The sequence below is a fragment of the Gnatocerus cornutus genome, chromosome 3, assembly GCF_029298725.1.
Source record: "Gnatocerus cornutus isolate USDA-ARS CGAHR chromosome 3, icGnaCorn1.1, whole genome shotgun sequence".
NCBI lineage: Eukaryota > Metazoa > Arthropoda > Insecta > Coleoptera > Tenebrionidae > Gnatocerus > Gnatocerus cornutus.
The window spans coordinates 5,462,916-5,535,004 of NC_142235.1; positions in this window are offsets into that span (position 1 = coordinate 5,462,916).

Sequence of the window (72,089 nt, forward strand, 5' to 3'; positions counted from 1 at the left end):
GTTGTTTTCTATCTTGAATTCGCCAAGAAGAGCACGAAATCTACAAAATCATGACTTTTTACCTAGATTCAACGGCTGAATTGCAAGAAAACAGCAGAATTCTGCACGAAATCATCAAAATTCTTACAGAAAACCGCATATTTCGATGCAAAACTACGATTTCTCGCCGATTTTCGTTGTTTTCTATCTTGAATTCGCCAAGAAGAGCACGAAATCTACAAAATCATGACTTTTTACCAAGATTCAACGGCTGAATTGCAAGAAAACAGCAGAATTCTGCACGAAATCATCAAAATTCTTACAGAAAACCGCCTATTTCGTTGCAAAACGACGATTTCTCGCTGATTTTCGTTGTTTTCTATCTTGAATTCGCAAAGGAGAGCACGAAATCTACAAAATCATGACTTTTTACCAAGATTCAACGGCTGAATTGCAAGAAAACAGCAGAATTCTGCACGAAATCATCAAAATTCTTAGAGAAAACCGCATATTTCGATGCAAAACGACGATTTCTCGCCGATTTTCGTTGTTTTCTGGCTTGAATTCGCAAAGAAGAGCACGAAATCTACAAAATCATCACCTATTACCAAGATTCAACGGCTGAATTGCAAGAAAACAGCAGAATTCTGCACGAAATCATCAAAATTCTTAGAGAAAACCGCATATTTTGATGCAAAACGACGATTTCTCGCTGATTTTCATTGTTTTCTATCTTGAATTCGCAAAGAAGAGCACGGAATCTACAAAATCATGACTTTTTACCAAGATTCAACGGCTGAATTGCAAGAAAACAGCAGAATTCTGCACGAAATCATCAAAATTCTTACAGAAAACCGCATATTTCGATGCAAAACGACGATTTCTCGCCGATTTTCGTTGTTTTCTGGCTTGAATTCGCTAAGAAGAGCACGAAATCTACAAAATCATGACTTTTTACCAAGATTCAACGGCTGAATTGCAAGAAAACAGCAGAATTCTGCACGAAATCATCAAAATTCTTACAGAAAACCGCATATTTCGATGCAAAACGATTAGTTCTCGCCGATTTTCGTTGTTTTCTGGCTTGAATTCGCAAAGAAGAGCACGAAATCTACAAAATCATCACTTTTTACCAAGATTCAATGGCTGAATTGCAAGAAAACAGCAGAATTCTGCACGAAATCATCAAAATTCTCAGAGAAAACTGCATATTTCGATGCAAAACAACGATTTCTCGCCGATTTTCGTTGTTTTCTATCTTGAATTCGCCAAGAAGAGCACGAAATCTACAAAATCATGACTTTTTACCTAGATTCAACGGCTGAATTGCAAGAAAACAGTAGAATTCTGCACAAAATCATCAAAATTCTTACAGAAAACCGCATATTTCGATGCAAAACAACGATTTCTCGCCGATTTTCGTTGTTTTCTATCTTGAATTCGCCAAGATGAGCACGAAATCTACAAAGTCATGACTTTTTACCAAGATTCAACGGCTGAATTGCAAGAAAACAGCAGAATTCTGCACGAAATCATCAAAATTCTTACAGAAAACCGCCTATTTCGTTGCAAAACGACGATTTCTCGCTGATTTTTGTTGTTTTCTATCTTGAATTCGCAAAGGAGAGCACGAAATCTACAAAATCATGACTTTTTACCAAGATTCAACGGCTGAATTGCAAGAAAACAGCAGAATTCTGCACGAAATCGTCAAAATTCTTAGAGAAAACCGCATATTTCGATGCAAAACGACGATTTCTCGCCGATTTTCGTTGTTTTCTGGCTTGAATTCGCAAAGAAGAGCACGAAATCTACAAAATCATCACTTTTTACCAAGATTCAACGGCTGAATTGCAAGAAAACAGCAGAATTCTGCACGAAATCATCAAAATTCTTACAGAAAACCGCATATTTCGATGCAAAACGATTATTTCTCGCCGATTTTCGTTGTTTTCTGGCTCGAATTCGCAAAGAAGAGCACGAAATCTACAAAATCATCACTTTTTACCAAGATTCAACGGCTGAATTGCAAGAAAACAGCAGAATTCTGCACGAAATCATCAAAATTCTTAGAGAAAACCGCATATTTCGATGCAAAACGACGATTTCTCGCTGATTTTCGTTGTTTTCTATCTTGAATTCGCAAAGAAGAGCACGGAATCTACAAAATCATGACTTTTTACCAAGATTCAACGGCTGAATTGCAAGAAAACAGCAGAATTCTGCACGAAATCATCAAAATTCTTTCAGAAAACCGCATATTTCGATGCAAAACGACGATTTCTCGCCGATTTTCGTTGTTTTCTGGCTTGAATTCGCAAAGAAGAGCACGAAATCTACAAAATCATGACTTTTTACCAAGATTCAACGGCTGAATTGCAAGAAAACAGCAGAATTCTGCACGAAATCATCAAAATTCTTACAGAAAACCGCATATTTCGATGCAAAACGACGATTTCTCGCCGATTTTCGTTGTTTTCTGGCTTGAATTCGCAAAGAAGAGCACAAAATCTACAAAATCATGACTTTTTACCAAGATTCAACGGCTGAATTGCAAGAAAACAGCAGAATTCTGCACGAAATTATCAAAATTCTTACAGAAAACCGCATATTTCGATGCAAAACGACGATTTCTCGCCGATTTTCGTTGTTTTCTGGCTTGAATTCGCAAAGAAGAACACGAAATCTACAAAATCATGACTTTTTACCAAGATTCAACGGCTGAATTGCAAGAAAACAGCAGAATTCTGCACGAAATCATCAAAATTCTTACAAAACTGCATTTTTCGATGCAAAACGACGATTTCTCGCCGATTTTCGTTGTTTTCTGGCTTGAATTTGCAAAGAAGAGCACGAAATCTACAAAATCATGACTTTTTACCAAGATTCAACGGCTGAATTGCAAGAAAACAGCAGAATTCTGCAGGAAATCATCAAAATTCTTACAGAAATCCGCATATTTCGATGCAAAACAACGATTTCTCGCCGATTTTCGTTGTTTTCTGGCTTGAATTCGCAAAGAAGAGCACGAAATCTACAAAATCATAACTTTTTACCAAGATTCAACGGCTGAATTGCAAGAAAACAGCAGAATTCTGCAGGAAATCATCAAAATTCTTACAGAAAACCGCATATTTCGATGCAAAACAACGATTTCTCGCCGATTTTCGTTGTTTTCTGGCTTGAATTCGCAAAGAAGAGCACGAAATCTACAAAATCATGACTTTTTACCAAGATTCAACGGCTGAATTGCAAGAAAACAGCAGAATTCTGCACGAAATCATCAAAATTCTTAGAGAAAGCTGCATATTTCGATGCAAAACAACGATTTCTCGCCGATTTTCGTTGTTTTCTATCTTGAATTCGCCAAGAAGAGCACGAAATCTACAAAATCATGACTTTTTACCTAGATTCAACGGCTGAATTGCAAGAAAACAGCAGAATTCTGCACGAAATCATCAAAATTCTTACAGAAAATCGCATATTTCGATGCAAAACGATGATTTCTCGCCGATTTTCGTGGTTTTCTGGCATGAATTCGCAAAGAAGAGCACGAAATCTACAAAATCATGACTTTTTACCAAGATTCAACGGCTGAATTGCAAGAAAACAGCAGAATTCTGCACGAAATCATCAAAATTCTTAGAGAAAACCGCATATTTCGATGCAAAACGACGATTTCTCGCTGATTTTCGTTGTTTTCTATCTTGAATTCGCAAAGATGAGCACGAAATCTACAAAATCATGACTTTTTACCAAGATTCAACGGCTGAATTGCAAGAAAACAGCAGAATTCTGCACGAAATCATCAAAATTCTTAGAGAAAACTGCATATTTCGATGCAAAACAACGATTTCTCGCCGATTTTCGTTGTTTTCTATCTTGAATTCGCCAAGAAGAGCACGAAATCTACAAAATCATGACTTTTTTCCAAGATTCAACGGCTGAATTGCAAGAAAACAGCAGAATCCTGCACGAAATCATCAAAATTCTTACAGAAAACCGCATATTTCGATGCAAAACGACGATTTCTCGCCAATTTTCGTTGTTTTCTGGCTTGAATTCGCTAAGAAAAGCACGAAATCTACAAAATCATGACTTTTTACCAAGATTCAACGGCTGAATTGCAAGAAAACAGCAGAATTCTGCACGAAATCATCAAAATTCTTACAGAAAACCGCATATTTCGATGCAAAACGATTATTTCTCACCGATTTTCGTTGTTTTCTGGCTTGAATTCGCAAAGAAGAGCACGAAATCTACAAAATCATCACTTTTTACCAAGATTCAACGGCTGAATTGCAAGAAAACAGCAGAATTCTGCACGAAATCATAAAAATTCTTAGAGAAAACCGTATATTTCGATGCAAAACGACGATTTCTCGCTGATTTTCGTTGTTTTCTATCTTGAATTTGCAAAGAAGAGCACGGAATCTACAAAATCATGACTTTTTACCAAGATTCAACGGCTGAATTGCAAGAAAACAGCAGAATTCTGCACGAAATCATCAAAATTCTTACAGAAAACCGCATATTTCGATGCAAAACGACGATTTCTCGCCGATTTTCGTTGTTTTCTGGCTTGAATTCGCTAAGAAGAGCACGAAATCTACAAAATCATGACTTTTTACCAAGATTCAACGGCTGAATTGCAAGAAAACAGCAGAATTCTGCACGAAATCATCAAAATTCTTACAGAAAACCGCATATTTCGATGCAAAACGATTATTTCTCGCCGATTTTCGTTGTTTTCTGGCTCGAATTCGCAAAGAAGAGCACGAAATCTACAAAATCATCACTTTTTACCAAGATTCAACGGCTGAATTGCAAGAAAACAGCAGAATTCTGCACGAAATCATCAAAATTCTTAGAGAAAACCGCATATTTCGATGCAAAACGACGATTTCTCGCTGATTTTCGTTGTTTTCTATCTTGAATTCGCAAAGAAGAGCACGGAATCTACAAAATCATGACTTTTTACCAAGATTCAACGGCTGAATTGCAAGAAAACAGCAGAATTCTGCACGAAATCATCAAAATTCTTTCAGAAAACCGCATATTTCGATGCAAAACGACGATTTCTCGCCGATTTTCGTTGTTTTCTGGCTTGAATTCGCAAAGAAGAGCACGAAATCTACAAAATCATGACTTTTTACCAGGATTCAACGGCTGAATTGCAAGAAAACAGCAGAATTCTGCACGAAATCATCAAAATTCTTACAGAAAACCGCATATTTCGATGCAAAACGACGATTTCTCGCCGATTTTCGTTGTTTTCTGGCTTGAATTCGCAAAGAAGAGCACAAAATCTACAAAATCATGACTTTTTACCAAGATTCAACGGCTGAATTGCAAGAAAACAGCAGAATTCTGCACGAAATTATCAAAATTCTTACAGAAAACCGCATATTTCGATGCAAAACGACGATTTCTCGCCGATTTTCGTTGTTTTCTGGCTTGAATTCGCAAAGAAGAACACGAAATCTACAAAATCATGACTTTTTACCAAGATTCAACGGCTGAATTGCAAGAAAACAGCAGAATTCTGCACGAAATCATCAAAATTCTTACAAAACTGCATATTTCGATGCAAAACGACGATTTCTCGCCGATTTTCGTTGTTTTCTGGCTTGAATTTGCAAAGAAGAGCACGAAATCTACAAAATCATGACTTTTTACCAAGATTCAACGGCTGAATTGCAAGAAAACAGCAGAATTCTGCAGGAAATCATCAAAATTCTTACAGAAATCCGCATATTTCGATGCAAAACAACGATTTCTCGCCGATTTTCGTTGTTTTCTGGCTTGAATTCGCAAAGAAGAGCACGAAATCTACAAAATCATAACTTTTTACCAAGATTCAACGGCTGAATTGCAAGAAAACAGCAGAATTCTGCAGGAAATCATCAAAATTCTTACAGAAAACCGCATATTTCGATGCAAAACAACGATTTCTCGCCGATTTTCGTTGTTTTCTGGCTTGAATTCGCAAAGAAGAGCACGAAATCTACAAAATCATGACTTTTTACCAAGATTCAACGGCTGAATTGCAAGAAAACAGCAGAATTCTGCACGAAATCATCAAAATTCTTAGAGAAAGCTGCATATTTCGATGCAAAACAACGATTTCTCGCCGATTTTCGTTGTTTTCTATCTTGAATTCGCCAAGAAGAGCACGAAATCTACAAAATCATGACTTTTTACCTAGATTCAACGGCTGAATTGCAAGAAAACAGCAGAATTCTGCACGAAATCATCAAAATTCTTACAGAAAATCGCATATTTCGATGCAAAACGATGATTTCTCGCCGATTTTCGTGGTTTTCTGGCATGAATTCGCAAAGAAGAGCACGAAATCTACAAAATCATGACTTTTTACCAAGATTCAACGGCTGAATTGCAAGAAAACAGCAGAATTCTGCACGAAATCATCAAAATTCTTAGAGAAAACCGCATATTTCGATGCAAAACGACGATTTCTCGCTGATTTTCGTTGTTTTCTATCTTGAATTCGCAAAGATGAGCACGAAATCTACAAAATCATGACTTTTTACCAAGATTCAACGGCTGAATTGCAAGAAAACAGCAGAATTCTGCACGAAATCATCAAAATTCTTAGAGAAAACTGCATATTTCGATGCAAAACAACGATTTCTCGCCGATTTTCGTTGTTTTCTATCTAGAATTCGCCAAGAAGAGCACGAAATCTACAAAATCATGACTTTTTACCAAGATTCAACGGCTGAATTGCAAGAAAACAGCAGAATTCTGCACGAAATTATCAAAATTCTTACAGAAAACCGCATATTTCGATGCAAAACGACGATTTCTCGCCGATTTTCGTTGTGTTCTGGCTTGAATTCGCAAAGAAGAACACGAAATCTACAAAATCATGACTTTTTACCAAGATTCAACGGCTGAATTGCAAGAAAACAGCAGAATTCTGCACGAAATCATCAAAATTCTTAGAGAAAACTGCATATTTCGATGCAAAACAACGATTTCTCGCCGATTTTCGTTGTTTTCTGGCTTGAATTCGCAAAGAAGAGCACGAAATCTACAAAATCATGACTTTTTACCAAGATTCAACGGCTGAATTGCAAGAAAACAGCAGAATTCTGCAGGAAATCATCAAAATTCTTACAGAAAACCGCATATTTCGATGCAAAACAACGATTTCTCGCCGATTTTCGTTGTTTTCTGGCTTGAATTCGCAAAGAAGAGCACGAAATCTACAAAATCATGACTTTTTACCAAGATTCAACGGCTGAATTGCAAGAAAACAGCAGAATTCTGCACGAAATCATTAAAATTCTTAGAGAAAACTGCATATTTCGATGCAAAACAACGATTTCTCGCCGATTTTCGTTGTTTTCTGGCTTGAATTCGCAAAGAAGAGCACGAAATCTACAAAAACATGACTTTTTACCAAGATTCAATGGCTGAATTGCAAGAAAACAGCAGAATTCTGCAGGAAATCATCAAAATTCTTACAGAAAACCGCATATTTCGATGCAAAACAACGATTTCTCGCCGATTTTCGTTGTTTTCTGGCTTGAATTCGCAAAGAAGAGCACGAAATCTACAAAATCATGACTTTTTACCAAGATTCAACGGCTGAATTGCAAGAAAACAGCAGAATTCTGCACGAAATTATCAAAATTCTTACAGAAAACCGCATATTTCGATGCAAAACGACGATTTCTCGCCGATTTTCGTTGTTTTCTGGCTTGAATTCGCAAAGAAGAACACGAAATCTACAAAATCATGACTTTTTACCAAGATTCAACGGCTGAATTGCAAGAAAACAGCAGAATTCTGCACGAAATCATCAAAATTCTTACAAAACTGCATATTTCGATGCAAAACGACGATTTCTCGCCGATTTTCGTTGTTTTCTGGCTTGAATTTGCAAAGAAGAGCACGAAATCTACAAAATCATGACTTTTTACCAAGATTCAACGGCTGAATTGCAAGAAAACAGCAGAATTCTGCAGGAAATCATCAAAATTCTTACAGAAATCCGCATATTTCGATGCAAAACAACGATTTCTCGCCGATTTTCGTTGTTTTCTGGCTTGAATTCGCAAAGAAGAGCACGAAATCTACAAAATCATAACTTTTTACCAAGATTCAACGGCTGAATTGCAAGAAAACAGCAGAATTCTGCAGGAAATCATCAAAATTCTTACAGAAAACCGCATATTTCGATGCAAAACAACGATTTCTCGCCGATTTTCGTTGTTTTCTGGCTTGAATTCGCAAAGAAGAGCACGAAATCTACAAAATCATGACTTTTTACCAAGATTCAACGGCTGAATTGCAAGAAAACAGCAGAATTCTGCACGAAATCATCAAAATTCTTAGAGAAAGCTGCATATTTCGATGCAAAACAACGATTTCTCGCCGATTTTCGTTGTTTTCTATCTTGAATTCGCCAAGAAGAGCACGAAATCTACAAAATCATGACTTTTTACCTAGATTCAACGGCTGAATTGCAAGAAAACAGCAGAATTCTGCACGAAATCATCAAAATTCTTACAGAAAATCGCATATTTCGATGCAAAACGATGATTTCTCGCCGATTTTCGTGGTTTTCTGGCATGAATTCGCAAAGAAGAGCACGAAATCTACAAAATCATGACTTTTTACCAAGATTCAACGGCTGAATTGCAAGAAAACAGCAGAATTCTGCACGAAATCATCAAAATTCTTAGAGAAAACCGCATATTTCGATGCAAAACGACGATTTCTCGCTGATTTTCGTTGTTTTCTATCTTGAATTCGCAAAGATGAGCACGAAATCTACAAAATCATGACTTTTTACCAAGATTCAACGGCTGAATTGCAAGAAAACAGCAGAATTCTGCACGAAATCATCAAAATTCTTAGAGAAAACTGCATATTTCGATGCAAAACAACGATTTCTCGCCGATTTTCGTTGTTTTCTATCTTGAATTCGCCAAGAAGAGCACGAAATCTACAAAATCATGACTTTTTACCAAGATTCAACGGCTGAATTGCAAGAAAACAGCAGAATTCTGCACGAAATTATCAAAATTCTTACAGAAAACCGCATATTTCGATGCAAAACGACGATTTCTCGCCGATTTTCGTTGTGTTCTGGCTTGAATTCGCAAAGAAGAACACGAAATCTACAAAATCATGACTTTTTACCAAGATTCAACGGCTGAATTGCAAGAAAACAGCAGAATTCTGCACGAAATCATCAAAATTCTTAGAGAAAACTGCATATTTCGATGCAAAACAACGATTTCTCGCCGATTTTCGTTGTTTTCTGGCTTGAATTCGCAAAGAAGAGCACGAAATCTACAAAATCATGACTTTTTACCAAGATTCAACGGCTGAATTGCAAGAAAACAGCAGAATTCTGCAGGAAATCATCAAAATTCTTACAGAAAACCGCATATTTCGATGCAAAACAACGATTTCTCGCCGATTTTCGTTGTTTTCTGGCTTGAATTCGCAAAGAAGAGCACGAAATCTACAAAATCATGACTTTTTACCAAGATTCAACGGCTGAATTGCAAGAAAACAGCAGAATTCTGCACGAAATCATCAAAATTCTTAGAGAAAACTGCATATTTCGATGCAAAACAACGATTTCTCGCCGATTTTCGTTGTTTTCTGGCTTGAATTCGCAAAGAAGAGCACGAAATCTACAAAAACATGACTTTTTACCAAGATTCAATGGCTGAATTGCAAGAAAACAGCAGAATTCTGCAGGAAATCATCAAAATTCTTACAGAAAACCGCATATTTCGATGCAAAACAACGATTTCTCGCCGATTTTCGTTGTTTTCTGGCTTGAATTCGCAAAGAAGAGCACGAAATCTACAAAATCATGACTTTTTACCAAGATTCAACGGCTGAATTGCAAGAAAACAGCAGAATTCTGCACGAAATCATCAAAATTCTTAGAGAAAACTGCATATTTCGATGCAAAACAACGATTTCTCGCCGATTTTCGTTGTTTTCTATCTTGAATTCGCCAAGAAGAGCACGAAATCTACAAAATCATGACTTTTTACCTAGATTCAACGGCTGAATTGCAAGAAAACAGCAGAATTCTGCAGGAAATCATCAAAATTCTTACAGAAAACCGCATATTTCGATGCAAAACAACGATTTCTCGCCGATTTTCGTTGTTTTCTGGCTTGAATTCGCAAAGAAGAGCACGAAATCTACAAAATCATGACTTTTTACCAAGATTCAACGGCTGAATTGCAAGAAAACAGCAGAATTCTGCAGGAAATCATCAAAATTTTTACAGAAAACCGCATATTTCGATGCAAAACAACAATTTCTCGCCGATTTTCGTTGTTTTCTGGCTTGAATTCGCAAAGAAGAGCACGAAATCTACAAAATCATGACTTTTTACCAAGATTCAACGGCTGAATTGCAAGAAAACAGCAGAATTCTGCACGAAATCATCAAAATTCTTAGAGAAAACTGCATATTTCGATGCAAAACAACGATTTCTCGCCGATTTTCGTTGTTTTCTATCTTGAATTCGCCAAGAAGAGCACGAAATCTACAAAATCATGACTTTTTACCTAGATTCAACGGCTGAATTGCAAGAAAACAGCAGAATTCTGCACGAAATCATCAAAATTCTTACAGAAAATCGCATATTTCGATGCAAAACGATGATTTCTCGCCGATTTTCGTGGTTTTCTGGCATGAATTCGCAAAGAAGAGCACGAAATCTACAAAATCATGACTTTTTACCAAGATTCAACGGCTGAATTGCAAGAAAACAGCAGAATTCTGCACGAAATCATCAAAATTTTTAGAGAAAACCGCATATTTCGATGCAAAACGACGATTTCTCGCTGATTTTCGTTGTTTTCTATCTTGAATTCGCAAAGATGAGCACGAAATCTACAAAATCATGACTTTTTACCAAGATTCAACGGCTGAATTGCAAGAAAACAGCAGAATTCTGCACGAAATCATCAAAATTCTTAGAGAAAACTGCATATTTCGATGCAAAACAACGATTTCTCGCCGATTTTCGTTGTTTTCTGTCTTGAATTCGCCAAGAAGAGCACGAAATCTACAAAATCATGACTTTTTACCAAGATTCAACGGCTGAATTGCAAGAAAACAGCAGAATTCTGCACGAAATTATCAAAATTCTTACAGAAATCCGCATATTTCGATGCAAAACGACGATTTCTCGCCGATTTTCGTTGTCTTCTGGTTTGAATTCGCAAAGAAGAACACGAAATCTACAAAATCATGACTTTTTACCAAGATTCAACGGCTGAATTGCAAGAAAACAGCAGAATTCTGCACGAAATCATCAAAATTCTTACAGAAAACTACATTTTTCGATGCAAAACGACGATTTCTCGCCGATTTTCGTTGTTTTCTGGCTTGAATTCGCAAAGAAGAGCACGAAATCTACAAAATCATGACTTTTTACCAAGATTCAACGGCTGAATTGCAAGAAAACAGCAGAATTCTGCAGGAAATCATCAAAATTCTTACAGAAAACCGCATATTTCGATGCAAAACAACGATTTCTCGCCGATTTTCGTTGTTTTCTGGCTTGAATTTGCAAAGAAGAGCACGAAATCTACAAAATCATGACTTTTTACCAAGATTCAACGGCTGAATTGCAAGAAAACAGCAGAATTCTGCAGGAAATCATCAAAATTCTTACAGAAAACCGCATATTTCGATGCAAAACAACGATTTCTCGCCGATTTTCGTTGTTTTCTGGCTTGAATTCGCAAAGAAGAGCACGAAATCTACAAAATCATGACTTTTTACCAAGATTCAACGGCTGAATTGCAAGAAAACAGCAGAATTCTGCACGAAATCATCAAAATTCTTAGAGAAAACTGCATATTTCGATGCAAAACAACGAATTCTCGCCGATTTTCGTTGTTTTCTATCTTGAATTCGCCAAGAAAAGCACGAAATCTACAAAATCATGACTTTTTACCTAGATTCAACGGCTGAATTGCAAGAAAACAGCAGAATTCTGCACGAAATCATCAAAATTCTTACAGAAAATCGCATATTTCGATGCAAAACGATGATTTCTCGCCGATTTTCGTTGTTTTCTGGCATGAATTCGCAAAGAAGAGCACGAAATCTACAAAATCATGACTTTTTACCAAGATTCAACGGCTGAATTGCAAGAAAACAACAGAATTCTGCACGAAATCATCAAAATTCTTAGAGAAAACCGCATATTTCGATGCAAAACGACGATTTCTCGCTGATTTTCGTTGTTTTCTATCTTGAATTCGCAAAGAAGAGCACGAAATCTACAAAATCATGAATTTTTACCAAGATTCAACAGCTGAATTGCAAGAAAACAGCAGAATTCTGCACGAAATCATCAAAATTCTTACAGAAAACCGCATATTTCGATGCAAAACGACGATTTCTCGCCGATTTTCGTTGTTTTCTGGCATGAATTTGCAAAGAAGAGCACGAAATCTACAAAATCATGACTTTTTACCAAGATTCAACGGCTGAATTGCAAGAAAACAGCTGAATTCTGCACGAAATCATCAAAATTCTTACAGAAAACCGCATATTTCGATGCAAAACGATGATTTCTCGCCGATTTTCGTGGTTTTCTGGCATGAATTCGCAAAGAAGAGCACGAAATCTACAAAATCATGACTTTTTACCAAGATTCAACGGCTGAATTGCAAGAAAACAGCAGAATTCTGCACGAAATCATCAAAATTCTTAGAGAAAACCGCATATTTCGATGGAAAACGACGATTTCTCGCTGATTTTCGTTGTTTTCTATCTTGAATTCGCAAAGATGAGCACAAAATCTACAAAATCATGACTTTTTACCAAGATTCAACGGCTGAATTGCAAGAAAACAGCAGAATTCTGCACGAAATCATCAAAATTCTTAGAGAAAACTGCATATTTCGATGCAAAACAACGATTTCTCGCCGATTTTCTTTGTTTTCTATCTTGAATTCGCAAAGAAGAGCACGAAATCTACAAAATCATGACTTTTTACCTAGATTCAACGGCTGAATTGCAAGAAAACAGCAGAATTCTGCACGAAATCATCAAAATTCTTACAGAAAACCGCATATTTCGATGCAAAACGACGATTTCTCGCCGATTTTCGTTGTTTTCTGGTTTGAATTCGCAAAGAAGAGCACGAAATCTACAAAATCATGACTTTTTACCAAGATTCAACGGCTGAATTGCAAGAAAACAGCAGAATTCTGCACGAAATCATCAAAATTCTTACAGAAAACCGCATATTTCGATGCAAAACGATGATTTCTCGCCGATTTTCGTTGTTTTCTGGCATGAATTCGCAAAGAAGAGCACGAAATCTACAAAATCATGACTTTTTACCAAGATTCAAGGGCTGAATTGCAAGAAAACAGCAGAATTCTGCACGAAATCATCAAAATTCTTAGAGAAAACCGCATATTTCGATGCAAAACGACGATTTCTCGCTGATTTTCGTTGTTTTCTATCTTGAATTCGCAAAGAAGAGCACGAAATCTACAAAATCATGACTTTTTACCAAGATTCAACAGCTGAATTGCAAGAAAACAGCAGAATTCTGCACGAAATCATCAAAATTCTTAGAGAAAACTGCATATTTCGATGCAAAACAACGATTTCTCGCCGATTTTCGTTGTTTTCTATCTTGAATTCGCCAAGAAGAGCACGAAATCTACAAAATCATGACTTTTTACCTAGATTCAACGGCTGAATTGCAAGAAAACAGCAGAATTCTGCACGAAATCATCAAAATTCTTACAGAAAATCGCATATTTCGATGCAAAACGATGATTTCTCGCCGATTTTCGTGGTTTTCTGGCATGAATTCGCAAAGAAGAGCACGAAATCTACAAAATCATGACTTTTTACCAAGATTCAACGGCTGAATTGCAAGAAAACAGCAGAATTTTGCACGAAATCATCAAAATTCTTAGAGAAAACCGCATATTTCGATGCAAAACGACGATTTCTCGCTGATTTTCGTTGTTTTCTATCTTGAATTCGCAAATATGAGCACGAAATCTACAAAATCATGACTTTTTACCAAGATTCAACGGCTGAATTGCAAGAAAACAGCAGAATTCTGCACGAAATCATCAAAATTCTTAGAGAAAACTGCATATTTCGATGCAAAACAACGATTTCTCGCCGATTTTCGTTGTTTTCTATCTTGAATTCGCCAAGAAGAGCACGAAATCTACAAAATCATGACTTTTTACCAAGATTCAACGGCTGAATTGCAAGAAAACAGCAGAATTCTGCACGAAATTATCAAAATTCTTACAGAAAACCGCATATTTCAATGCAAAACGACGATTTCTCGCCGATTTTCGTTGTCTTCTGGTTTGAATTCGCAAAGAAGAACACGAAATCTACAAAATCATGACTTTTTACCAAGATTCAACGGCTGAATTGCAAGAAAACAGCAGAATTCTGCACGAAATCATCAAAATTCTTACAGAAAACTGCATTTTTCGATGCAAAACGACGATTTCTCGCCGATTTTCGTTGTTTTCTGGCTTGAATTCGCAAAGAAGAGCACGAAATATACAAAATCATGACTTTTTACCAAGATTCAACGGCTGAATTGCAAGAAAACAGCAGAATTCTGCAGGAAATCATCAAAATTCTTACAGAAAACCGCATATTTCGATGCAAAACAACGATTTCTCGCCGATTTTCGTTGTTTTCTGGCTTGAATTCGCAAAGAAGAGCACGAAATCTACAAAATCATGACTTTTTACCAAGATTCAACGGCTGAATTGCAAGAAAACAGCAGAATTCTGCACGAAATCATCAAAATTCTTAGAGAAAACTGCATATTTCGATGCAAAACAACGATTTCTCGCCGATTTTCGTTGTTTTCTATCTTGAATTCGCCAAGAAGAGCACGAAATCTACAAAATCATGACTTTTTACCTAGATTCAACGGCTGAATTGCAAGAAAACAGCAGAATTCTGCACGAAATCATCAAAATTCTTACAGAAAATCGCATATTTCGATGCAAAACGACGATTTCTCGCTGATTTTCGTTGTTTTCTATCTTGAATTCGCAAAGAAGAGCACGAAATCTACAAAATCATAAATTTTTACCAAGATTCAACGGCTGAATTGCAAGAAAACAGCAGAATTCTGCACGAAATCATCAAAATTCTTACAGAAAACCGCATATTTCGATGCAAAACGACGATTTCTCGCCGATTTTCGTTGTTTGCTGGCATGAATTTGCAAAGAAGAGCACGAAATCCACAAAATCATGACTTTTTACCAAGATTCAACGGCTGAATTGCAAGAAAACAGCAGAATTCTGCACGAAATCATCAAAATTCTTAGAGAAAACCGCATATTTCGAAGCAAAACGACGATTTCTCGCTGATTTTCGTTGTTTTCTATCTTGAATTCACAAAGATGAGCACGAAATCTACAAAATCTTGACTTTTTACCAAGATTCAACGGCTGAATTGCAAGAAAACAGCAGAATTCTGCACGAAATCATCAAAATTCTTAGAGAAAACTGCATATTTCGATGCAAAACAACGATTTCTCGCCGATTTTCGTTGTTTTTTATCTTGAATTCGCAAAGAAGAGCACGAAATCTACAAAATCATGACTTTTTACCTAGATTCAACGGCTGAATGGCAAGAAAACAGCAGAATTCTGCACGAAATCATCAAAATCCTTACAGAAAACCGCATATTTCGATGCAAAACGACGATTTCTCGCCGATTTTCGTTGTTTTCTGGCTTGAATTCGCAAAGAAGAGCACGAAATCTACAAAATCATGACTTTTTACCAAGATTCAACGGCTGAATTGCAAGAAAACAGCAGAATTCTGCACGAAATCATCAAAATTCTTAGAGAAAACCGCATATTTCGATGCAAAACGACGATTTCTCGCCAATTTTCGTTGTTTTCTGGCTTGAATTCGCAAAGAAGAGCACGAAATCTACAAAATCATCACTTTTTACCAAGATTCAACGGCTGAATTGCAAGAAAACAGCAGAATTCTGCACGAAATCTTCAAAATTCTTAGAGAAAACCGCATATTTCGATGCAAAACGACGATTTCTCGCTGATTTTCGTTGTTTTCTATCTTGAATTCGCAAAGAAGAGCACGGAATCTACAAAATCATGACTTTTTACCAAGATTCAACAGCTGAATTGCAAGAAAACAGCAGAATTCTGCACGAAATCATCAAAATTCTTAGAGAAAACCGCATATTTCGATGCAAAACGACGATTTCTCGCTGATTTTCGTTGTTTTCTATCTTGAATTCGCAAAGATGAGCACGAAATCTACAAAATCATGACTTTTTACCAAGAATCAACGGCTGAATTGCAAGAAAACAGCAGAATTCTGCACGAAATCATCAAAATTCTTAGAGAAAACTGCATATTTCGATGCAAAACAACGATTTCTCGCCGATTTTCGTTGTTTTCTATCTTGAATTCGCCAAGAAGAGCACGAAATCTACAAAATCATGACTTTTTACCTAGATTCAACGGCTGAATTGCAAGAAAACAGCAGAATTCTGCACGAAATCGTCAAAATTCTTAGAGAAAACCGCATATTTCGATGCAAAACGACGATTTCTCGCCAATTTTCGTTGTTTTCTGGCTTAAATTCGCAAAGAAGAGCACGAAATCTACAAAATCATGACTTTTTACCAAGATTCAACAGCTGAATTGCAAGAAAACAGCAGAATTCTGCACGAAATCATCAAAATTCTTAGAGAAAACCGCATATTTCGATGCAAAACGACGATTTCTCGCTGATTTTCGTTGTTTTCTATCTTGAATTCGCAAAGATGAGCACGAAATCTACAAAATCATGACTTTTTACCAAGATTCAACGGCTGAATTGCAAGAAAACAGCAGAATTCTGCACGAAATCATCAAAATTCTTAGAGAAAACTGCATATTTCGATGCAAAACAACGATTTCTCGCCGATTTTCGTTGTTTTCTATCTTGAATTCGCCAAGAAGAGCACGAAATCTACAAAATCATGACTTTTTACCTAGATTCAACGGCTGAATTGCAAGAAAACAGCAGAATTCTGCACGAAATCATCAAAATTCTTAGAGAAAACCGCATATTTCGATGCAAAACGACGATTTCTCGCTGATTTTCGTTGTTTTCTATCTTGAATTCGCAAAGATGAGCACGAAATCTACAAAATCATGACTTTTTACCAAGATTCAACGGCTGAATTGCAAGAAAACAGCAGAATTCTGCACGAAATCATCAAAATTCAGAAGAGCACGAAATCTACAAAATCATCACTTTTTACCAAGATTCAACGGCTGAATTGCAAGAAAACAGCAGAATTCTGCACGAAATCTTCAAAATTCTTAGAGAAAACCGCATATTTCGATGCAAAACGACGATTTCTCGCTGATTTTCGTTGTTTTCTATCTTGAATTCGCAAAGAAGAGCACGGAATCTACAAAATCATGACTTTTTACCAAGATTCAACAGCTGAATTGCAAGAAAACAGCAGAATTCTGCAGGAAATCATCAAAATTCTTACAGAAAACCGCATATTTCGATGCAAAACAACGATTTCTCGCCGATTTTCGTTGTTTTCTGGCTTGAATTTGCAAAGAAGAGCACGAAATCTACAAAATCATGACTTTTTACCAAGATTCAACGGCTGAATTGCAAGAAAACAGCAGAATTCTGCAGGAAATCATCAAAATTCTTACAGAAAACCGCATATTTCGATGCAAAACAACGATTTCTCGCCGATTTTCGTTGTTTTCTGGCTTGAATTCGCAAAGAAGAGCACGAAATCTACAAAATCATGACTTTTTACCAAGATTCAACGGCTGAATTGCAAGAAAACAGCAGAATTCTGCACGAAATCATCAAAATTCTTAGAGAAAACTGCATATTTCGATGCAAAACAACGAATTCTCGCCGATTTTCGTTGTTTTCTATCTTGAATTCGCCAAGAAAAGCACGAAATCTACAAAATCATGACTTTTTACCTAGATTCAACGGCTGAATTGCAAGAAAACAGCAGAATTCTGCACGAAATCATCAAAATTCTTACAGAAAATCGCATATTTCGATGCAAAACGATGATTTCTCGCCGATTTTCGTTGTTTTCTGGCATGAATTCGCAAAGAAGAGCACGAAATCTACAAAATCATGACTTTTTACCAAGATTCAACGGCTGAATTGCAAGAAAACAACAGAATTCTGCACGAAATCATCAAAATTCTTAGAGAAAACCGCATATTTCGATGCAAAACGACGATTTCTCGCTGATTTTCGTTGTTTTCTATCTTGAATTCGCAAAGAAGAGCACGAAATCTACAAAATCATGAATTTTTACCAAGATTCAACAGCTGAATTGCAAGAAAACAGCAGAATTCTGCACGAAATCATCAAAATTCTTACAGAAAACCGCATATTTCGATGCAAAACGACGATTTCTCGCCGATTTTCGTTGTTTTCTGGCATGAATTTGCAAAGAAGAGCACGAAATCTACAAAATCATGACTTTTTACCAAGATTCAACGGCTGAATTGCAAGAAAACAGCTGAATTCTGCACGAAATCATCAAAATTCTTACAGAAAACCGCATATTTCGATGCAAAACGATGATTTCTCGCCGATTTTCGTGGTTTTCTGGCATGAATTCGCAAAGAAGAGCACGAAATCTACAAAATCATGACTTTTTACCAAGATTCAACGGCTGAATTGCAAGAAAACAGCAGAATTCTGCACGAAATCATCAAAATTCTTAGAGAAAACCGCATATTTCGATGGAAAACGACGATTTCTCGCTGATTTTCGTTGTTTTCTATCTTGAATTCGCAAAGATGAGCACAAAATCTACAAAATCATGACTTTTTACCAAGATTCAACGGCTGAATTGCAAGAAAACAGCAGAATTCTGCACGAAATCATCAAAATTCTTAGAGAAAACTGCATATTTCGATGCAAAACAACGATTTCTCGCCGATTTTCTTTGTTTTCTATCTTGAATTCGCAAAGAAGAGCACGAAATCTACAAAATCATGACTTTTTACCTAGATTCAACGGCTGAATTGCAAGAAAACAGCAGAATTCTGCACGAAATCATCAAAATTCTTACAGAAAACCGCATATTTCGATGCAAAACGACGATTTCTCGCCGATTTTCGTTGTTTTCTGGTTTGAATTCGCAAAGAAGAGCACGAAATCTACAAAATCATGACTTTTTACCAAGATTCAACGGCTGAATTGCAAGAAAACAGCAGAATTCTGCACGAAATCATCAAAATTCTTACAGAAAACCGCATATTTCGATGCAAAACGATGATTTCTCGCCGATTTTCGTTGTTTTCTGGCATGAATTCGCAAAGAAGAGCACGAAATCTACAAAATCATGACTTTTTACCAAGATTCAAGGGCTGAATTGCAAGAAAACAGCAGAATTCTGCACGAAATCATCAAAATTCTTAGAGAAAACCGCATATTTCGATGCAAAACGACGATTTCTCGCTGATTTTCGTTGTTTTCTATCTTGAATTCGCAAAGAAGAGCACGAAATCTACAAAATCATGACTTTTTACCAAGATTCAACAGCTGAATTGCAAGAAAACAGCAGAATTCTGCACGAAATCATCAAAATTCTTAGAGAAAACTGCATATTTCGATGCAAAACAACGATTTCTCGCCGATTTTCGTTGTTTTCTATCTTGAATTCGCCAAGAAGAGCACGAAATCTACAAAATCATGACTTTTTACCTAGATTCAACGGCTGAATTGCAAGAAAACAGCAGAATTCTGCACGAAATCATCAAAATTCTTACAGAAAATCGCATATTTCGATGCAAAACGATGATTTCTCGCCGATTTTCGTGGTTTTCTGGCATGAATTCGCAAAGAAGAGCACGAAATCTACAAAATCATGACTTTTTACCAAGATTCAACGGCTGAATTGCAAGAAAACAGCAGAATTTTGCACGAAATCATCAAAATTCTTAGAGAAAACCGCATATTTCGATGCAAAACGACGATTTCTCGCTGATTTTCGTTGTTTTCTATCTTGAATTCGCAAATATGAGCACGAAATCTACAAAATCATGACTTTTTACCAAGATTCAACGGCTGAATTGCAAGAAAACAGCAGAATTCTGCACGAAATCATCAAAATTCTTAGAGAAAACTGCATATTTCGATGCAAAACAACGATTTCTCGCCGATTTTCGTTGTTTTCTATCTTGAATTCGCCAAGAAGAGCACGAAATCTACAAAATCATGACTTTTTACCAAGATTCAACGGCTGAATTGCAAGAAAACAGCAGAATTCTGCACGAAATTATCAAAATTCTTACAGAAAACCGCATATTTCAATGCAAAACGACGATTTCTCGCCGATTTTCGTTGTCTTCTGGTTTGAATTCGCAAAGAAGAACACGAAATCTACAAAATCATGACTTTTTACCAAGATTCAACGGCTGAATTGCAAGAAAACAGCAGAATTCTGCACGAAATCATCAAAATTCTTACAGAAAACTGCATTTTTCGATGCAAAACGACGATTTCTCGCCGATTTTCGTTGTTTTCTGGCTTGAATTCGCAAAGAAGAGCACGAAATATACAAAATCATGACTTTTTACCAAGATTCAACGGCTGAATTGCAAGAAAACAGCAGAATTCTGCAGGAAATCATCAAAATTCTTACAGAAAACCGCATATTTCGATGCAAAACAACGATTTCTCGCCGATTTTCGTTGTTTTCTGGCTTGAATTCGCAAAGAAGAGCACGAAATCTACAAAATCATGACTTTTTACCAAGATTCAACGGCTGAATTGCAAGAAAACAGCAGAATTCTGCACGAAATCATCAAAATTCTTAGAGAAAACTGCATATTTCGATGCAAAACAACGATTTCTCGCCGATTTTCGTTGTTTTCTATCTTGAATTCGCCAAGAAGAGCACGAAATCTACAAAATCATGACTTTTTACCTAGATTCAACGGCTGAATTGCAAGAAAACAGCAGAATTCTGCACGAAATCATCAAAATTCTTACAGAAAATCGCATATTTCGATGCAAAACGACGATTTCTCGCTGATTTTCGTTGTTTTCTATCTTGAATTCGCAAAGAAGAGCACGAAATCTACAAAATCATAAATTTTTACCAAGATTCAACGGCTGAATTGCAAGAAAACAGCAGAATTCTGCACGAAATCATCAAAATTCTTACAGAAAACCGCATATTTCGATGCAAAACGACGATTTCTCGCCGATTTTCGTTGTTTGCTGGCATGAATTTGCAAAGAAGAGCACGAAATCCACAAAATCATGACTTTTTACCAAGATTCAACGGCTGAATTGCAAGAAAACAGCAGAATTCTGCACGAAATCATCAAAATTCTTAGAGAAAACCGCATATTTCGAAGCAAAACGACGATTTCTCGCTGATTTTCGTTGTTTTCTATCTTGAATTCACAAAGATGAGCACGAAATCTACAAAATCTTGACTTTTTACCAAGATTCAACGGCTGAATTGCAAGAAAACAGCAGAATTCTGCACGAAATCATCAAAATTCTTAGAGAAAACTGCATATTTCGATGCAAAACAACGATTTCTCGCCGATTTTCGTTGTTTTTTATCTTGAATTCGCAAAGAAGAGCACGAAATCTACAAAATCATGACTTTTTACCTAGATTCAACGGCTGAATGGCAAGAAAACAGCAGAATTCTGCACGAAATCATCAAAATCCTTACAGAAAACCGCATATTTCGATGCAAAACGACGATTTCTCGCCGATTTTCGTTGTTTTCTGGCTTGAATTCGCAAAGAAGAGCACGAAATCTACAAAATCATGACTTTTTACCAAGATTCAACGGCTGAATTGCAAGAAAACAGCAGAATTCTGCACGAAATCATCAAAATTCTTAGAGAAAACCGCATATTTCGATGCAAAACGACGATTTCTCGCCAATTTTCGTTGTTTTCTGGCTTGAATTCGCAAAGAAGAGCACGAAATCTACAAAATCATCACTTTTTACCAAGATTCAACGGCTGAATTGCAAGAAAACAGCAGAATTCTGCACGAAATCTTCAAAATTCTTAGAGAAAACCGCATATTTCGATGCAAAACGACGATTTCTCGCTGATTTTCGTTGTTTTCTATCTTGAATTCGCAAAGAAGAGCACGGAATCTACAAAATCATGACTTTTTACCAAGATTCAACAGCTGAATTGCAAGAAAACAGCAGAATTCTGCACGAAATCATCAAAATTCTTAGAGAAAACCGCATATTTCGATGCAAAACGACGATTTCTCGCTGATTTTCGTTGTTTTCTATCTTGAATTCGCAAAGATGAGCACGAAATCTACAAAATCATGACTTTTTACCAAGAATCAACGGCTGAATTGCAAGAAAACAGCAGAATTCTGCACGAAATCATCAAAATTCTTAGAGAAAACTGCATATTTCGATGCAAAACAACGATTTCTCGCCGATTTTCGTTGTTTTCTATCTTGAATTCGCCAAGAAGAGCACGAAATCTACAAAATCATAACTTTTTACCTAGATTCAACGGCTGAATTGCAAGAAAACAGCAGAATTCTGCACGAAATCGTCAAAATTCTTAGAGAAAACCGCATATTTCGATGCAAAACGACGATTTCTCGCCAATTTTCGTTGTTTTCTGGCTTAAATTCGCAAAGAAGAGCACGAAATCTACAAAATCATGACTTTTTACCAAGATTCAACAGCTGAATTGCAAGAAAACAGCAGAATTCTGCACGAAATCATCAAAATTCTTAGAGAAAACCGCATATTTCGATGCAAAACGACGATTTCTCGCTGATTTTCGTTGTTTTCTATCTTGAATTCGCAAAGATGAGCACGAAATCTACAAAATCATGACTTTTTACCAAGATTCAACGGCTGAATTGCAAGAAAACAGCAGAATTCTGCACGAAATCATCAAAATTCTTAGAGAAAACTGCATATTTCGATGCAAAACAACGATTTCTCGCCGATTTTCGTTGTTTTCTATCTTGAATTCGCCAAGAAGAGCACGAAATCTACAAAATCATGACTTTTTACCTAGATTCAACGGCTGAATTGCAAGAAAACAGCAGAATTCTGCACGAAATCATCAAAATTCTTAGAGAAAACCGCATATTTCGATGCAAAACGACGATTTCTCGCTGATTTTCGTTGTTTTCTATCTTGAATTCGCAAAGATGAGCACGAAATCTACAAAATCATGACTTTTTACCAAGATTCAACGGCTGAATTGCAAGAAAACAGCAGAATTCTGCACGAAATCATCAAAATTCAGAAGAGCACGAAATCTACAAAATCATCACTTTTTACCAAGATTCAACGGCTGAATTGCAAGAAAACAGCAGAATTCTGCACGAAATCTTCAAAATTCTTAGAGAAAACCGCATATTTCGATGCAAAACGACGATTTCTCGCTGATTTTCGTTGTTTTCTATCTTGAATTCGCAAAGAAGAGCACGGAATCTACAAAATCATGACTTTTTACCAAGATTCAACAGCTGAATTGCAAGAAAACAGCAGAATTCTGCACGAAATCATCAAAATTCTTAGAGAAAACCGCATATTTCGATGCAAAACGACGATTTCTCGCTGATTTTCGTTGTTTTCTATCTTGAATTCGCAAAGATGAGCACGAAATCTACAAAATCATAACTTTTTACCAAGAATCAACGGCTGAATTGGAAGAAAACAGCAGAATTCTGCACGAAATCATCAAAATTCTTAGAGAAAACTGCATATTTCGATGCAAAACAACGATTTCTCGCCGATTTTCGTTGTTTTCTATCTTGAATTCGCCAAGAAGAGCACGAAATCTACAAAATCATGACTTTTTACCTAGATTCAACGGCTGAATTGCAAGAAAACAGCAGAATTCTGCACGAAATCGTCAAAATTCTTAGAGAAAACCGCATATTTCGATGCAAAACGACGATTTCTCGCTGATTTTCGTTGTTTTCTATCTTGAATTCGCAAAGATGAGCACGAAATCTACAAAATCATGACTTTTTACCAAGAATCAACGGCTGAATTGCAAGAAAACAGCAGAATTCTGCACGAAATCATCAAAATTCTTAGAGAAAACTGCATATTTCGATGCAAAACAACGATTTCTCGCCGATTTTCGTTGTTTTCTATCTTGAATTCGCCAAGAAGAGCACGAAATCTACAAAATCATGACTTTTTACCTAGATTCAACGGCTGAATTGCAAGAAAACAGCAGAATTCTGCACGAAATCGTCAAAATTCTTAGAGAAAACCGCATATTTCGATGCAAAACGACGATTTCTCGCCAATTTTCGTTGTTTTCTGGCTTAAATTCGCAAAGAAGAGCACGAAATCTACAAAATCATGACTTTTTACCAAGATTCAACAGCTGAATTGCAAGAAAACAGCAGAATTCTGCACGAAATCATCAAAATTCTTAGAGAAAACCGCATATTTCGATGCAAAACGACGATTTCTCGCTGATTTTCGTTGTTTTCTATCTTGAATTCGCAAAGATGAGCACGAAATCTACAAAATCATGACTTTTTACCAAGATTCAACGGCTGAATTGCAAGAAAACAGCAGAATTCTGCACGAAATCATCAAAATTCTTAGAGAAAACTGCATATTTCGATGCAAAACAACGATTTCTCGCCGATTTTCGTTGTTTTCTATCTTGAATTCGCCAAGAAGAGCACGAAATCTACAAAATCATGACTTTTTACCTAGATTCAACGGCTGAATTGCAAGAAAACAGCAGAATTCTGCACGAAATCATCAAAATTCTTAGAGAAAACCGCATATTTCGATGCAAAACGACGATTTCTCGCTGATTTTCGTTGTTTTCTATCTTGAATTCGCAAAGATGAGCACGAAATCTACAAAATCATGACTTTTTACCTAGATTCAACGGCTGAATTGCAAGAAAACAGCAGAATTCTGCACGAAATCATCAAAATTCTTAGAGAAAACCGCATATTTCGATGCAAAACGACGATTTCTCGCTGATTTTCGTTGTTTTCTATCTTGAATTCGCAAAGATGAGCACGAAATCTACAAAATCATGACTTTTTACCAAGATTCAACGGCTGAATTGCAAGAAAACAGCAGAATTCTGCACGAAATCATCAAAATTCTTAGAGAAAACTGCATATTTCGATGCAAAACAACGATTTCTCGCCGATTTTCGTTGTTTTCTATCTTGAATTCGCCAAGAAGAGCACGAAATCTACAAAATCATGACTTTTTACCTAGATTCAACGGCTGAATTGCAAGAAAACAGCAGAATTCTGCACGAAATCATCAAAATTCTTAGAGAAAACTGCATATTTCGATGCAAAACAACGATTTCTCGCCGATTTTCGTTGTTGTCTGTCTTGAATTCGCAAAGAAGAGCACGAAATCTACAAAATCATGACTTTTTACCAAGATTCAACAGCTGAATTGCAAGAAAACCGCAGAATTCTGCACGAAATCATCAAAATTCTTAGAGAAAACTACATATTTCGATGCAAAACAACGATTTCTCGCCGATTTTCGTTGTTTTCTATTTTGAATTCGCCAAGAAGAGCACGAAATCTACAAAATCATGACTTTTTACCTAGATTCAACGGCTGAATTGCAAGAAAACAACAGAATTCTGCACGAAATCATCAAAATTCTTACAGAAAACCGCATATTTCGATGCAAAACGACGATTTCTCGCCGATTTTCGTTGTTTTCTGGCTTGAATTCGCAAAGAAGAGCACGAAATCTACAAAATCATGACTTTTTACCAAGATTCAACGGCTGAATTGCAAGAAAACAGCAGAATTCTGCACGAAATCATCAAAATTCTTACAGAAAACCGCATATTTCGATGCAAAACGATGATTTCTCGCCGATTTTCGTTGTTTTCTGGCATGAATTCGCAAAGAAGAGCACGAAATCTACAAAATCATGACTTTTTACCAAGATTCAACGGCTGAATTGCAAGAAAACAGCAGAATTCTGCACGAAATCATCAAAATTCTTAGAGAAAACCGCATATTTCGATGCAAAACGACGATTTCTCGCTGATTTTCGTTGTTTTCTATCTTGAATTCGCAAAGAAGAGCACGAAATCTACAAAATCATGACTTTTTACCAAGATTCAACGGCTGAATTGCAAGAAAACAGCAGAATTCTGCACGAATACATCAAAATTCTTAGAGAAAATCAAAATTCTTACAGAAAACCGCATTTTTCGATGCAAAACGACGATTTCTCGCCGATTTTCGTTGTTTTCTGGCTTGAATTCGCAAAGAAGAGCACGAAATCTACAATATCATGACTTTTTACCAAGATTCAACGGCTGAATTGCAAGAAAACAGCAGAATTCTGCACGAAATCATCAAAATTCTTACAGAAAACCGCATATTTCGATGCAAAACAACGATTTCTCGCCGATTTTCGTTGTTTTCTGGCTTGAATTCGCACGAAATCTACAAAATCATGACTTTTTACCAAGATTCAACGGCTGAATTGCAAGAAAACAGCAGAATTCTGCACGAAATCATCAAAATTCTTACAGAAAACCGCATATTTCGATGCAAAACAACGATTTCTCGCCGATTTTCGCTGTTTTCTATCTTGAATTCGCCAAGAAAAGCACGAAATCTACAAAATCATGACTTTTTACCTAGATTCAACGGCTGAATTGCAAGAAAACAGCAGAATTCTGCACGAAATCATCAAAATTCTTACAGAAAACCGGATATTTCGATGCAAAACGACGATTTCTCGCCGATTTTCGTTGTTTTCTGGCTTGAATTCGCAAAGAAGAGCACGAAATCTACAAAATCATGACTTTTTACCAAGATTCATTGCTGAATTGCAAGAAAACAGCAGAATTCTGCACGAAATCATCAAAATTCTTACAGAAAACCGCATATTTCGATGCAAAACGACGATTTCTCGACGATCTTCGTTGTTTTCTGGCATGAATTTGCAAAGAAGAGCACGAAATCTACAAAATCATGACTTTTTACCAAGATTCAACGGCTGAATTGCAAGAAAACAGCAGAATTCTGCACGAAATCATCAAAATTCTTAGAGAAAACCGCATATTTCGATGCAAAACGACGATTTCTCGCTGATTTTCGTTGTTTTCGATCTTGAATTCGCAAAGAAGAGCACAAAATTTACAAAATCATGACTTTTTACCAAGATTCAACGGCTGAATTGCAAGAAAACAGCAGAATTCTGCACGAAATCGTCAAAATTCTTAGAGAAAACCGCATATTTCGATGCAAAACGACGATTTCTCGCCGATTTTCGTTGTTTTCTGGCTTGAATTCGCAAAGAAGAGCACGAAATCTACAAAATCATCACTTTTTACCAAGATTCAACGGCTGAATTGCAAGAAAACAGCAGAATTCTGCACGAAATCATCAAAATTCTTAGAGAAAACCGCATATTTCGATGCAAAACGACGATTTCTCGCCGATTTTCGTTGTTTTCTGGCTTGAATTCGCAAAAGAGCACGAAATCTACAAAATCATCATTTTTTACCAAGATTCAACGGCTGAATTGCAAGAAAACAGCAGAATTCTTCACGAAATCATCAAAATTCTTAGAGAAAACTGCATATTTCGCTGCAAAACGACGATTTCTCGCCGATTTTCGTTGTTTTCTGGCTTGAATTCGCAAAGAAGAGCACGAAATCTACAAAATCATGACTTTTTACCAAGATTCAACGGCTGAATTGCAAGAAAACAGCAGAATTCTGCACGAAATCATCAAAATTCTTACAGAAAACCGCATATCTCGATGCAAAACAACGATTTCTCGCCGATTTTTGTTGTTTTCTGGCTTGAATTTGCAAAGAAGAGAACGAAATCTATAAAATCATGACTTTTTACCAAGATTCAACGGCTGAATTGCAAGAAAACAGCAGAATTCTGCACGAAATCATCAAAATTCTTACAGAAAACCGCATATTTCGATGCAAAACGACGATTTCTCGCCGATCTTCGTTGTTTTCTGGCAAGAATTTGCAAAGAAGAGCACGAAATCTACAAAATCATGACTTTTTACCAAGATTCAACGGCTGAATTGCAAGAAAACAGCACAATTCTGCACGAAATCATCAAAATTCTTACAGAAAACCGCATATTTCGATGCAAAACAACGATTTCTCGCCGATTTTCGTTGTTTTCTATCTTGAATTCGCCAAGAAAAGCACGAAATCTACAAAATCATGACTTTTTACCTAGATTCAACGGCTGAATTGCAAGAAAACAGCAGAATTCTGCACGAAATCATCAAAATTCTTACAGAAAACCGGAGATTTCGATGCAAAACGACGATTTCTCGCCGATTTTCGTTGTTTTCTGGCTTGAATTCGCAAAGAAGAGCACGAAATCTACAAAATCATGACTTTTTACCAAGATTCATGGCTGAATTGCAAGAAAACAGCAGAATTCTGCACGAAATCATCAAAATTCTTACAGAAAACCGCATATTTCGATGCAAAACGACGATTTCTCGACGATCTTCGTTGTTTTCTGGCATGAATTTGCAAAGAAGAGCACGAAATCTACAAAATCATGACTTTTTACCAAGATTCAACGGCTGAATTGCAAGAAAACAGCAGAATTCTGCACGAAATCATCAAAATTCTTAGAGAAAACCGCATATTTCGATGCAAAACGACGATTTCTCGCTGATTTTCGTTGTTTTCGATCTTGAATTCGCAAAGAAGAGCACTAAATCTACAAAATCATGACTTTTTACCAAGATTCAACGGCTGAATTGCAAGAAAACAGCAGAATTCTGCACGAAATCATCAAAATTCTTAGAGAAAACCGCATATTTCGATGCAAAACGACGATTTCTCGCCGATTTTCGTTGTTTTCTGGCTTGAATTCGCAAAAGAGCACGAAATCTACAAAATCATCATTTTTTACCAAGATTCAACGGCTGAATTGCAAGAAAACAGCAGAATTCTGCACGAAATCATCAAAATTCTTAGAGAAAACTGCATATTTCGATGCAAAACGACGATTTCTCGCCGATTTTCGTTGTTTTCTGGCTTGAATTCGCAAAGAAGAGCACGAAATCTACAAAATCATGACTTTTTACCAAGATTCAACGGCTGAATTGCAAGAAAACAGCAGAATTCTGCACGAAATCATCAAAATTCTTACAGAAAACCGCATATCTCGATGCAAAACAACGATTTCTCGCCGATTTTTGTTGTTTTCTGGCTTGAATTTGCAAAGAAGAGAACGAAATCTACAAAATCATGACTTTTTACCAAGATTCAACGGCTGAATTGCAAGAAAACAGCAGAATTCTGCACGAAATCATCAAAATTCTTACAGAAAACCGCATATTTCGATGCAAAACGACGATTTCTCGCCGATCTTCGTTGTTTTCTGGCAGAAATTTGCAAAGAAGAGCACGAAATCTACAAAATCATGACTTTTTACCAAGATTCAACGGCTGAATTGCAAGAAAACAGCAGAATTCTGCACGAAATCATCAAAATTCTTACAGAAAACCGCATATTTCGATGCAAAACGACGGTTTCTCGCCGATTTTCGTTGTTTTCTGGCTTGAATTCGCAAAGAAGAGCACGAAAACTACAAAATCATCACTTTTTACCAAGATTCAACGGCTGAATTGCAAGAAAACAGCAGAATTCTGCACGAAATCATCAAAATTCTTAGAGAAAACCGCATATTTCGATGCAAAACGACGATTTCTCGCTGATTTTCGTTGTTTTCTATCTTGAATTCGCAAAGAAGAGCACGGAATCTACAAAATCATGACTTTTTACCAAGATTCAACGGCTGAATTGCAAGAAAACAGCAGAATTCTGCACGAAATCATCAAAATTCTTACAGAAAACCGCATATTTCGATGCAAAACGACGATTTCTCGCCGATTTTCGTTGTTTTCTGGCTTGAATTCGCAAAGAAGAGCACGAGATCTACAAAATCATCATTTTTTACCAAGATTCAACGGCTGAATTGCAAGAAAACAGCAGAATTCTGCACGAAATCATCAAAATTCTTAGAGAAAACTGCATATTTCGATGCAAAACGACGATTTCTTGCCGATTTTCGTTGTTTTCTGGCTTGAATTCGCAAAGAAGAGCACGAAATCTACAAAATCATGACTTTTTACCAAGATTCAACGGCTGAATTGCAAGAAAACAGCAGAATTCTGCACGAAATCATCAAAATTCTTACAGAAAACCGCATATCTCGATGCAAAACGACGATGTCTCGCCGATTTTTGTTGTTTTCTGGCTTGAATTTGCAAAGAAGAGAACGAAATCTACAAAATCATGACTTTTTACCAAGATTCAACGGCTGAATTGCAAGAAAACAGCAGAATTCTGCACGAAATCATCAAAATTCTTACAGAAAACCGCATATTTCGATGCAAAACGACGATTTCTCGCCGATCTTCGTTGTTTTCTGGCAGAAATTTGCAAAGAAGAGCACGAAATCTACAAAATCATGACTTTTTACCAAGATTCAACGGCTGAATTGCAAGAAAACAGCAGAATTCTGCACGAAATCATCAAAATTCTTACAGAAAACCGCATATTTCGATGCAAAACGACGGTTTCTCGCCGATTTTCGTTGTTTTCTGGCTTGAATTCGCAAAGAAGAGCACGAAAACTACAAAATCATCACTTTTTACCAAGATTCAACGGCTGAATTGCAAGAAAACAGCAGAATTCTGCACGAAATCATCAAAATTCTTAGAGAAAACCGCATATTTCGATGCAAAACGACGATTTCTCGCTGATTTTCGTTGTTTTCTATCTTGAATTCGCAAAGAAGAGCACGGAATCTACAAAATCATGACTTTTTACCAAGATTCAACGGCTGAATTGCAAGAAAACAGCAGAATTCTGCACGAAATCATCAAAATTCTTACAGAAAACCGCATATTTCGATGCAAAACGACGATTTCTCGCCGATTTTCGTTGTTTTCTGGCTTGAATTCGCAAAGAAGAGCACGAGATCTACAAAATCATGACTTTTTACCAAGATTCAACGGCTGAATTGCAAGAAAACACCAGAATTCTGCACGAAATCATCAAAATTCTTACAGAAAACCGCATATTTCGATGCAAAACGACGATTTCTCGCCGATTTTCGTTGCTTTCTGGCTTGAATTCGCAAAGAAGAGCACGAAATCTACAAAATCATGACTTTTTACCAAGATTCAATGGCTGAATGCAAGAAAACAGCAGAATTCTGCACGAAATCATCAAAATTCTTACAGAAAACCGCATATTTCGATGCAAAACGACGATTTCTCGCTGATTTTCGCTGTTTTCTATCTTGAATTCGCAAAGAAGAGCACGAAATCTACAAAATCATGACTTTTTACCAAGATTCAACAACTGAATTGCAAGAAAACAGCAGAATTCTGCACGAAATCGTCAAAATTCTTAGAGAATACCGCATATTTCGATGCAAAACGACGATTTCTCGCCGATTTTCGTTGTTTTCTGGCTTGAATTCGCAAAGAAGAGCACGAAATCTACAAAATCATGACTTTTTACCAAGATTCAACGGCTGAATTGCAAGAAAACAGCAGAATTCTGCACGAAATCATCAAAATTCTTACAGAAAACCGCATTTTTCGATGCAAAACGACGATGTCTCGCCGATTTTTGTTGTTTTCTGGCTTGAATTCGTAAAGAAGAGCACGAAATCTACAAAATCATGAATTTTTACCAAGATTCAACGGCTGAATTGCAAGAAAACAGCAGAATTCTGCACGAAATCATCAAAATTCTTACAGAAAACCGCATATTTCGATGCAAAACGACGATTTCTCGCCGATTTTCGTTGTTTTCTGGCTTGAATTCGCAAAGAAGAGCACGAAATCTACAAAATCATGACTTTTTACCAAGATTCAACGGCTGAATTGCAAGAAAACAGCAGAATTCTGCACGAAATCATCAAAATTCTTAGAGAAAACTGCATATTTCGATGCAAAACAACGATTTCTCGCCGATTTTCGTTGTTTTCTATCTTGAATTCGCCAAGAAGAGCACGAAATCTACAAAATCATGACTTTTTACCTAGATTCAACGGCTGAATTACAAGAAAACAGCAGAATTCTGCACGAAATCATCAAAATTCTTACAGAAAACCGCATATTTCGATGCAAAACGACGATTTCTCGCCGATTTTCGTTGTTTTCTGGCTTGAATTCGCAAAGAAGAGCACGAAATCTACAAAATCATGACTTTTTACCAAGATTCAACGGCTGAATTGCAAAAAAACAGCAGAATTCTGCACGAAATCATCAAAATTCTTACAGAAAACCGCATATTTCGATGCAAAACGACGATTTCTCGCTGATTTTCGTTGTTTTCTATCTTGAATTCGCAAAGAAGAGCACGAAATCTACAAAATCATGACTTTTTACCAAGATTCAACGGCTGAATTGCAAGAAAACAGCAGAATTCTGCACGAAATCGTCAAAATTCTTAGAGAAAACCGCATATTTCGATGCAAAACGACGATTTCTCGCCGATTTTCGTTGTTTTCTGGCTTGAATTCGCAAAGAAGAGCACGAAATCTACAAAATCATGACTTTTTACCAAGATTCAACGACTGAATTGCAAGAAAACAGCAGAACTCTGCACGAAATCATCAAAATTCTTAGAGAAAACTGCATATTTCGATGCAAAACAACGATTTCTCGCCGATTTTCGTTGTTTTCTATCTTGAATTCGCCAAAAAGAGCACGAAATCTACAAAATCATGACTTTTTACCTAGATTCAACAGCTGAATTGCAAGAAAACAGCAGAATTCTGCACGAAATCGTCAAAATTCTTAGAGAAAACCGCATATTTCGATGCAAAACGACGATTTCTCGCCGATTTTCGTTGTTTTCTGGCTTGAAGTCGCAAAGAGGAGCACGAAATCTACAAAATCATGACTTTTTACCAAGATTCAACGGCTGAATTGCAAGAAAACGGCAGAATTCTGCACGAAATCATCAAAATTCTTACAGAAAACCGCATATTTCGATGCAAAACGATTATTTCTCGCCGATTTTCGTTGTTTTCTGGCTTGAATTTGCAAAGAAGAGCACGAAATCTACAAAATCATGACTTTTTACCAAGATTCAACGGCTGAATTGCAAGAAAACAGCAGAATTCTGCAGGAAATCATCAAAATTCTCACAGAAAACCGCATATTTCGATGCAAAACGATGATTTCTCGCCGATTTTCGTTGTTTTCTGGCTTGAATTCGCAAAGAAGAGCACGAAATCTACAAAATCATCACTTTTTACCAAGATTCTACGGCTGAATTGCAAGAAAACAGCAGAATTCTACACGAAATCATCAAAATTCTTACAGAAAACCGCATATTTCGATGCAAAACGACGATTTCTCGCCGATTTTCGTTGTTTTCTGGCTTGAATTCGCAAAGAAGAGCACGAAATCTACAAAATCATGACTTTTTACCAAGATTCAACGGCTGAATGCAAGAAAACAGCAGAATTCTGCACGAAATCATCAAAATTCTTACAGAAAACCGCATATTTCGATGCAAAACGACGATTTCTCGCCGATTTTCGTTGTTTTCTGGCTTGAATTCGCAAAGAAGAGCACGAAATCTACAAAATCATGACTTTTTACCAAGATTCAACGGCTGAATTGCAAGAAAACAGCAGAACTCTGCACGAAATCATCAAAATTCTTAGAGAAAACTGCATATTTCGATGCAAAACAACGATTTCTCGCCGATTTTCGTTGTTTTCTATCTTGAATTCGCCAAAAAGAGCACGAAATCTACAAAATCATGACTTTTTACCTAGATTTAACAGCTGAATTGCAAGAAAACAGCAGAACTCTGCACGAAATCGTCAAAATTCTTAGAGAAAACCGCATATTTCGATGCAAAACGACGATTTCTCGCCGATTTTCGTTGTTTTCTGGCTTGAATTCGCAAAGAAGAGCACGAAATCTACAAAATTATCACTTTTTACCAAGATGCAACGGCTGAATTGCAAGAAAACAGCAGAATTCTGCACGAAATCATCAAAATTCTTAGAGAGAACAGCATATTTCGATGCAAAACGACGACTTCTCGCCGATTTTCGTGGTTTTCTGACTTGAATTTGCAAAGAGGAGCACGAAATCTACAAAATCATGATTTTTTACCAAGATTCAACGGCTGAATTGCAAGAAAACAGCAGAATTCTGCACGAAATCATCAAAATTCTTAGAGAAAACTGCATATTTCGATGCAAAACAACGATTTCTCGCCGATTTTCGTTGTTTTCTATCTTGAATTCGCCAAGAAGAGCACGAAATCTACAAAATCATGACTTTTTACCTAGATTCAACGGCTGAATTGCAAGAAAACAGCAGAATTCTGCACGAAATCATCAAAATTCTTACAGAAAATCGCATATTTCAATGCAAAACGATGATTTCTCGCCGATTTTCGTTGTTTTCTGGCTTGAATTCGCAAAGATGAGCACAAAATCTACAAAATCATCACTTTTTACCAAGATTCTACGGCTGAATTGCAAGAAAACAGCAGAATTCTGCACGAAATCATCAAAATTCTTACAGAAAACCGCATATTTCGATGCAAAACGACGATTTCTCGCTGATTTTCGTTGTTTTCTATCTTGAATTCGCAAAGAAGAGCACGAAATCTACAAAATCATGACTTTTTACCAAGATTCAACAACTGAATTGCAAGAAAACAGCAGAATTCTGCACGAAATCGTCAAAATTCTTAGAGAATACCGCATATTTCGATGCAAAACGACGATTTCTCGCCGATTTTCGTTGTTTTCTGGCTTGAATTCGCAAAGAAAAGCACGAAATCTACAAAATCATGACTTTTTACCAAGATTCAACGGCTGAATTGCAAGAAAACAGCAGAATTCTGCACGAAATCATCAAAATTCTTACAGAAAACCGCATTTTTCGATGCAAAACGACGATGTCTCGCCGATTTTTGTTGTTTTCTGGCTTGAATTCGTAAAGAAGAGCACGAAATCTACAAAATCATGAATTTTTACCAAGATTCAACGGCTGAATTGCAAGAAAACAGCAGATTTCTGCACGAAATCATCAAAATTCTTACAGAAAACCGCATATTTCGATGCAAAACGACGATTTCTCGCCGATTTTCGTTGTTTTCTGGCTTGAATTCGCAAAGAAGAGCACGAAATCTACAAAATCATGACTTTTTACCAAGATTCAACGGCTGAATTGCAAGAAAACAGCAGAATTCTGCACGAAATCATCAAAATTCTTAGAGAAAACTGCATATTTCGATGCAAAACAACGATTTCTCGCCGATTTTCGTTGTTTTCTATCTTGAATTCGCCAAGAAGAGCACGAAATCTACAAAATCATGACTTTTTACCTAGATTCAACGGCTGAATTACAAGAAAACAGCAGAATTCTGCACGAAATCATCAAAATTCTTACAGAAAACCGCATATTTCGATGCAAAACGACGATTTCTCGCCGATTTTCGTTGTTTTCTGGCTTGAATTCGCAAAGAAGAGCACGAAATCTACAAAATCATGACTTTTTACCAAGATTCAACGGCTGAATTGCAAGAAAACAGCAGAATTCTGCACGAAATCATCAAAATTCTTACAGAAAACCGCATATTTCGATGCAAAACGACGATTTCTCGCTGATTTTCGTTGTTTTCTATCTTGAATTCGCAAAGAAGAGCACGAAATCTACAAAATCATGACTTTTTACCAAGATTCAACGGCTGAATTGCAAGAAAACAGCAGAATTCTGCACGAAATCGTCAAAATTCTTAGAGAAAACCGCATATTTCGATGCAAAACGACGATTTCTCGCCGATTTTCGTTGTTTTCTGGCTTGAATTCGCAAAGAAGAGCACGAAATCTACAAAATTATCACTTTTTACCAAGATGCAACGGCTGAATTGCAAGAAAACAGCAGAATTCTGCACGAAATCATCAAAATTCTTAGAGAAAACCGCATATTTCGATGCAAAACGACGATTTCTCGCCGATTTTCGTGGTTTTCTGGCTTGAATTCGCAAAGAGGAGCACGAAATCTACAAAATCATGACTTTTTACCAAGATTCAACGGCTGAATTGCAAGAAAACGGCAGAATTCTGCACGAAATCATCAAAATTCTTACAGAAAACCGCATATTTCGATGCAAAACGATTATTTCTCGCCGATTTTCGTTGTTTTCTGGCTTGAATTTGCAAAGAAGAGCACGAAATCTACAAAATCATGACTTTTTACCAAGATTCAACGGCTGAATTGCAAGAAAACAGCAGAATTCTGCAGGAAATCATCAAAATTCTCACAGAAAACCGCATATTTCGATGCAAAACGATGATTTCTCGCCGATTTTCGTTGTTTTCTGGCTTGAATTCGCAAAGAAGAGCACGAAATCTACAAAATCATCACTTTTTACCAAGATTCTACGGCTGAATTGCAAGAAAACAGCAGAATTCTGCACGAAATCATCAAAATTCTTAGAGAAAACTGCATATTTTGATGCAAAACAACGATTTCTCGCCGATTTTCGTTGTTTTTTATCTTGAATTCGCCAAGAAGAGCACGAAATCTACAAAATCATGAATTTTACCTAGATTCAACGGCTGAATTGCAAGAAAACAGCAGAATTCTGCACGAAATCGTCAAAATTCTTAGAGAATACCGCATATTTCGATGCAAAACGACGATTTCTCGCCGATTTTCGTTGTTTTCTGGCTTGAATTCGCAAAGAAGAGCACGAAATCTACAAAATCATGACTTTTTACCAAGATTCAACGGCTGAATTGCAAGAAAACAGCAGAATTCCGCACGAAATCATCAAAATTCTTACAGAAAACCGCATTTTTCGATGCAAAACGACGATGTCTCGCCGATTTTTGTTGTTTTCTGGCTTGAATTCGTAAAGAAGAGCACGAAATCTACAAAATCATGAATTTTTACCAAGATTCAACGGCTGAATTGCAAGAAAACAGCAGAATTCTGCACGAAATCATCAAAATTCTTACAGAAAACCGCGTTTTTCGATGCAAAACGACGATTTCTCGCCGATTTTCGTTGTATTCTGGCTTGAATTCGCAAAGAAGAGCACGAAATCTACAAAATCATCACTTTTTACCAAGATTCAACGGCTGAATTGCAAGAGAACAGCAGAATTCTGCACGAAATCATCAAAATTCTTAGAGAAAACCGCATATTTCGATGCAAAACGACGATTTCTCGCCGATTTTCGTGGTTTTCTGGCTTGAATTCGCAAAGAAGAGCACGAAATCTACAAAATCATGAATTTTTACCAAGATTCAACGGCTGAATTGCAAGAAAACAGCAGAATTCTGCACGAAATCATCAAAATTCTTAGAGAAAACCGCATATTTCGATGCAAAACGACGATTTCTCGCTGATTTTCGTTGTTTTCTATCTTGAATTCGCAAAGAAGAGCACGAAATCTACAAAATCATGACTTTTTACCAAGATTCAACGGCTGAATTGCAAGAAAACAGCAGAATTCTGCACAAAATCATCAAAATTCTTAGAGAAAACTGCATATTTCGATGCAAAACAACGATTTCTCGCCGATTTTCGTTGTTTTCTATCTTGAATTCGCCAAGAAGAGCACGAAATCTACAAAATCATGACTTTTTACCTAGATTCAACGGCTGAATTGCAAGAAAACAGCAGAATTCTGCACGAAATCATGAAAATTCTTAGAGAAAACCGCATATTTCGATGCAAAACGACGATTTCTCGCTGATTTTTGTTGTTTTCTATCTTGAATTCGCAAAGAAGAGCACGGAATCTACAAAATCATGACTTTTTACCAAGATTCAACGGCTAAATTGCAAGAAAACAGCAGAATTCTGCACGAAATCATCAAAATTCTTACAGAAAACCGCATATTTCGATGCAAAACGACGATTTCTCGCCGATTTTCGTTGTTTTCTGGCTTGAATTTGCAAAGAAGAGCACTAAATCTACAAAATCATGACTTTTTACCAAGATTCAACGGCTGAATTGCAAGAAAACAGCAGAATTCTACACGAAATCATCAAAATTCTTACAGAAAACTGCATATTACGATGCAAAACAACGATTTTTCGCCGATTTTCGTTGTTTTCTATCTTGAATTCGCCAAGAAGAGCACGAAATCTACAAAATCATGACTTTTTACCTAGATTCAACGGCTGAATTGCAAGAAAACAGCAGAATTCTGCACGAAATCATCAAAATTCTTACAGAAAACCGCATATTACCATGCAAAACAACGATTTCTCGCCGATTTTCGTTGTTTTCCATCTTGAATTCGCCAAGAAGAGCACGAAATCTACAAAATCATGACTTTTTGCCTAGATTCAACGGCTAAATTGCAAGAAAACAGCAGATTTCTGCACGAAATCATCAAAATTCTTACAGAAAACCGCATATTTCGATGCAAAACGACGATTTCTCGCCGATTTTCGTTGTTTTCTGGCATGAATTCGCAAAGAAGAGCACGAAATCTACAAAATCATGACTTTTTACCAAGATTCAACGGCTGAATTGCAAGAAAACAGCAGATTTCTGCACGAAATCATCAAAATTCTTACAGAAAACCGCATATTTCGATGTAAAGCGACGATTTCTCGCCGATTTTCGTTGTTTTCTGGCATGAATTTGCAAAGAAGAGCACGAAATCTACAATATCATGACTTTTTACCAAGATTCAACAGCTGAATTCTGGACGAAATCATCAAAATTCTTAGAGAAAACCGCATATTTCGATGCAAAACGACGATTTCTCGCTGATTTTCGTTGTTTTCTATCTTGAATTCGCAAAGAAGAGCACGGAATCTACAAAATCATGACTTTTTACCAAGATTCAACGGCTGAATTGCAAGAAAACAGCAGAATTCTGCACGAAATCATCAAAATTCTTAGAGAAAACCGCATATTTCGATGCAAAACGACGATTTCTCGCTGATTTTTGTTGTTTTCTATCTTGAATTCGCAAAGAAGAGCACGGAATCTACAAAATCATGACTTTTTACCAAGATTCAACGGCTGAATTGCAAGAAAACAGCAGAATTCTGCACGAAATCATCAAAATTCTTACAGAAAACCGCATATTTCGATGCAAAACGACGATTTCTCGCCGATTTTCGTTGTTTTCTGGCTTGAATTCGCAAAGAAAAGCACGAAATCTACAAAATCATGATTTTTTACCAAGATTCAACGGCTGAATTGCAAGAAAACAGCAGAATTCTGCACGAAATCATCAAAATTCTTACAGAAAACCGCATTTTTCGATGCAAAACGACGATTTCTCGCCGATTTTCGTTGTTTTCTGGCTTGAATTTGCAAAGAAGAGCACTAAATCTACAATATCATGACTTTTTACCAAGATTCAACGGCTGAATTGCAAGAAAACAGCAGAATTCTGCACGAAATCATCAAAATTCTTACAGAAAACCGCATATTTCGATGCAAAACAACGATTTCTCGCCGATTTTCGTTGTTTTCTGGCTTGAACTCGCAAAGAAGAGCACGAAATCTACAAAATCATCACTTTTTACCAAGATTCTACGGCTGAATTGCAAGAAAACAGCAGAATTCTGCACGAAATCATCAAAATTCTTAGAGAAAACCGCACATTTCGATGCAAAACGACGATTTCTCGTTGATTTTCGTTGTTTTCTATCTTGAATTCGCAAAGAAGAGCACGAAATCTACAAAATCATCACTTTTTACCAAGATTCTACGGCTGAATTGCAAGAAAACAGCAGAATTCTGCACGAAATCATCAAAATTCTTACAGAAAACCGCATATTTCGATGCAAAACGACGATTTCTCGCCGATTTTCATTGTTTTCTGGCTTGAATTCGCAAAGAAAAGCACGAAATCTACAAAATCATGATTTTTTACCAAGATTCAACGGCTGAATTGCAAGAAAACAGCAGAATTCTGCACGAAATCATCAAAATTCTTAGAGAAAACTGCATATTACGATGCAAAACAACGATTTCTCGCCGATTTTCGTTGTTTTCTGGCATGAATTCGCAAAGAAGAGCACGAAATCTACAAAATCATGACTTTTTACCAAGATTCAACGGCTGAATTGCAAGAAAACAGCAGAATTCTGCACGAAATCATCAAACTTCTTAGAGAAAACCGCATATTTCGATGCAAAACAACGATTTCTCGCTGATTTTCGTTGTTTTCTATCTTGAATTCGCAAAGAAGAGCACGAAATCTACAGAATCATGACTTTTTACCAAGATTCAACTGCTGAATTGCAAGAAAACAGCAGAATTCTGCACGAAATCATCAAAATTCTTACAGAAAACCGCATATTTCGATGCAAAACGACGATTTCTCGCCGATTTTCGTTGTTTTCTGGCTTGAATTCGCAAAGAAAAGCACGAAATCTACAAAATCATGACTTTTTACCAAGATTCAACGGCTGAATTGCAAGAAAACAGCAGAATTCTGCACGAAATCATCAAAATTCTAAGAGAAAACTGCATATTACGATGCAAAACAACGATTTCTCGCCGATTTTCGTTGTTTTCTATCTTGAATTCGCAAAGAAGAGCACGAAATCTACAAAATCATGACTTTTTACCAAGATTCAACTGCTGAATTGCAAGAAAACAGCAGAATTCTGCACAAAATCATCAAAATTCTTACAGAAAACCGCATATTTCGATGCAAAACGACGATTTCTCGCCGATTTTCGTTGTTTTCTGGCTTGAATTCGCAAAGAAAAGCACGAAATTTACAAAATCATGATTTTTTACCAAGATTCAACGGCTGAATTGCAAGAAAACAGCAGAATTCTGCACGAAATCATCAAAATTCTTACAGAAAACCGCATTTTTCGATGCAAAACGACGATTTCTCGCCGATTTTCGTTGTTTTCTGGCTTGAATTTGCAAAGAAGAGCACTAAATCTACAATATCATGACTTTTTACCAAGATTCAACGGCTGAATTGCAAGAAAACAGCAGAATTCTGCACGAAATCATCAAAATTCTTACAGAAAACCGCTTATTTCGATGCAAAACAACGATTTCTCGCCGATTTTCGTTGTTTTCTGGCTTGAATTCGCAAAGAAGAGCACGAAATCTACAAAATCATCACTTTTTACCAAGATTCTACGGCTGAATTGCAAGAAAACAGCAGAATTCTGCACGAAATCATCAAAATTCTTAGAGAAAACCGCATATTTCGATGCAAAACGACGATTTCTCGTTGATTTTCGTTGTTTTCTATCATGAATTCGCAAAGAAGAGCACGAAATCTACAAAATCATCACTTTTTACCAAGATTCTACGGCTGAATTGCAAGAAAACAGCAGAATTCTGCACGAAATCATCAAAATTCTTAGAGAAAACCGCATATTTCGATGCAAAACGACGATTTCTCGTTGATTTTCGTTGTTTTCTATCATGAATTCGCAAAGAAGAGCACGAAATCTACAAAATCATCACTTTTTACCAAGATTCTACGGCTGAATTGCAAGAAAACAGCAGAATTCTGCACGAAATCATCAAAATTCTTACAGAAAACCGCATATTTCGATGCAAAACGACGATTTCTCGCCGATTTTCGTTGTTTTCTGGCTTGAATTCGCAAAGAAAAGCACGAAATCTACAAAATCATGACTTTTTACCAAGATTCAACGGCTGAATTGCAAGAAAACAGCAGAATTCTGCACGAAATCATCAAAATTCTAAGAGAAAACTGCATATTACGATGCAAAACAACGATTTCTCGCCGATTTTCGTTGTTTTCTATCTTGAATTCGCAAAGAAGAGCACGAAATCTACAAAATCATGACTTTTTACCAAGATTCAACTGCTGAATTGCAAGAAAACAGCAGAATTCTGCACGAAATCGTCAAAATTCTTAGAGAAAACCGCATATTTCGATGCAAAACGACGATTTCTCGCCGATTTTCGTTGTTTTCTGGCTTGAATTCGCAAAGAAGAGCACGAAATCTACAAAATCATGACTTTTTACCAAGATTCAACGGCTGAATTGCAAGAAAACAGCAGAATTCTGCACGAAATCATCAAAATTCTAAGAGAAAACTGCATATTACGATGCAAAACAACGATTTCTCGCCGATTTTCGTTGTTTTCTATCTTGAATTCGCCAAGAAGAGCACGAAATCTACGAAATCATGACTTTTTACCTAGATTCAACGGCTGAATTGCAAGAAAACAGCAGAATTCTGCACGAAATCATCAAAATTCTTACAGAAAACCGCATATTTCGATGCAAAACTACGATTTCTCGCCGATTTTCGTTGTTTTCTATCTTGAATTCGCCAAGAAGAGCACGAAATCTACAAAATCATGACTTTTTACCTAGATTCAACGGCTGAATTGCAAGAAAACAGCAGAATTCTGTACGAAATCGTCAAAATTCATAGAGAAAACCGCATATTTCGATGCAAAACGACGATTTCTCGCCGATTTTCGTTGTTTTCTAGCTTGAATTCGCAAAGAAGAGCACGAAATCTACAAAATCATTACTTTTTACCAAGATTCAACGGCTGAATTGCAAGAAAACAGCAGAATTCTGCACGAAATCATCAAAATTCTTAGAGAAAACCGCATATTTCGAGGCAAAACGACGATTTCTCGCTGATTTTCGTTGTTTTCTATCTTGAATTCGCAAAGAAGAGCACGGAATCTACAAAATCATGACTTTTTGCCAAGATTCAACGGCTGAATTGCAAGAAAACAGCAGAATTCTGCACGAAATCATCAAAATTCTTACAGAAAACCGCATATTTCGATGCAAAACGACGATTTCTCGCCGATTTTCGTTGTTTTCTGGCTTGAATTCGCAAAGAAGAGCACGAAATCTACAAAATCATGACTTTTTACCAAGATTCAACGGCTGAATTGCAAGAAAACAGCAGAATTCTGCACGAAATCATCAAAATTCTTACAGAAAACCGCATTTTTCGATGCAAAACGACGATTTCTCGCCGATTTTCGTTGTTTTCTGTCTTGAATTCGCAAAGATGAGCGCGAAATCTACAAAATCATGACTTTTTACCAAGATTCTACGGCTGAATTGCAAGAAAACAGCAGAATTCTGCAGGAAATTATCAAAATTCTTACAGAAAACCGCATATTTCGATGCAAAACGACGATTTCTCGCCGATTTTCGTTGTTTTCTGGCTTGAATTCGCAAAAAAGAGCACGAAATCTACAAAATCAGCACTTTTTACCAAGATTCTACGGCTGAATTGCAAGAAAACAGCAGAATTCTGCACGAAATTATCAAAATTCTTACAGAAAACCGCATATTTCGATGCAAAACGACGATTTCTCGCCGATTTTCGTTGTTTTCTGGCTTGAATTTGCAAAGAAGACCACGAAATCTACAAAGTCATGACTTTTTACCAAGATTCAACGGCTGAATTTCAAGAAAACAGCAGAATTCTGCACGAAATCATCAAAATTCTTAGAGAAAACTGCATATTTCGATGCAAAACAACGATTTCTCGCCGATTTTCGTTGTTTTCTATCTTGAATTCGCCAAAAAGAGCACGAAATCTACAAAATCATGACTTTTTACATAGATTCAACGGCTGAATTGCAAGAAAACAGCAGAATTCTGCACGAAATCATCAAAATTCTTACAGAAAACCGCATATTTCGATGCAAAACAACGATTTCTCGCCGATTTTCGTTGTTTTCTATCTTGAATTCGCCAAGAAGAGCACGAAATCTACAAAATCATGACTTTTTACCTAGATTCAACGGCTGAATTGCAAGAAAACAGCAGAATTCTGCACGAAATCATCAAAATTCTTACAGAAAACCGGATATTTCGATGCAAAACGACGATTTCTCGCCGATCTTCGTTGTTTTCTGGCATGAATTTGCAAAGAAGAGCACGAAATCTACAAAATCATGACATTTTACCAAGATTCAACGGCTGAATTGCAAGAAAACAGCAGAATTCTGCACGAAATCATCAAAATTCTTAGAGAAAACCGCATATTTCGATGCAAAACGACGATTTCTCGCTGATTTTCGTTGTTTTCTATCTTGAATTCGCAAAGAAGTGCACGAAATCTACAAAATCATGACTTTTTACCAAGATTCAACGGCTGAATTGCAAGAAAACAGCAGAATTCTGCACGAAATCATCAAAATTCTTAGAGAAAACTGCATATTTCGATGCAAAACAACGATTTCTCGCCGAATTTCGTTGTTTTCTATCTTGAATTCGCCAAGAGCACGAAATCTACAAAATCATGACTTTTTACCTAGATTCAACGGCTGAATTGCAGGAAAACAGCAGAATTCTCCACGAAATCTTCAAAATTCTTACAGAAAACCGCATATTTCGATGCAAAACGACGATTTTTCGCCGATTTTCGTTGTTTTCTGGCTTGAATTCGCAAAGAAGAGCACGAAATCTACAAAGTCATGACTTTTTACCAAGATTCAACGGCTGAATTGCAAGAAAACAGCAGAATTCTGCACGAAATCATCAAAATTCTTAGAGAAAACTGCATATTTCGATGCAAAACAACGATTTCTCGCCGATTTTCGTTGTTTTCTATCTTGAATTCGCCAAGAAGAGCACGAAATCTACAAAATCATGACTTTTTACATAGATTCAACGGCCGAATTGCAAGAAAACAGCAGAATTCTGCACGAAATCATCATAATTCTTACAGAAAACCGCATATTTCGATGCAAAACAACGATTTCTCGCCGATTTTCGTTGTTTTCTATCTTGAATTCGCCAAGAAGAGCACGAAATCTACAAAATCATGACTTTTTACCTAGATTCAACGGCTGAATTGCAAGAAAACAGCAGAATTCTGCACGAAATCATCAAAATTCTTACAGAAAACCGGATATTTCAATGCAAAACGACGATTTCTCGCCGATTTTCGTTGTTTTCTGGCTTGAATTCGCAAAGAAGAGCACGAAATCTACAAAATCATGACTTTTTACCAAGATTCATGGCTGAATTGCAAGAAAACAGCAGAATTCTGCACGAAATCATCAAAATTCTTACAGAAAACCGCATATTTCGATGCAAAGCGACGATTTCTCGCCGATCTTCGTTGTTTTCTGGCATGAATTTGCAAAGAAGAGCACGAAATCTACAAAATCATGACTTTCTACCAAGATTCAACGGCTGAATTGCAAGAAAACAGCAGAATTCTGCACGAAATCATCAAAATTCTTAGAGAAAACCGCATATTTCGATGCAAAACGACGATTTCTCGCTGATTTTCGTTGTTTTGTATCTTGAATTCGCAAAGAAGAGCACGAAATCTACAAAATCATGACTTTTTACCAAGATTCAACGGCTGAATTGCAAGAAAACAGCCGAATTCTGCACGAAATCGTCAAAATTTTTAGAGAAAACCGCATATTTCGATGCAAAACGACGATTTTTCGCCGATTTTCGTTGTTTTCTGGCTTGAATTCGCAAAGAAGAGCACGAAATCTACAAAATCATGACTTTTTACCAAGATTCAACGGCTGAATTGCAAGAAAACAGCAGAATTCAGCACGAAATCATCAAAATTCTTACAGAAAACCGCATATTTCGATGCAAAACGACGATTTCTCGCCGATTTTCGTTGTTTTCTGGCATGAATTTGCAAAGAAGAGCACGAAATCCACAAAATCATGACTTTTTACCAAGATTCAACGGCTGAATTGCAAGAAAACAGCAGAATTCTGCACGAATTCATCAAAATTCTAAGAGAAAACCGCATATTTCGATGCAAAACGACGATTTCTCGCTGATTTTCGTTGTTTTCTATCTTGAATTCGCAAAGAAGAGCACAAAATCTACAAAATCATGACTTTTTACCAAGATTCAACGGCTGAATTGCAAGAAAACAGCAGAATTCTGCACGAAATCTTCAAAATTCTTAGGGAAAACCGCATATTTCGATGCAAAACGACGATTTCTCGCCGATTTTCGATGTTTTCTAGCTTGAATTCGCAAAGAAGAGCACGAAATCTACAAAATCATGACTTTTTATCTAGATTCAACGGCTGAATTGCAAGAAAACAGCAGATTTCTGCACGAAATCATCAAAATTCTTACAGAAAACCGCATATTTCGATGCAAAACAACGATTTCTCGCCGATTTTCGTTGTTTTCTGGCTTGCATTCGCAAAGAAGAGCACGAAATCTACAAAATCATCACTTTTTACCAAGATTCAACGGCTGAGTTGCAAGAAAACAGCAAAATTCTGCACGAAATCATCAAAATTCTTAGAGGAAACCGCATATTTCGATGCAAAACGATTTCTCGCCGATTTTCGTTGTTTTCTATCTTGAATTCGCCAAAAAGAGCACGAAATCTACAAAATCATGACTTTTTACCTAGATTCAACGGCTGAATTGCAAGAAAACAGCAGAATTCTGCACGAAATCATCAAAATTCTTACAGAAAACCGCATATTTCGATGCAAAACAACGATTTCTCGCCGATTTTTGTTGTTTTCTATCTTGAATTCGCTAAGAAGAGCACGAAATCTACAAAATCATGACTTTTTACCTAGATTCAACGGCTGAATTGCAGGAAAACAGCAGAATTCTCCACGAAATCATCAAAATTCTTAGAGGAAACCGCATATTTCGATGCAAAACGACGATTTTTCGCCGATTTTCGTTGTTTTCTGGCTTGAATTCGCAAAGAAGAGCACGAAATCTACAAAATCATGACTTTTTACCAAGATTCAAGGGCTGAATTGCAAGAAAACAGCAGAATTCTGCACGAAATCATCAAAATTCTTAGAGAAAACCGCATATTTCGATGCAAAACGACGATTTCTCGCCGATTTTCGTTGTTTTCTATCTTGAATTCGCAAAGAAGAGCACAAAATCTACAAAATCATGACTTTTTACCAAGATTCAACGGCTGAATTGCAAGAAAACAGCAGAATTCTGCACGAAATCGTCAAAATTCTTAGAGAAAACCGCATATTTCGATGCAAAACGACGATTTCTCGCCGATTTTCGATGTTTTCTGGCTTGAATTCGCAAAGAAGAGCACGAAATCTACAAAATCATGACTTTTTACCAAGATTCAACAGCTGAATTGCAAGAAAACAGCAGAATTCTGCACGAAATCGTCAAAATTCTTAGAGAAAACCGCATATTTCGATGCAAAACGACGATTTCTCGCCGATTTTCGTTGTTTTCTGGCTTGCATTCGCAAAGAAGAGCACGAAATCTACAAAATCATCACTTTTTACCAAGATTCAACGGCTGAATTGCAAGAAAACAGCAGAATTCTGCACGAAATCATCAAAATTCTTAGAGGAAACCGCATATTTCGATGCAAAACGACGATTTCTCGCCGATTTTCGTTGTTTTCTGGCTTGAATTCGCAAAAGAGCACGAAATCTACAAAATCATCACTTTTTACCAAGATTCAACGGCTGAATTGCAAGAAAACAGCAGAATTCTGCACGAAATCATTAAAATTCTTAGAGAAAACTGCATATTTCGATGCAAAACAACGATTTCTCGCCCATTTTCGTTGTTTTCAATCTTGAATTCGCCAAGAAAAGCACGAAATCTACAAAATCATGACTTTTTACCAAGATTCAACGGCTGAATTGCAAGAAAACAGCAGAATTCTGCACGAAATCATCAAAATTCTTACAGAAAACCGCATATTTCGATGCAAAACAACGATTTCTCGCCGATTTTCGTTGTTTTCTGGCTTGAATTCGCAAAGAAGAGCACGAAATCTACAAAATAATCACTTTTTACCAAGATTCTACGGCTGAATTGCAAGAAAACAGCAGAATTCTGCACGAAGTCATCAAAATTCTTAAAGAAAACCGCATATTTCGATGCAAAACGACGATTTCTCGCCGATTTTCGTTGTTTTCTGGCTTGAATTCGCAAAGAAGAGCACGAAATCTACAAAACAGCAGAATTCTGCACGAAATCATCAAAATTCTTAGAGAAAGCTGCATATTTCGATGCAAAACAACGATTTCTCGCCGATTTTCGTTGTTTTCTATCTTGAATTCGCCAAGAAGAGCACGAAATCTACAAAATCATGACTTTTTACCTAGATTCAACGGCTGAATTGCAAGAAAACAGCAGAATTCTGCACGAAATCATCAAAATTCTTACAGAAAATCGCATATTTCGATGCAAAACGATGATTTCTCGCCGATTTTCGTGCTTTTCTGGCATGAATTCGCAAAGAAGAGCACGAAATCTACAAAATCATGACTTTTTACCAAGATTCAACGGCTGAATTGCAAGAAAACAGCAGAATTCTGCACGAAATCATCAAAATTCTTAGAGAAAACCGCATATTTCGATGCAAAACGACGATTTCTCGCTGATTTTCGTTGTTTTCTATCTTGAATTCGCAAAGATGAGCACGAAATCTACAAAATCATGACTTTTTACCAAGATTCAACGGCTGAATTGCAAGAAAACAGCAGAATTCTGCACGAAATCATCAAAATTCTTAGAGAAAACTGCATATTTCGATGCAAAACAACGATTTCTCGCCGATTTTCGTTGTTTTCTATTTTGAATTCGCCAAGAAAAGCACGAAATCTACAAAATCATGACTTTTTACCAAGATTCAACGGCTGAATTGCAAGAAAACAGCAGAATTCTGCACGAAATTATCAAAATTCTTACAGAAAACCGCATATTTCGATGCAAAACGACGATTTCTCGCCGATTTTCGTTGTGTTCTGGCTTGAATTCGCAAAGAAGAGCACGAAATCTACAAAATCATGACTTTTTACCAAGATTCAACGGCTGAATTGCAAGAAAACAGCAGAATTCTGCACGAAATCATCAAAATTCTTAGAGAAAACTGCATATTTCGATGCAAAACAACGATTTCTCGCCGATTTTCGTTGTTTTCTATCTTGAATTCGCCAAGAAGAGCACGAAATCTACAAAATCATGACTTTTTACCAAGATTCAACGGCTGAATTGCAAGAAAACAGCAGAATTCTGCACGAAATTATCAAAATTCTTACAGAAAACCGCATATTTCGATGCAAAACGACGATTTCTCGCCGATTTTCGTTGTGTTCTGGCTTGAATTCGCAAAGAAGAGCACGAAATCTACAAAATCATGACTTTTTACCAAGATTCAACGGCTGAATTGCAAGAAAACAGCAGAATTCTGCACGAAATCATCAAAATTCTTACAGAAAACCGGATATCTCGATGCAAAACGACGATTTCTCGCGGATTTTCGTTGTTTTCTGGCTTGAATTCGCAAAGAAGAGCACGAAATCTACAAAATCATGACTTTTTACCAAGATTCATGGCTGAATTGCAAGAAAACAGCAGAATTCTGCACGAAATCATCAAAATTCTTACAGAAAACCGCATATTTCGATGCAAAACGACGATTTCTCGCCGAACTTCGTTGTTTTCTGGCATGAATTTGCAAAGAAGAGCACGAAATCTACAAAATTATGACTTTTTACCAAGATTCAACGGCTGAATTGCAAGAAAACAGCAGAATTCTGCACGAAATCATCAAAATTCTTAGAGAAAACCGCATATTTCGATGCAAAACGACGATTTCTCGCTGATTTTCGTTGTTTTCTATCTTGAATTCGCAAAGAAGAGCACGAAATCTACAAAATCATGACTTTTTACCAAGATTCAACGGCTGAATTGCAAGAAAACAGCAGAATTCTGCACGAAATCGTCAAAATTCTTAGAGAAAACCGCATATTTCGATGCAAAACGACGATTTCTCGCCGATTTTCGTTGTTTTCTGGCTTGAATTCGCAAAGAAGAGCACGAAATCTACAAAATCATCACTTTTTACCAAGATTCAACGGCTGAATTGCAAGAAAACAGCAGAATTTTGCACGAAATCATCAAAATTCTTAGAGAAAACTGCATATTTCGATGCAATACAACGATTTCTCGCCGATTTTCGTTGTTTTCTATCTTGAATTCGCCAAGAAGAGCACGAAATCTACAAAATCATGACTTTTTACCTAGATTCAACGGCTGAATTGCAAGAAAACAGCAGAATTCTGCACGAAATCATCAAAATTCTTACAGAAAACCGCATATTTCGATGCAAAACAACGATTTCTCGCCGATTTTCGTTGTTTTCTATCTTGAATTCGCCAAGAAGAGCACGAAATCTACAAAATCATGACTTTTTACCTAGATTCAACGGCTGAATTGCAGGAAAACAGCAGAATTCTCCACGAAATCGTCAAAATTCTTACAGAAAACCGCATATTTCGATGCAAAACGACGATTTCTCGCTGATTTTCGTTGTTTTCTATCTTGAATTCGCAAAGAAGAATACGAAATCTACAAAATCATGACTTTTTACCAAGATTCAACGGCTGAATTGCAAGAAAACAGCAGAATTCTGCACGAAATTATCAAAATTCTTACAGAAAACCGCATATTTCGATGCAAAACGACGATTTCTCGCCGATTTTCGTTGTGTTCTGGCTTGAATTCGCAAAGAAGAGCACGAAATCTACAAAATCATGACTTTTTACCAAGATTCAACGGCTGAATTGCAAGAAAACAGCAGAATTCTGCACGAAATCATCAAAATTCTTACAGAAAACCGGATATCTCGATGCAAAACGACGATTTCTCGCGGATTTTCGTTGTTTTCTGGCTTGAATTCGCAAAGAAGAGCACGAAATCTACAAAATCATGACTTTTTACCAAGATTCATGGCTGAATTGCAAGAAAACAGCAGAATTCTGCACGAAATCATCAAAATTCTTACAGAAAACCGCATATTTCGATGCAAAACGACGATTTCTCGCCGATCTTCGTTGTTTTCTGGCATGAATTTGCAAAGAAGAGCACGAAATCTACAAAATTATGACTTTTTACCAAGATTCAACGGCTGAATTGCAAGAAAACAGCAGAATTCTGCACGAAATCATCAAAATTCTTAGAGAAAACCGCATATTTCGATGCAAAACGACGATTTCTCGCTGATTTTCGTTGTTTTCTATCTTGAATTCGCAAAGAAGAGCACGAAATCTACAAAATCATGACTTTTTACCAAGATTCAACGGCTGAATTGCAAGAAAACAGCAGAATTCTGCACGAAATCGTCAAAATTCTTAGAGAAAACCGCATATTTCGATGCAAAACGACGATTTCTCGCCGATTTTCGTTGTTTTCTGGCTTGAATTCGCAAAGAAGAGCACGAAATCTACAAAATCATCACTTTTTACCAAGATTCAACGGCTGAATTGCAAGAAAACAGCGGAATTCTGCACGAAATCATCAAAATTCTTAGAGAAAACCGCATATTTCGATGCAAAACGACGATTTCTCGCCGATTTTCGTTGTTTTCTAGCTTGAATTCGCAAAAGAGCACGAAATCTACAAAATCATCACTTTTTACCAAGATTCAACGGCTGAATTGCAAGAAAACAGCAGAATTTTGCACGAAATCATCAAAATTCTTAGAGAAAACTGCATATTTCGATGCAAAACAACGATTTCTCGCCGATTTTCGTTGTTTTCTATCTTGAATTCGCCAAGAAGAGCACGAAATCTACAAAATCATGACTTTTTACCTAGATTCAACGGCTGAATTGCAAGAAAACAGCAGAATTCTGCACGAAATCATCAAAATTCTTACAGAAAACCGCATATTTCGATGCAAAACAACGATTTCTCGCCGATTTTCGTTGTTTTCTATCTTGAACTCGCCAAGAAGAGCACGAAATCTACAAAATCATGACTTTTTACCTAGATTCAACGGCTGAATTGCAGGAAAACCGCAGAATTCTCCACGAAATCGTCAAAATTCTTACAGAAAACCGCATATTTCGATGCAAAACGACGATTTTTCGCCGATTTTCGTTGTTTTCTGGCTTGAATTCGCAAAGAAAAGCACGAAATCTACAAAATCATGACTTTTTACCAAGATTCAACGGCTGAATTGCAAGAAAACAGCAGAATTCTGCACGAAATCATCAAAATTCTTACAGAAAACCGCATATTTCGATGCAAAACGACGATTTCTCGCCGATTTTCGTTGTTTTCTGGCATGAATTTGCAAAGAAGAGCACGAAATCCACAAAATCATGACTTTTTACCAAGATTCAACGGCTGAATTGCAAGAAAACAGCAGAATTCTGCACGAAATCATCAAAATTCTTAGAGAAAACCGCATGTTTCGATGCAAAACGACGATTTCTCGCTGATTTTCGTTGTTTTCTATCTTGAATTCGCAAAGAAGAGCACAAAATCTACAAAATCATGACTTTTTACCAAGATTCAACGGCTGAATTGCAAGAAAACAGCAGAATTCAGCACGAAATCGTCAAAATTCTTAGAGAAAACCGCATATTTCGATGCAAAACGACGATTTCTCGCCGATTTTCGATGTTTTCTGGCTTGAATTCGCAAAGAAGAGCACGAAATCTACAAAATCATGACTTTTTACCAAGATTCAACGGCTGAATTGCAAGAAAACTGCAGAATTCTGCACGAAATCGTCAAAATTCTTAGAGAAAACCGCATATTTCGATGCAAAACGACGATTTCTCGCCGATTTTCGTTGTTTTCTGGCTTGAATTCGCAAAGAAGAGCACGAAATCTACAAAATCATCACTTTTTACCAAGATTCAACGGCTGAATTGCAAGAAAACAGCAGAATTTTGCACGAAATCATCAAAATTCTTAGAGAAAACTGCATATTTCGATGCAAAACAACGATTTCTCGCCGATTTTCGTTGTTTTCTATCTTGAATTCGCCAAGAAGAGCACGAAATCTACAAAATCATGACTTTTTACCTAGATTCAACGGCTGAATTGCAAGAAAACAGCAGAATTCTGCACGAAATCATCAAAATTCTTACAGAAAACCGCATATTTCGATGCAAAACAACGATTTCTCGCCGATTTTCGTTGTTTTCTATCTTGAATTCGCCAAGAAGAGCACGAAATCTACAAAATCATGACTTTTTACCTAGATTCAACGGCTGAATTGCAGGAAAACAGCAGAATTCTCCACGAAATCGTCAAAATTCCTACAGAAAACCGCATATTTCGATGCAAAACGACGATTTCTCGCTGATTTTCGTTGTTTTCTATCTTGAATTCGCAAAGAAGAGCACGAAATCTACAAAATCATGACTTTTTACCAAGATTCAACGGCTGAATTGCAAGAAAACAGCAGAATTCTGCACGAAATCATCAAAATTCTTAGAGAAAACTGCATATTTCGATGCAAAACAACGATTTCTCGCCGATTTTCGTTGTTTTCTATCTTGAATTCGCCAAGAAGAGCACGAAATCTACAAAATCATGACTTTTTACCAAGATTCAACGGCTGAATTGCAAGAAAACAGCAGAATTCTGCACGAAATTATCAAAATTCTTACAGAAAACCGCATATTTCGATGCAAAACGACGATTTCTCGCCGATTTTCGTTGTGTTCTGGCTTGAATTCGCAAAGAAGAGCACGAAATCTACAAAATCATGACTTTTTACCAAGATTCAACGGCTGAATTGCAAGAAAACAGCAGAATTCTGCACGAAATCATCAAAATTCTTACAGAAAACCGGATATCTCAATGCAAAACGACGATTTCTCGCGTATTTTCGTTGTTTTCTGGCTTGAATTCGCAAAGAAGAGCACGAAATCTACAAAATCATGACTTTTTACCAAGATTCATGGCTGAATTGCAAGAAAACAGCAGAATTCTGCACGAAATCATCAAAATTCTTACAGAAAACCGCATATTTCGATGCAAAACGACGATTTCTCGCCGATCTTCGTTGTTTTCTGGCATGAATTTGCAAAGAAGAGCACGAAATCTACAAAATTATGACTTTTTACCAAGATTCAACGGCTGAATTGCAAGAAAACAGCAGAATTCTGCACGAAATCATCAAAATTCTTAGAGAAAACCGCATATTTCGATGCAAAACGACGATTTCTCGCTGATTTTCGTTGTTTTCTATCTTGAATTCGCAAAGAAGAGCACGAAATCTACAAAATCATGACTTTTTACCAAGATTCAACGGCTGAATTGCAAGAAAACAGCAGAATTCTGCACGAAATCGTCAAAATTCTTAGAGAAAACCGCATATTTCGATGCAAAACGACGATTTCTCGCCGATTTTCGTTGTTTTCTGGCTTGAATTCGCAAAGAAGAGCACGAAATCTACAAAATCATCACTTTTTACCAAGATTCAACGGCTGAATTGCAAGAAAACAGCGGAATTCTGCACGAAATCATCAAAATTCTTAGAGAAAACCGCATATTTCGATGCAAAACGACGATTTCTCGCCGATTTTCGTTGTTTTCTAGCTTGAATTTGCAAAAGAGCACGAAATCTACAAAATCATCACTTTTTACCAAGATTCAACGGCTGAATTGCAAGAAAACAGCAGAATTTTGCACGAAATCATCAAAATTCTTAGAGAAAACTGCATATTTCGATGCAAAACAACGATTTCTCGCCGATTTTCGTTGTTTTCTATCTTGAATTCGCCAAGAAGAGCACGAAATCTACAAAATCATGACTTTTTACCTAGATTCAACGGCTGAATTGCAAGAAAACAGCAGAATTCTGCACGAAATCATCAAAATTCTTACAGAAAACCGCATATTTCGATGCAAAACAACGATTTCTCGCCGATTTTCGTTGTTTTCTATCTTGAATTCGCCAAGAAGAGCACGAAATCTACAAAATCATGACTTTTTACCTAGATTCAACGGCTGAATTGCAGGAAAACAGCAGAATTCTCCACGAAATCGTCAAAATTCTTACAGAAAACCGCATATTTCGATGCAAAACGACGATTTTTCGCCGATTTTCGTTGTTTTCTGGCTTGAATTCGCAAAGAAAAGCACGAAATCTACAAAATCATGACTTTTTACCAAGATTCAACGGCTGAATTGCAAGAAAACAGCAGAATTCTGCACGAAATCATCAAAATTCTTACAGAAAACCGCATATTTCGATGCAAAACGACGATTTCTCGCCGATTTTCGTTGTTTTCTGGCATGAATTTGCAAAGAAGAGCACGAAATCCACAAAATCATGACTTTTTACCAAGATTCAACGGCTGAATTGCAAGAAAACAGCAGAATTCTGCACGAAATCATCAAAATTCTTAGAGAAAACCGCATATTTCGATGCAAAACGACGATTTCTCGCTGATTTTCGTTGTTTTCTATCTTGAATTCGCAAAGAAGAGCACGAAATCTACAAAATCATGACTTTTTACCAAGATTCAACGGCTGAATTGCAAGAAAACAGCAGAATTCTGCACGAAATCGTCAAAATTCTTAGAGAAAACCGCATATTTCGATGCAAAACGACGATTTCTCGCCGATTTTCGTTGTTTTCTGGCTTGAATTCGCAAAGAAGAGCACGAAATCTACAAAATCATCACTTTTTACCAAGATTCAACGGCTGAATTGCAAGAAAACAGCAGAATTTTGCACGAAATCATCAAAATTCTTAGAGAAAACTGCATATTTCGATGCAAAACAACGATTTCTCGCCGATTTTCGTTGTTTTCTATCCTGAATTCGCCAAGAAGAGCACGAAATCTACAAAATCATGACTTTTTACCTAGATTCAACGGCTGAATTGCAAGAAAACAGCAGAATTCTGCACGAAATCATCAAAATTCTTACAGAAAACCGCATATTTCGATGCAAAACAACGATTTCTCGCCGATTTTCGTTGTTTTCTATCTTGAATTCGCCAAGAAGAGCACGAAATCTACAAAATCATGACTTTTTACCTAGATTCAACGGCTGAATTGCAGGAAAACAGCAGAATTCTCCACGAAATCGTCAAAATTCTTACAGAAAACCGCATATTTCGATGCAAAACGACGATTTTTGGCCGATTTTCGTTGTTTTCTGGCTTGAATTCGCAAAGAAAAGCACGAAATCTACAAAATCATGACTTTTTACCAAGATTCAACGGCTGAATTGCAAGAAAACAGCAGAATTCTGCACGAAATCATCAAAATTCTTACAGAAAACCGCATATTTCGATGCAAAACGACGATTTCTCGCCGATTTTCGTTGTTTTCTGGCATGAATTTGCAAAGAAGAGCACGAAATCCACAAAATCATGACTTTTTACCAAGATTCAACGGCTGAATTGCAAGAAAACAGCAGAATTCTGCACGAAATCATCAAAATTCTTAGAGAAAACCGCATATTTCGATGCAAAACGACGATTTCTCGCTGATTTTCGTTGTTTTCTATCTTGAATTCGCAAAGAAGAGCACAAAATCTACAAAATCATGACTTTTTACCAAGATTCAACAGCTGAATTGCAAGAAAACAGCAGAATTCAGCACGAAATCGTCAAAATTCTTAGAGAAAACCGCATATTTCGATGCAAAACGACGATTTCTCGCCGATTTTCGATGTTTTCTGGCTTGAATTCGCAAAGAAGAGCACGAAATCTACAAAATCATGACTTTTTACCAAGATTCAACGGCTGAATTGCAAGAAAACTGCAGAATTCTGCACGAAATCGTCAAAATTCTTAGAGAAAACCGCATATTTCGATGCAAAACGACGATTTCTCGCCGATTTTCGTTGTTTTCTGGCTTGAATTCGCAAAGAAGAGCACGAAATCTACAAAATCATCACTTTTTACCAAGATTCAACGGCTGAATTGCAAGAAAACAGCAGAATTTTGCACGAAATCATCAAAATTCTTAGAGAAAACTGCATATTTCGATGCAAAACAACGATTTCTCGCCGATTTTCGTTGTTTTCTATCTTGAATTCGCCAAGAAGAGCACGAAATCTACAAAATCATGACTTTTTACCTAGATTCAACGGCTGAATTGCAAGAAAACAGCAGAATTCTGCACGAAATCATCAAAATTCTTACAGAAAACCGCATATTTCGATGCAAAACAACGATTTCTCGCCGATTTTCGTTGTTTTCTATCTTGAATTCGCCAAGAAGAGCACGAAATCTACAAAATCATGACTTTTTACCTAGATTCAACGGCTGAATTGCAGGAAAACAGCAGAATTCTCCACGAAATCGTCAAAATTCTTACAGAAAACCGCATATTTCGATGCAAAACGACGATTTCTCGCTGATTTTCGTTGTTTTCTATCTTGAATTCGCAAAGAAGAGCACGAAATCTACAAAATCATGACTTTTTACCAAGATTCAACGGCTGAATTGCAAGAAAACAGCAGAATTCTGCACGAAATCATCAAAATTCTTAGAGAAAACTGCATATTTCGATGCAAAACAACGATTTCTCGCCGATTTTCGTTGTTTTCTATCTTGAATTCGCCAAGAAGAGCACGAAATCTACAAAATCATGACTTTTTACCAAGATTCAACGGCTGAATTGCAAGAAAACAGCAGAATTCTGCACGAAATTATCAAAATTCTTACAGAAAACCGCATATTTCGATGCAAAACGACGATTTCTCGCCGATTTTCGTTGTGTTCTGGCTTGAATTCGCAAAGAAGAGCACGAAATCTACAAAATCATGACTTTTTACCAAGATAGTAGTAAGGTAGTGCCGGTTTCACTCCACGACCTTGTGGAGTGAAACCGGCATAGGTTTTGTGTCGATGACTCATTGCACATTTAACCTGCAGGTACATGTTTTGCTCCTTGTTTTTCCTTTGCTATGTTTTTAAACGAGCATGCAACCTTATCTTGCATTATTTTTTATTTATGTTTCTTTATTGCGCTTGAGTCATTTAAATGTACAGGCACTAGCACTTTCTTTAGTTGCTTATTTTAGTAAAAAATAATTTTTCTTTAGAAGCGACACTGACAATAGGTGTTTTGTAACTAAATTATTATCGCAGTCACTAGACTCAATCTCTACAGTTAATGCAGGTCAAGTTTGTTTCCATATGTAGCAGTTTGTTCATTATTCGCTGACTCAAATATGCACACGCGGAAGTGTAAGATTTCCAGCAAATGACGATATTTATGAAAACCCTAGTTATCTGATTGAAAGCAGTTTCCAGGTACATGTTTTGAACCATTTTCTTCCTTTGCTATGGTTTCCATCAAGTATGTGAACTCCAGACCTTGTGGAGTGAAACCGGCACAGGTTTTGCGTGGATGACTCATTGCACATTTAACCTGCAGGTACTTGTTTTGCTCTTTGTTTTTCCTTTGCTATGTTTTTAGACGAGCATGCAATCTAAACTTTCATTATTTTTTATTTATGTTTATTAAGAAAATGTACAGGCACTAGCACTTTCTTTTATTGCTTATTATAGTAAAAAATAACTTTTCTTTAGAAGCGACTCCGACATTGGTGTTTTGTAAATAAATTATTATCGCAGTCACTAGATTCAATCTTCACAGTAAATGCAGGTCAAGTTTGTTTCTATATGTAGCATTTCGTTCATTATTTGCTGACTCAAATATGCACACGCGGAAGGGCAAGATTTCCAGCAAATAACGATATTTATGAAAACCCTAATTATCTGATTGAAAGCAGTTTGCTGGTACATGTTTTGAACAATTTTCTTCTTTTGCTATAGTTTTCATCAAGTATGAGAAACCCGACAACCTTGTGGAGTGAAACCGGAACAAGTTTTGCGTCGATGACTCATTGCACATTTAACCTGCAGGTACATGTTTTGCTCCATGCTTTTCCATTGCTATGTTTTTAGACGTGCATGCAATCTAAACTTTTATTATTTTTTATTTATGTTCCTTCATTGCGCTTAAGTCATTTAAATGCAGTCAATAGCACTTTATTTAATTACTTATTTTAGTAAAAAATAACATTTGTTTAGAAGCGACTCTGACATAGGTGTTTTGTAAATAAATTATTATCACATTCACTAGGATCAATCTCTACAGTTAATGCAGGTCAAGTTTGTTTCCATATGTAGCAGTTCGCTCATTATTCGCTGACTCAAATATGCACACGCCGAAGTGTAAGATTTCCAGCAAATGACGATATTTGTGAAAACCCTAATTATCTGATTGAAAGCAGTTTGCTGGTACTTGTTTTGAACCATTTTCTTCCTTTGCTATAGTTTTCACCAAGTATGCGAACTCCACGATCTTGTGGAGTGAAACCGGCATAGGTTTTGCATCGATGACTTATTGCACATTTAACCTGCAGGTACTTGTTTTGCTCCATGTTTTTCCTTTGCTATGTTTTTAAACGAGCATGCTATCTAAACTTTAATCATTTTTTATTTATGTTATTTTATTGCGTTTGAGTAATTTAAATTTACAGGCACTAGCACTTTCTTCAATTGCTTATTTTAGTAAAAAATTACTTTTGTTTAGAAGCGACTCCGACATAGGTGTTTTGTAAATAAATTATTATCGCATTCACTAGATTCATTCCCTACAGTTAATGCAGGTCAAGTTTGTTTACATATGCAGCAGTTCGTTTATTATTCGCTGACTTAACTATGCACACGCGGAAGTGTAAGATTTCCATCAATTAATGATACTTATGAAAACCTAAATTATTTGATTGAAAGCAGTTTCCAGGTACATGTTTTGCACCATGTTCTTCTTTTGCTATACTTTTCATCAAATATGCGATACATTTGTCACTTTATGTATCAGTTTTTTCATTGCGCTTGAGACGTTTGAATTTTACGGGTACTGGCATTTTCTTCGATTGCTGACTTTAGTAATAAATAATTTCGGTTTAATACTCCATAAATGGTTAGGAGCGATACCGACATAGGTTCTATGTCTATGAATCGTCTTTGCAAGTCACTCGATTCATTGCTCCATTGTCGGTCTAGGTCAAGTTTGTCTTTATATGCAGCAGTTTTTTTTAACGCTAGCACAATAATAATAAATAATAATAAATGTTTATTAACGCAGAACTTATACATAAAATAAAATAATACAAATAGTAACACAAATGCAGATTAAAAATAATACAACAAGTAAATACAAATACAATACAAGTACAAACTAGATTAGGACAACAGCAGCGGTTTTTTAAATTTACCCTTTGACATACCAAAAAATTCGATTTTATCATGCCATGTGTTGACATTGGACAATGTGTTGAACATTCGAATTAAAGGACTATTTTCAAGTATGCACACGCAGCAGTGTAAGATTACAAGAAAACTATAATATTTGAGAATCCTTTTGTTTTTCCGATTTAAAGTAACTTCCAGACATATGTTTAAAACTAAGTTCTTTGTTTGCGATGGTTTTAAACGAGCATACTATACACTTGGCATTTTCGATATTAGTTTCTCTATTACACTGGGGACATTTGATTTTTATGAACCCTAACTTTTGCTTCGCTCACTTCGTAGTAAATAATATTTGTCTAAAATCGTAAAAAAGTTAGTTTTAAAGTTAGTTTTAAAATCGCCTTACAAAAACGTCTTTCGGAACGCCTTAAAACGTGAGGCGTTTTTAGAGACGTTTATTGAGGCGTTTATTGAGGCGTTTTTGAGGCGTTTTTGAGGCGTTTTTTGAGACGTTTATTGAGGCGTTTTTTGAGACGTTTTTTTAAGACGTTTTTTCTTAAGGCGTTTTTGTGGAAGGAAAAATAAAACCACAGAATTATTGGTTTATTAAAAAACAACCCCAATTTAAAAAAATAATAATAAATTAGTAATTGTCTTTATTAAATCTATTACACTCAGGACTAAAAATTTGAAAGACCTAATGGGCAACTGCGGCACTTTGGGGGCGGCGGCGGCAGCCAAGCTTTTCCAATCATCACTGCAATTGAATAGAAATTATTTTTTTTTTACTCCGAAATTGTTTACTCTCGAGATATCATAAAAAGGCGCTCATAAACAACTTTTCTTGTTTTAAATCTTCCCACCGTTTATTCCTCAAAAAAGACGAAAAGATATATCTAATTACATCGGCCTTAATTATAGATCGATATCCTGGATGATCATCATCATCATCTCAAAAATTTTCCTTTTCCGTGTTAACGTTAGCTGTTGTTGCTGCCCCTACGCCACTGTTTGCAGAAGTCTGGTGTGGTTGGAATGGAATGAAGTCTGGTTGGTGGTTGCGCCCATGTAGTCAGCCCTGGCTGAAAATGACGGCCGCACTTAAAAATGTGGATCATCATTTTTATTGTTTGTACTCAATGGTCCCATATGGACATTGCACTAATTCTAAAAAAAAATCTCGGTTTGTATTCAATTTAAAACAGAAAATGTATTTCTTACTTTTTGCTAAATCAACACTATTCTTTATTATAAAAAAAATTCCATAATGCAAATCATTTATTTGAAATTTCTAAAAAGTGACTGTACAGAGAAGACAAGACAACAAAGACAACGATGAAAAAATTTAATTTAAGTTTAAAAAAAATTGCTTCCTGTGAGTATAAAAATCCGACTTCCTGAGACAGTATTGGTATTTACAAGTTGATTTCTTTCAACTTACTCACTTATTTCAGAAATTAGTTAGCGATAGCAACGACTATCATTCAACAGTAAACATTTTTAAAGAGAAAAATATTTTATTTAAAGTAAGTAAATTCTAAATTTCTTTTAATACAATAATAATAATTAAGATGTTTTATTTTTTTAGTTTCAGAATACAGATGGAGTGAAACTGCCAGCTCACTTCGAAGAGAGTGAATTAATATATGTGCGTATATTTACTTCATTTACAATTATATTGTTCAATTTTTTTAATTTTAGTTAATGTTTGTTTATTTTGCAGGGTTGTGAGACCCTCAATAAGTTCATGAGTTCACACTCCTAGTGTGCCGCCGCTTCTGACGAGGCTACAACCATTGTCTCCAGTTCAGACAACTACGACAAAAAAACAAAGTCTCCTTAAAGAAATCTCAGTTTCAGAGTCAGCAGGTTCATCTTTCTATAGCTCGAACGAAGAGGCGGTGGATGTCGAAGACTCTACAGTGTCTACACTTCGAAGTTGTCGGAGACGACTGGTGATTGAGAAGAAGAAACAAATGCACTATTTGGAGGACATCGAGAGGGTTCTGCAACAGCTACAGAGCAAGGAAGACAATTTTCTATCGTTTCTGCAAGAAAAACGCCAAAAATTAGCTAAAGAGATTCAGTCTTAACAGTCAAATAAAAAAATGTGCTAATGTGATTGAACAAATTTCAACTTATTTATAATTAAACAATTCTACAAAATTGCTTTATTTTATTTTTGTGAACTGTTTATCTGCTTGTTTATCGATACATCATTTTAAAGTTATGATAGATCATGTGTCGAAATGGAGTTGTAGTAATTTTTATCATTATTCTTTAGGTTTTGTCATTTTTCTTTCGTTGTCAATTGCAATATTATTAATGTATTTACAAAACATGCTAAAATCAAACGCCAAAAATTAGCTAAAGAGATTCAGTCTTAACAGTCAAATAAAAAAGTGTGCTAATGTGATTGAACAAATTTCAACTTATTTATAATTAAACAATTCTACAAAATTGCTTTATTTTATTTTTGTGAACTGTTTATCTGCTTGTTTATCGATACATCATTTTAAAGTTATGATAGATCATGTGTCGAAATCGAGTTGTAGTAATTTTTAACATTATTCTTTAGGTTTTGTCATTTTTCTTTCGTTGTCAATTGCAATATTATTAATGTATTTACAAATCATGCTAAAATCAAACTTTAACAAAATAAACAATTAAATTTAATGTCTATTAATTTATTGTTTAAGAAATTAGACAGACTTTTTATTGTAATTAAAATAATTTAATTTGTTGCTTTAATTTAATCAAAGATCGAATATGTTGCTTAATCCTCTCCTGATAAATTTTGATAACAATGAAATTCTCACGACCAGGAAACTTCCTGTTTGAAAATTTGAACATAGTCGTTTACTCTAGAAATTATATATCTGTTCATAGATTCGCCAATTCTCCGCTGATCAACAATATGTCTTTTCGAAGAAATTTGTATGTTTGAAGTTTCTAAGTTGTTGTTCTTAAATCTATTCATAAAACGATGGTATAGAATCCTAGATTTATCGATTCTTAATATTTTGATAATTGCAGACATTTTCGTATAATTGAAAATGCTATAAATTACAAACAACTTGCTTTAAAGACAAAATTGCATACATTTATTTTTGAAATTCCGATGCGGTGGACACTTTTAGAAATTTGAATAATTTCCTGACTATAATATAGCACATGGCTCATATTACTAGTGTCGTAAATTTATAAGTTAAAAATTGTCTATTCATGTAATATTTATCTTTGCAAAAACTTTGGAATTTAAAAATCTATGTTTTTGTGTTTGTACTATCGGCGACACGGAAATGTGAATGACTTTTTCGTTGTCATGGATTTTTCTCTGAATTTCCATAATGTAAATCAGACTTTGATCAGTGGCGTTCTTTCTGATCTCTCTCGAAACATTTTATTTTACCTATACAACTCTTACTAATCAGCAGCCACTGCTCTTAGCGACCGATTTTCATCAAATTTTGCAATAGCGCTTGGTTTTTCGACTAAAGTTCAATATTTTGCCGATTTTAACTAACTGCTGTCATCAATTGTCATAAATGACAATTAGAAGTGCGCCTATGATTTAAAGTGAAAATTACGCTAAACAATTTTGCCGTACACATTTTGGTGTCGTCGATAGTATGTATGATGACATGAAATCATCAAGAAACAAGAAAACTGTAATTTGTTTCTGCTAGTGATCAGAATAAATACGTCAATGTATTTGTACATCAATGTAATATTTTTATCAAATTTTATAAAGCCCGGTATATTTCAAAGGTTTTCCAACAAAAACGAATTAACTGACCAATGAAACAATTTACAAGAATGGTATCAATCAAATATATTTTATAAAATTTTTGATAAACTTGAAGAACTCGCTCAAAAAGATTCAGGATTAGCAATATTCAAAAATTTAGGTTTAAAATTTAATGTTAGCCAACATGATCACCTCAAATTTGGTTATTCTACATTTGTTAAAAGACCAAATTTTATAAAAGACAAACGACCTGTCATTAATGTTTACAACAAATATCCAAAAAGTAATTACTTTTTACATATATGTACATTTTTTTGTTATATGACCGCGGTCATGAAAAATGCAAGCTTGCACATCCAGGAAAGTTCATTGAATTTAAATTTTTTAAAATAAACTAATATTTGACAGCGTACTCTGTCAAATACAGACACAGCGGGATGTCGGTACTTGAACCGTACTCTTAAATTTTTATGAGAGATCGGGATAAGTTGGAGAAATAGACTGTAGATATTTTCTCCGAGCACTGACTTGTCCTGCAAAAAAAAAATTCAAGCTCAACTGTTTTAAAATGGCAAAACTTCAGTGCAAACCTTAATTAAGTAATTATTATAATTATTTCATCGACTACAACATGAGCGATTGTAAGAAATACATTTTCTGTTTCAAATTGAATACAAACAGATTTTTTTTTTTAGAATTAGTGCAATGTCCATAAGTAAAGGACCATTGAGTACAAACAATAAAAATGATGATCCACATTTTTAAGTGCGGCCGTCATTTTCAGCGAGGGCTGACTACATGGACGCAACCACCAATATCATCATTCCAACCATACCAGACGTCTGCAAACAGTGGTGTAGCGGCAGCACCAACAGCTAACGTTAAAACAGAAAACGACAAATTTTGAGATGATGATGATGATCATCCAGGATATCGATCTGTAATTAAGGCCGATGTAATTAAAGAAGTCTTTTCGTCTTTTTTGAGGAATAAACGGTGGGAAGATTTAAAACAAGAAAAATTGCTTATGAGCGCCTTTTTATGATATCTCGAGAGTAAACAATTTCGGAGTAAAAAAGAAATAATTTCTATTCAATTGCAGTGATGATTGGAAAAGCTTGGCTGCCGCCGCCGCCCCCAAAGTGCCGCAGCTGCCCATTAGGCCTTTCAAATTTTTAGTTCTGAGTGTAATAGATTTAATAAACACAATTACTCATTTATTATTATTTTTTTAAATTAGGGTTGCTTTATAATAAATCAAAAATTCTGTAGTTTTATTTTTCCCTTCACAAAAACGCCTTAAGAAAAAATGTCTTAAAAAAAACGTCACAAAAAAACGCCTCAATAAACGTCTCTAAAAACGCCTCACGTTTTAAGGCGTTTCGAAAGACGTTTTTGTAAGGCGATTTAAAAACTAATTATTTTTTACGATTTTAGACAAATATTGTTTCCTACGAAGTGAGCAAAGCAAATGTCCGTTTCCATAAAATTCACTCCACAAGGTCGGAAACCGGCATAGGTCGATGACTCATTGCACATTTAACCTGCAGGTACATGTTTTGCTCCTTGTTTTTTCTTTGCTATGTTTTAAACGAGCATGCAACCTAAACTTGCATTATTTTTTTATTTATGTTTCATTATTGCCGTTGAGTCATTTAAATGTACAGGCACTAGCACTTTCTTTAGTTGCTTATTTTAGTAAAAAATATTTTTTCTTTAGGAGCGACTAGACTCAATCTCTGCAGTTAATGCAGGTCAAATTTGTGTCCATATGTAGCAGTTTGTTCATTATTCGCTGACTCAAATATGCACACGCGGAGGTGTAAGATTTCCAGCAAATGACGATATTTATGAAAACCCTAAATATCTGATTGAAAGCAGTTTCCAGGTACATGTTTTGAACAATTTTCTTCCTTTGCTATGGTTTTCGTCAAGTATGTGAACTCCAGACCTTGTGGAGTGAAACCGGCATAGATTTTGCGTCGATGACTCATTGCACATTTAACCTGCAGGTACTTGTCTTGCATCATGTTTTTCTTTTGCGATGTTTTTAAACGAGCATGCTAAAATCAATACTTTAATCATTTTTTATTTATGTTTTTTTATTGCGCGTGAGTAATTTAAATTTACAGGCACTAACACTTTCTTCATCTGCTTATTTTAGTAAAAAATAACTTTTGTTTAGGAGCGACTCTGACATAGGTGTTTTGTAAATAAATTATTAACGCAGTCACTAGATTCAATCTCCACAGTTAATGCAGGTCAAGTTTGTTTACATATGCAGCAGTTCGTTTATTATTCGCTGACTCCAATATGCACACGCAGAAGTGTAAAATTTCCAGCAAATGATGATATTTATGAAAACCTTTATTATCTGATTGAAAGCTGTTTCCAGGTACATGTTTAGAACCATGTTCTTCCTTTGCTATAGTTTTAATCAAGTATGCGATACATTTACCACTTGTATGTATGTATCAGTTTTTTCATTGCGGTTGAGACATTTAAATATTACGGGTTCTGGCATTTTCTTCGAGTGCTGACTTTAGTAATAAATAATTTCGGTTTAATACTCCATAAATGGTTAGGAGCGATACCGACATAGGTTCTATTTCTACGAATCATCTTTGTAAGTCACTCGATTCATTGCTCCATTGTTAGTCTAGGTCAAGTTTGTTTTTATACGTAGCAGTCTTTTTTAACGCTAAGACAAGTATGCACACGCAGCAGTGTAAGATTACAAGAAAACCATAATATTTGAGAAACTCTTTGTTTTTCCGATTTAAAGTAACTTCCAGACATATATTTAAAACTAAGATCTTTGTTTGCAATGGTTTTAAACGAGCATGCTATACACTTGGCAATTTCGATATTAGTTTCTCTATTACACTCGGGACATTTCAATTTTATGGAAACTGACTTTTGCTTTGCTCACTTCGTAGGAAACAATATTTGTCTAAAATCGTAAAAAATACTTAGTTTTTAAATCGCCTTACAAAAACGTCTTTCGAAACGCCTTAAAACGTGAGGCGTTTTTTGAGGCGTTTTTTGAGACGTTTATTGAGGCGTTTTTTGAGACGTTTTTTGAGACGTTTATTGAGGCGTTTTTTGAGGCGTTTTTTGAGGCGTTTTTTGAGACGTTTTTTGAGACGTTTTTTTAACACGTTTTTTCTTAAGACGTTTTTGTGGAGGGAAAAAATAAAACTACAGAATTATTGATTTATTAAAAAGCAACCCTAATTTAAAAAAATAATAATAAATGAGTAATTGTGTTTATTAAATCTATTACACTCAGAACCAAAAATTTGAAAGGCCTAATGGGCAGCTGCGGCACTTTGGGGGCGGCGGCGGCGGCGGCAGCCAAGCTTTTTCAATCATCACTGCAATTCAATAAAAATTATTGCTTTTTTACTCCGAAATTGTTTACTCACGAGATATCATAAAAAGGCGCTCATAAGCAACTTTTCTTGTTTTAAATCTTCCCACCGTTTATTCCTGAAAAGAGACGAAAAACTTCTCTAATTATATCGGCCTTAATTACAGATCGATATCCTGGATGATCGTCATCAACATCTCAAAATTTTACCAATTTTTCCATTTCCGTTTTAACGTTAGCTGTTGTTGCTGTCGCTACGCCACTGTTTGCAGACGTCTGGTATGGTTGGAATGATGATATTGGTGGTTGCGTCCATGTAGTCAGCCCTCGCTGAAAATGACGGCCGCACTTAAAAATGTGGATCATCATTTTTATTGTTTGTACTCAATGGTCCTTTACTTATGGACATTGCACTAATTCTAAAAAAAAAAATCTGTTTGTATTCAATTTGAAACAGAAAATGTATTTCTTACAATCGCTCATGTTGTAGTCGATGAAATAATTATAATAATTACTTAATTAAGGTTTGCACTGAAGTTTTGCCACTTTAAAACAGTTGAGCTTGAATTTTTTTTTTGCAGGACAAGTCAGTGCTCGGAGAAAATATCTACAGTCTATTTCTCCAACTTATCCCGATCTCTCATAAAAATTTAAGAGTACGGTTCAAGTACCGACATCCCGCTGTGTCTGTATTTGACAGAGTACGCTGTCAAATATTAGTTTATTTTAAAAAATTTAAATTCAATGAACTTTCCTGGATGTGCAAGCTTGCATTTTTCATGACCGCGGTCATATAACAAAAAAATGTACATATATGTAAAAAGTAATTACTTTTTGGATATTTGTTGTAAACATTAATGACAGGTCGTTTGTCTTTTATAAAATTTGGTCTTTTAACAAATGTAGAATAACCAAATTTGAGGTGATCATGTTGGCTAACATTAAATTTTAAACCTAAATTTTTGAATATTGCTAATCCTGAATCTTTTTGAGCGAGTTCTTCAAGTTTATCAAAAATTTTATAAAATATATTTGATTGATACCATTCTTGTAAATTGTTTCATTGGTCAGTTAATTCGTTTTTGTTGGAAAACCTTTGAAATATACCGGGCTTTATAAAATTTGATAAAAATATTACATTGATGTACAAATACATTGACGTATTTATTCTGATCACTAGCAGAAACAAATTACAGTTTTCTTGTTTCTTGATGATTTCATGTCATCATACATACTATCGACGACACCAAAATGTGTACGGCAAAATTGTTTAGCGTAATTTTCACTTTAAATCATAGGCGCACTTCTAATTGTCATTTATGACAATTGATGACAGCAGTTAGTTAAAATCGGCAAAATATTGAACTTTAGTCGAAAAACCAAGCGCTATTGCAAAATTTGATGAAAATCGGTCGCTAAGAGCAGTGGCTGCTGATTAGTAAGAGTTGTATAGGTAAAATAAAATGTTTCGAGAGAGATCAGAAAGAACGCCACTGATCAAAGTCTGATTTACATTATGGAAATTCAGAGAAAAATCCATGACAACGAAAAAGTCATTCACATTTCCGTGTCGCCGATAGTACAAACACAAAAGCATAGATTTTTAAATTCCAAAGTTTTTGCAAAGATAAATATTACATGAATAGACAATTTTTAACTTATAAATTTACGACACTAGTAATATGAGCCATGTGCTATATTATAGTCAGGAAATTATTCAAATTTCTAAAAGTATCCACCGCATCGGAATTTCAAAAATAAATGTATGCAATTTTGTCTTTAAAGCAAGTTGTTTGTAATTTATAGCATTTTCAATTATACGAAAATGTCTGCAATTATCAAAATATTAAGAATCGATAAATCTAGGATTCTATACCATCGTTTTATGAATAGATTTAAGAACAACAACTTAGAAACTTCAAACATACAAATTTCTTCGAAAAGACATATTGTTGATCAGCGGAGAATTGGCGAATCTATGAACAGATATATAATTTCTAGAGTAAACGACTATGTTCAAATTTTCAAACAGGAAGTTTCCTGGTCGTGAGAATTTCATTGTTATCAAAATTTATCAGGAGAGGATTAAGCAACATATTCGATCTTTGATTAAATTAAAGCAACAAATTAAATTATTTTAATTACAATAAAAAGTCTGTCTAATTTCTTAAACAATAAATTAATAGACATTAAATTTAATTGTTTATTTTGTTAAAGTTTGATTTTAGCATGATTTGTAAATACATTAATAATATTGCAATTGACAACGAAAGAAAAATGACAAAACCTAAAGAATAATGATAAAAATTACTACAACTCGATTTCGACACATGATCTATCATAACTTTAAAATGATGTATCGATAAACAAGCAGATAAACAGTTCACAAAAATAAAATAAAGCAATTTTGTAGAATTGTTTAATTATAAATAAGTTGAAATTTGTTCAATCACATTAGCACACTTTTTTATTTGACTGTTAAGACTGAATCTCTTTAGCTAATTTTTGGCGTTTGATTTTAGCATGTTTTGTAAATACATTAATAATATTGCAATTGACAACGAAAGAAAAATGACAAAACCTAAAGAATAATGATAAAAATTACTACAACTCCATTTCGACACATGATCTATCATAACTTTAAAATGATGTATCGATAAACAAGCAGATAAACAGTTCACAAAAATAAAATAAAGCAATTTTGTAGAATTGTTTAATTATAAATAAGTTGAAATTTGTTCAATCACATTAGCACATTTTTTTATTTGACTGTTAAGACTGAATCTCTTTAGCTAATTTTTGGCGTTTTTCTTGCAGAAACGATAGAAAATTGTCTTCCTTGCTCTGTAGCTGTTGCAGAACCCTCTCGATGTCCTCCAAATAGTGCATTTGTTTCTTCTTCTCCATCACCAGTCGTCTCCGACAACTTCGAAGTGTAGACACTGTAGAGTCTTCGACATCCACCGCCTCTTCGTTCGAGCTATAGAAAGATGAACCTGCTGACTCTGAAACTGAGATTTCTTTAAGGAGACTTTGTTTTTTTGTCGTAGTTGTCTGAACTGGAGACAATGGTTGTAGCCTCGTCAGAAGCGGCGGCACACTAGGAGTGTGAACTCATGAACTTATTGAGGGTCTCACAACCCTGCAAAATAAACAAACATTAACTAAAATTAAAAAAAATTGAACAATATAATTGTAAATGAAGTAAATATACGCACATATATTAATTCACTCTCTTCGAAGTGAGCTGGCAGTTTCACTCCATCTGTATTCTGAAACTAAAAAAATAAAACATCTTAATTATTATTATTGTATTAAAAGAAATTTAGAATTTACTTACTTTAAATAAAATATTTTTCTCTTTCAAAATGTTTACTGTTGAATGATAGTCGTTGCTATCGCTAACTAATTTCTGAAATAAGTGAGTAAGTTGAAAGAAATCAACTTGTAAATACCAATACTGTCTCAGGAAGTCGGATTTTTATACTCACAGGAAGCGATTTTTTTTAAACTTAAATTAAATTTTTTCATCGTTGTCTTTGTTGTCTTGTCTTCTCTGTACAGTCACTTTTTAGAAATTTCAAATAAATGATTTGCATTATGGAATTTTTTTTATAATAAAGAATAGTGTTGATTTAGCAAAAAGTAAGAAATACATTTTCTGTTTTAAATTGAATACAAACCGAGATTTTTTTTTTTAGAATTAGTGCAATGTCCATATGTAAAAGACCATTGAGTACAAACAATAAAAATGATGATCCACATTTTTAAGTGCGGCCGTCATTTTCAGCCAGGGCTGACTACATGGGCGCAACCACCAACCAGACTTCATTCCATTCCAACCACACCAGACTTCTGCAAACAGTGGCGTAGGGGCAGCAACAACAGCTAACGTTAACACGGAAAAGGAAAATTTTTGAGATGATGATGATGATCATCCAGGATATCGATCTATAATTAAGGCCGATGTAATTAGATATATCTTTTCGTCTTTTTTGAGGAATAAACGGTGGGAAGATTTAAAACAAGAAAAGTTGTTTATGAGCGCCTTTGCATGATATCTCGTGAGTAAACAATTCCGGAGTAAAAAAGAAATAATTTCTATTCAATTGCAGTGATGATTGGAAAAGCTTGGCTGCCGCCGCCGCCCCCAAAGTGCCGCAGTTGCCCATTAGGTCTTTCAAATTTTTAGTCCTGAGTGTAATAGATTTAATAAAGACAATTACTCATTTATTATTATTTTTTTAAATTGGGGTTGTTTTTTAATAAACCAATAATTCTGTAGTTTTATTTTTCCTTCCACAAAAACGCCTTAAGAAAAAACGTCTTAAAAAAACGTCTCAAAAAACGCCTCAATAAACGTCTCAAAAAACGCCTCAAAAACGCCTCAAAAACGCCTCAATAAACGCCTCAATAAACGTCTCTAAAAACGCCTCACGTTTTAAGGCGTTCCGAAAGACGTTTTTGTAAGGCGATTTTAAAACTAACTTTAAAACTAACTTTTTTACGATTTTAGACAAATATTATTTACTACGAAGTGAGCGAAGCAAAAGTTAGGGGTCAGAAAAATCAAATGTCCCCAGTGTAATAGAGAAACTAATATCGAAAATGCCAAGTGTATAGTATGCTCGTTTAAAACCATCGCAAACAAAGAACTTAGTTTTAAACATATGTCTGGAAGTTACTTTAAATCGGAAAAACAAAAGGATTCTCAAATATTATAGTTTTCTTGTAATCTTACACTGCTGCGTGTGCATACTTGAAAATAGTCCTTTAATTCGAATGTTCAACACATTGTCCAATGTCAACACATGGCATGATAAAATCGAATTTTTTGGTATGTCAAAGGGTAAATTTAAAAAACCGCTGCTGTTGTCCTAATCTAGTTTGTACTTGTATTGTATTTGTATTTACTTGTTGTATTATTTTTAATCTGCATTTGTGTTACTATTTGTATTAT